Source organism: Cannabis sativa, chromosome 2 (assembly GCF_029168945.1).
Source record: "Cannabis sativa cultivar Pink pepper isolate KNU-18-1 chromosome 2, ASM2916894v1, whole genome shotgun sequence".
NCBI lineage: Eukaryota > Viridiplantae > Streptophyta > Magnoliopsida > Rosales > Cannabaceae > Cannabis > Cannabis sativa.
Genome location: NC_083602.1, coordinates 88973220 through 89043677, shown reverse-complemented (window position 1 = coordinate 89043677; position 70458 = coordinate 88973220). Strand labels below are relative to the sequence as shown.

Below are 70458 nucleotides of genomic sequence, written 5' to 3'. Positions count from 1 at the left end.
AAGAAAAATTTTAATAATTTTTTTATGTATTTGATTTTTTTTTTTTTTTTGGAAGATAAAATAACAACTTCATTGAAATATTAGCATTTAGAGTACAAGAGAGCTTTTCAGTTAGCCCAAATATTATGCTCAAAAATACTATGATCAGAGAGAAATTGAGTGTTTTGCCACAGCATGAGCAACTCGATTTACTGATCGTCTGATAAAATAAAGATTAACATTTTGTAGAGAGGATAGTAAGAATTGGCAATTTTGAATAACAGGTCCGAAAGTGGAGTTCATCTTTTGATTGCTGCGAATACTTTGGACGGTTGCATGTTATCCATCTTGATCTGAACATTTTGTCACTGTTTAATTCTTATCCAGTTAAGAGCCTCATTGATACCAATGGCTTCAATAATTTCTGCAGGGATAATCACCTTTTTGGTAACAAGATTTAGCATCAATTAACTTGCCATGGTTGTCACGAGCTACAATTCCAAATCCATAAGAATTTTCCTGTGCAAATAGGGCAGCATCGACATTGACCTTGATGTTGTTGGAATTCACTTTAGTCCAAAGCTCAGTGCCATCACCTTTGTTTTTTTAAAAAATAAAGAGGATAAACAAGTGTTATCCTGAGCTTTTTTACCAATAATCAAGTGTTGTTCTAGCCGATGCCAGAATCTCAATGTGAGAGGATGCTTTTTTATTCCAAACAGTAGGATTTCAGACCTTCCACAGAGCCCAACACAGCATTACAACATAACATACTTGTTCCTCATCAAGCTTGTGAAAAATCTCTTCTAGCCAGCTGCCAAAAGAGGATGGTAATGCATATTCAAAGTAATCCACAAGGTTGACCAATAATGCGAAGCAAGAGGGTAGTTAAGCAGAGCATGAACAGTAATTTCAGGTTGGGAATTACATACCAGGCAAATAGATGAGATTCTCACTCATTCCATTCTTATTCTCGTTCTCATTTCTATTCTTATTCTTATATTTTTGACACTGCAAACTATTCATTATTATTTAAAAATTTACAAGTAGTCTTAAATAACTACAACAATGATTAAGAAAAAAAAATTAAACTAAAAAAAAATAGATATCAAAACAGAAATGAGTCTACTAAAATACCCTTTTAAGATGTACCACAAAATAATATATATAGTAATTCCCCTAATATATATGGGTCACTATTTAACAATTACATTAAAGATATAATTATAATATATGGATATATGTTGATGAATGATAAGGTAGGTGTGTTGTTTGAGCTAGTGGCATTGATCAACAATATCAATGAGCAAGATAATCTTCAAAGATTGACCAACCAAACTCTTTTTCTTAAACTAATGATCACTTTATAAGAAATAAAATAACAAAGAAAAATCACTTTTCCATTCGTTGTGGGTTCAAACAAGCTAGATGGTCAAACGCTCAAAGCTTTTGCCAAACTTTGGGATGCACTTGTTGTTTATAGATAGAGAATATATAGAAAATCAAATCACATCCTAAGACTAAAATCTGAATATAATTAATTTTACACAAACCATTATTGTGAGACCCTTGGGCTTCCATGTCCACAAAGAAATCAATTGTAGTTGCTACCCTCATAATCTTTCTCCAAAACTTTCTTCAAGCAAAACTTTTTTCACATTCGCTGCAACAAATAAATCATTCATAGGCCTGTAAAAGATTACGATTAGTTCTATTTAGAGGTGAGGAAAACTGATCAATCTCTTTTGTCCACTTGCATTGTTCTTCTAAAATCAAAGTTTTAGGAATTAAATAAACCCTGCAAAGAAAAAAAACAAATGAAACTAAATAACTTCCACTCATTCTTAATTATACAATCATAGGCCATAAAAGTTTGATTAATAGTGGATAGTAAAAACTAAGATTCTTATTAGTGTAGAAAATTACAGGTGAGAATATTGAATTAAAAACTTAGTTTAGGAGATGTCAATATTAGGTTTGAACGCATTCCAGCGAACATTCACAAATAGACCAACATAACATATGGAGTCAATTGGATAGTAAAAAGCACTCACTCGATTAAAAATGAAGAGCAGAGAGTGAAAATTGAAAACTCAACACCTGGACGAAGGTAAAGTAGCAACTCTATAATCCTCTTATTCCTTTGAGGCTCTAAATCCAATTTCATATTCACCTCCTCCTTCCTCTTCAGTATATCTTCCTCCCACATCCATTGTCTCATTCTGTTTAAACAAGCATTAGCTCTTTTTTCGTTCTGTAAAAAATATGTATTTATCTCATTCGAACATTATAGAGTCATTGATAACGCATTTACCTTGTTCACAAAAGGTAAGTTGACAACGATAATTGGAGGAGCATTTCAACAACAATATCATAATCAGATGTGTGTTTTTTTTGCAAATTGAATTGCAAGTTTCAATTATCCTCATCAGATCTTTATGGTTACGATTCTTTCACACCAATGCCAAATTGCCAATCGGACACCAATGCCCAGTTGTCAAAAAGATATCTGTGAAATCCACAATAAATATCAAATAGAAAAAACTGACAATTCCATATTCATTAAAAGAAATCTAATAAACTTTTTAAAAAAAAAATTAAAATATGGTTTGTTAGAGAAATATGTGACTAAGATGATTTTTTTTAATTTAAAAAAGATTGTTTAATTTTTTGGGTTTAATTATTGAGTTTATTTGTTAACAGGAGATCAAACCAACCTATTAACATCGTTAAATTTAACAGAATATTCTTTTATTTTTAAGGTATCTTCTGTTAAACAAGAAATGTCGTTAAACCAAAAAATGCCGTTAGATAAACACTTTTAATATATAAAGATATAGCTTGAGAGAAGCACTTACTCACATGCATTCAACCTAATATTATTAGGGTCCATAATATATAATAGCAATACCTTTATAAGTAATAAGTAATTGATTAAAAACATTATTAACTTCATTACTGATGCTAGAATCATTTCTTTATATTATTATTAATATTTATATTACTATAAAATATAAGAAATATTTTTAACACAATAGACATAAAGGTTCCTAAAAAGTTTAATTTAATGGAGATAAGTAATATTTTTTTCTAAGAAAATTACAACATAAGTCTTAAAAAGATAATTTTGATGCAGATAAGTCTCAAACTTCAAAAAATTACGATAATAACCTCCAAGCTCGAGGTTCTTGTAAGTATATTGGTCTTCATTTTAACAGATCCGTTAATTGCTCCTAAAAATATTACGTGTTGATATTAAATTGTAACATAAGTCTCCAAAAGATTCACTTTGATACAAATTAGTCTCCAATCTTAAAAAGTTGCGATAAAAGTCCCCAAGCTCGAGATTCTCATAAATCTATAGGTATCCAATTTAACTGCTCTATTTGTTTCTCCTAAAAACACGTGTTGATATTTTATTGGTCTAAATCATAATTTTAATTTAAAATAAATAAATAAATAAAGGGTAAATATAATTTTGGACCATGTATTTTGCAAAAGTTACTGATTGAACATTCTATTTTTCAAAATGGTACAAAATAGACTTTGACCTTAATGTTTATCAAATTAAAATTTAATAATTACTTAGACTTGAATGTGTTATGACAAGAATATATTTTTTTGCATATATTCATACTAAAAACTGGTTTTAGATTGTTACAATAAAAAATTGACGAAAATTAAGTTCAGGATCTATTTTATACAATTTTAAAAAGAGTAAATATTATTTTGGACCGTGTGTTTTGCAAAAGTTACTAATTGGACTCTCTGTTTTATTAAATGACAAAATGGACCTTATATTTTCCAAAATGGTATAGGACTATAAACTAATTTTTTGTCAAAATAAAATTTAATAATAATCTGATCTAAATGTGTTATAACAAAACTGTTTATATTTTCTATATATGTTCTTATTAGGAATTATCTTCAAGTTGGTTATATTAAAAAAAAAAGTTATCAAAAATGAAGCTAAGAGTCTTATTTTTACCATTTTGGAAAATATATGGTCAATTTTGTCATTTAACAAAACAGAAGGTCCAATCTGTAACTTTTGCAAAATACAGGATCTAAAATGGTATTTAACCTTTAAAAAAAAAAACAGGATCTGAATTAGTATTTAACAAAATAGAGAGTCCAATCTATAACTTTATACAATATAAGATTCAAAATGATATTTACTCATAAATAAATTATTTAAAAAACTAATTAATCAACTATTTTTTTCCTCCTCCTCATTCTTCTTCTTCACTCCCAACTCAACCTACCCAACCCTGATCTACTGTATCGACCACCAAAACTCACCACCCACCACTACCCACATCTTTCTTTCTCTACCGCATATTCTCTCCATATATCTCGGTTAATTTATGGGAAAATAAGAAGAAAAAAATAAACAAAAGGCTTCATTTCTCTAAAAAATCTCAATCCCGACTACATATTTTTTTTTTCTTCTTTTTGGTTCTCAAGTTCTCTTTCTTTCTGTAGGTTAACAACAAAGATCAGAGTTGTTGATGCAAGCCTCGCGTGTGAGGAAGGTGATGGTGGGGTAAAATCTTGTCGACGACGATCTAAAAGGGCAATGCTTGTCGTCGGTGGCAATTTGAAAAGATGATATTGGTCTCCACCCCGAGAAGGGTGGGTGGAATATCGTAGAAGTTTGTTATTTTTTTATGTATAATATTTTTAAATTTTAATAAAAGAATATAAAAAAAATTATTAAAGTTCTTAATAATTATTTAATTATCTAAATGATTTTTAAATATTTGTTTATTATTTAAACAATTGCAATGATGTAGACCAATAAATTGTTTACATGTGACAATTTTAAGAACTACAAAGAGAGTTGTTAAATTGGGTACCTCAGACTAACGATAATCTCAAACTTCACTACAAAAAAAAAACTATCTTTATTGACAACTTTTAGTCACAACATAATTTTTTTGTGACTAAATGTGACTTTTAGTCACAAGTATCACAATAAAAAATTACTTGTGACTAAAACATATTATTTAGATACAAATTATCACTAATTTAGTTTTAGTCACAAAATATATCGTGACTAAAAATATATTTATTCACAACAAATTGTAATTTTTGTAATTAATACTTTTAGCCCCATAATTTTTAGTTACAACATATGAATAATAATTTATAATTAGTCACAATTTTTTATACTTTTAATCACAATTTTTATTGTGACTAAAAGTAAAAAAAATTATAATACTTAAAATTTATTACCGTAATTTTTTAAAATTGAAAGACTTATGCTGCAATTTAAATTAAAATCTAGTATTTTGGGAAGTAACTAATAAATCTATTAAAATAAAGACATAAAAATCTCAAGCTTGAAAACTATTACCGTAATTTTTAAAATCGAAAACTTATGTGCATCAAAATAAATTTTTTAAATACTTATGCCACAATATTCTCTTTATCTCTTATATGTCTAACTTTTCATTCACACCCAAAATATGAAACCTAAATATATTTGTCCAATTTGTTTTTTTCAATCACTAGTTGGGTTTAACGTGCTTCGCACGTGAGCCCAATTCAAATATTTTTTCAATAAATTTGCAATATATTACTTTTTTAGACCGTCTCTAATGAGAGATGTAAAAGTTGATTTATATTTGGTACAAAAATGATTTTGTGATATTTTTGTATCAATTTTTACTATTAGGCGTATTATTATAAATTTTAATGCAAAATTTAATATATGATTAAATATTCATCTAACAATTTATTAAAAATATAAAATAATAATGCAAATAAACATGCTAACTAAACTTTTATAATAAAATATTAAAAATAGCATAATAGTAATTATAAAATCATAGCATTCATTGTAATACAAATTTTGCATTAGACTATACTGTGATCTAAATTTAGATAAATTTAGATTACTTTTTGTTATGTGAGATACTTGCATCATAATTTGACATATCATTAAAGTAGACTTTTGACAAAGTATGCTATATTTTATATTTGCATTACTTATATTTTGCATCTCCATTCGAGATGTGTTCTTAGTCTTCATTGTTTTTTGTAAATTAACAAGGGCCAAAATTATTTATTAATTTTGTGGCTCTTAAAAATATTTAGGATCTTTTAGACACATTCTATTTTTGTAAAATCGAATACTTTAGATTTTTTTTAAGAGAGAAATAATCAATACATAAAATACCTAATTAATTTTATAAAATAAATAATACATAAGGTTTTTATTAAGTTTGATTTTTTTTTAAGAATGAAGTGTACATGTGTAAATAGAACTTCAAAATTATTAACAATTTTATTACAATTATACATTATAGATAAATATTGTCTCAATTTAATTATACATACTAATAAATTCATTTATTATATGGTATGATTATTAGTATATATATTCGTTATATAATTATCAAATGCAAAATATTCACCTCAAAGAATAAAGAAACCTTATTAATTTAAAATTATATTTATAATTGAGAGACTTTGATAAAATAATCGCTTCCACAAATATTTCACATAAGACAAAATGTCAATTAGATGACAAACTTATTTAGCATTAACCTTAAGAAGTAGTATAGTGTAATGTGGTACTTGTTTTATCAATTTTTTTTTTTTTTTGTAATTTAATATGTGTTGAAGGCTAATTATGTAATTCAATTAGAAGATGTCCAAAAATATTTTCACTTTGTATGTATGATATAAATATATAGTTTTCTTTTTTTTTTTAATAAAAAATTAACATCTTATATACACTAATTATACATGTATAAGCAAACTTCTATTTTTTTTTAATAAAATAATAAATAAACCATTTCCTAATTAGATGTAATTGAGTTAGATGATTATAATATAATATTTTATTTTTGAAAGCATAAAAAAATATTAATGGGTTTGTTGTTCATAAAAAAAATTGTAATTTAATATTTAATGAAGGTTAATTATGTAATTTATATAGAGAAAGCCTAAAAATATTCTCACTACACTCATGCTTCCATCATCTCTTCCAAATTGATGTTCCAATATCTTCTTGTCATTTCTCCCCACACTTCTTCTCTTTTTTTTTTTTTCAAAGAAAAAAAAGAGATGAGGTACCCTGAAAATAGAAAAAAATAATAGAGAAGAAGATGCCATTCGTTTGATGAGAAATAAAAAGGAATATCGAAAATTCGAGTGGCTGAAGCTGAAGCAGCTACTTTCGAAGTAACAGAAAGAAAAGCAACAACTGGAGTGGGAGAGTCAGAGTCGAAAAGAGGATTCCTCACTTCTTTCTCTCATTCAAAACCGTGCATGAGACTTTCATCTCGCACGGCTCCTAAGTGATAAAAGAAAGAAGAACTTATCTTCTTTCTTTTTTGATTACCTTCCTCGCGTATGTATAAGACCGAATCCATTCGATTTCTAAAAAGGATTACTAATCCTTAACTTTTCGAGGAATCCTTCATCAGTGGTTGTGAATGACTGATTTTTCTCAATCTTTTCGACCTTGGTTCCGTAGGAGCAAGTCAGAAAGATTTCATAAAACGGACTTTCTAGAGATCCCCAAGGACCAATCCTCGCATGAATTGATAAGGATCCAATAAGTCCAACATTAATTCCTTCGGACGTATCAATAGGACAAATGCGTCCGTAGTGACTAGGGTGGATATCGCGTATCCGAAAACTAGCAGTTCGTCCTGTCAATCCTCCAGGGCCCAGATAACTCAATTTTCTCCCATGAACTATTTGTGTCAATGGATTAGTTCGATCCAAAACTTGAGATAATGGGTGTAATCCGAAAAAAGATTCAAAAGTTGTTGTTAATGTAGTTGAAGTTACCAAATTCTGAGGGGTCGGTATCAATTTATGCCTAATTGCCCCACTCATAGTTCCTCTAACCATATTTTCTAAACGAACCAGGGCCAATCCGAATTGATCTTGTAAAAGATCCGCTACAGAACGAATACGTTTATTTTTCAAATGATTCATATCGTCAAGTATACCCATTCCGAATTTCATTCCAATCAAATGATCCGCTGCTGCCAATATATCTCGTGGTAACAAAAATGTATTGTTCTGAGGTATATGTTTGTTGTTCATAAAAAAAATTGTAATTTAATATTTAATGAAGGTTAATTATGTAATTTATATAGAGAAAGCCTAAAAATATTCTCACTTTTATAGTAGTTATTGTTATACCGAAATTAAATAGAGTAAAATTGGAACGAATTACCGATAGAATAGTCTGGCTGAGTCGCGGACAATGTCGCTCTCTTTAAGACGTTTCGCGGCTCTGCCCGAAGTGTGCACGGCAGTCTAGCAACCACGGCGTCCCCAGGATAAAACAGCCTCTGTATAAGTACGATACGTTCTGCACCGAACTGTATCGCTCTGTAACACCCTACTGTTTGCTCTCAGAAAAATCGTGAAGGAAGAAAAGATTTTTTTTTTTTTTTAATATTGAAAAAGATGTGTTCTTACGTTGTTCTGATACGACTTATATAGAAGTCGATCGAAGGAAAAAACGGTAAGAAAACGGTAATATTATCGTGGGAGGAGTTGGATCGTGGGAGGAAAAGGCGGATCATTGACGGACGGCGGCGGCGGCGCGCGCGCGCGTGTGTGGTGGTCCAGTGTGTGAGTCCTCACCCATGCGCGCAAAACTGGGTACCCCTTGGGACCCAAACCCATATCTCAAACTTGCACTAGATATACACTTAAAATGTAGTGTTTCTATCCCATGTGGGACTCATACTCACACACTTCACTTTTCTATTTTTACATATTTCATACAAAGTTCCAACAATCCCCCACTTGAAATTTTTAAAAATATTTTCTCGAGCAACCTCAACAACTATAAGACAGTGCTTCAGCAAAGATATCTTTCGATTTGAATCTTGCATAGTGAATACGATTTAGATTTTACTAGAGTGACTCGAAGTCTTGAACTCTATCTCTAACGTCGTACCACGCACCAATCTTTCAAGGGTGTATTCAAATAAGCCCGTGCGTTAATGGCCATGCACGTCTATCCCAGTATAGTGAACGCTCTAGAAATTTTGCCCCAAATTTCATAGGAAGCGGCCCCACTCCCACATTCACATAGGTGAGTCTATCAAGAGTACTCCTGTAGCTCGGTACTCCACTCCACATAGAGTATAGATCTCATTAAGAGTTTCTATTAACTCATCCTCTTATCGCTTCAGGACTTCGTGCTTCTCGTATAACTATAGCATGATCAACACATATCAACTCATAATTTGTTATTACCCGTTGAACCTAATTCTTGGGATCTCCAGTCATTAGGTTGGGTTACCATTATGAGTGACTCATTCTTCTAAGGGCAATAGTCCCATTCCTTTCGAAGTTTTATAGACTTTCTCTCTAGCTAGTCCTTTCGTCAAAGGATCTGCTAAATTGTCATCAGTGCGTACATGATCCACTCTAACAGCTCCTGTTGAGAGGAACTCTCTAACAGTGCTGTGCTTACGACGGATTTGTCGTTTCTTACCGTTATAATAACGGTTCTGGACTTTTGCAATAGCCGCGGTACTATCGCAATGGATCAACACAAATGTATCGGCTTTTCCCATAAAGGGATCTCACTAGCAGCTTCTAAGCCAACTCCGCTTCTTCACTAGCAGAGGCTAGTGCTATCATTTCGTACTCCATGGTGGATCGTGCTAAAATAGTCCGTTTCTTTGACTTCCAAGAAATGCCACCGCCTATGCTAAAAATATAGCCACTTGTAGCTTTGGAGTCATCCGACAAAGTGTTCCGACCGCATCACCGTATCCTTCAAGGACACTGAAACCTTTGATAGTGTAATCCAAGGTTCATGGTTCTCTGAAGGTATCTCATTACCCGCTCAATAGCATGCCAATGCTCTATACTAGGCCTTGGTAAACTCCGCATAATAATCCCACGACATAGGCAATGTCGGGTCTCGTACAATCAGTGGCATATCGAAGACTGCCAATGATGCTCGCATAATCAGATTGTCTCACACCGTCACCAGTGTTATTGAATAGCTTTACACTTGGATCATATGGTGTGCAAGGTGTTTACAATAAAGTAATTATATTTCTTAAGAATCTTCTCAATGTAATGAGATTGATCCAAAGAAATTCCCTTTTCAGACCTAGTAATCTTAATACCAAGGATTACATCAGCTTCTCCGAGGTCCTTCATATCAAAGTTAGCACACAATAATGATTTCACAGCATTAACAACATGGATATTTGAACCAAATATAAGCAAATCATCCACATAAAGGCAAATAATTGTGCAAATGTCATTATGAGATTTATAGTAAATACATTTGTCACTTTCATTCACTTTGAAACCATCTGAGATAACTAAATTGTCAAACTTCTCATGCCATTGCTTAGGTGCCTGCTTAAGACCATACAAAGATTTATCTAACTTGCAAACCTTATGTTCCTGGCCTGGGATCACGAACCCTTCAGGTTGATCCATGTAAATTTCTTCTTCTAATTCACCATTAAGGAACGCTGTTCTAACATCCATTTGGTGCACAACTAAATTGTGTATAGCGACGGAAGAAATTAAAACTCTAATGGATGTTATTCTAGTGACAGGTGAAAAGGTGTCAAAGAAATCTACATTCTCTCTTTGTCTAAAACCCTTGGCTACTAAGCGAGCTTTGTATTTGTCAACAGTTCCATCAGGTTTCAATTTCTTTTTCAGAATCCACTTACAACCTATAGTTTTGCACCCAGGTGGTAAGTTTGTATAATGCCGTGTTTTATTCTTAATAAGTGAGTCCATTTCATCATCAACGGCCTCTTGCCACAGTGTCGGCATCTATGGAAGACAAAGCTTCTTGGAGGTTGGCGGGGATCCTCCTCTAAGGTGTAAGCACAAAAATCTGAACCAAAAGTTTTTTCTACTCTAGCTCTCTTGCTTCTTCTAGGTTCTATTTCATTACTCTCAGTGTGCTCATTATCCCTAATGGTAGGAACATTGCTAGTAGATGTACCCCCACTATTTCTTAATTTAAAAGGAAATCTATGTTCATAAAATTCAGCATCATTAGATTCCACTATAACATGTGCATTCAGATCATAGAATCTATATGCTTTGCTATTCACCGCATATCCAATAAATACACATTCATAGGCTCTACTAGCTAGTTTTATTCTCTTAGGATCAGGAATCCTAACATAAGCTAAACAACCCCAGGTTCTAAAATAAGACACATTTGGTTGCCTATTTTTCAAGATCTCATAAGGTGAAAATTTACTCTTAGTTTTAGGAACTCTATTCAGAACATAACAAACAGTTAATAAAATTTCACCCCACCAGTGAGATGCGGCACTTAATTCAACAAAATAGCCACAACTAATTCAAGAATGTTCTATTTTTTCTTTCACTTTACCGTTCATTTCGTGTGAATATGGTGCAGTCCTTTCGTGTATCATACCATGTGAATTATAAAATTCAATAAACGAGTTTGATTCATATTCAGTTCCTCTATCACTACGAAGCATTTTTATTTTCTTATTATATTGATTCTCAATTTCAAATACGAATAATTTAAACATGTCAAGTGCATCATTTTTATTTTTCATCAAGAACACATAAGTAAAGTCGAATGTCATCTATGAAAGTAATAAAATAACGTTTACCATTTCGGTTAGCGTTCCATCAAGTTCACATATATCGAATGTATCAAATCTAAAGGTTCGGTTTCTTTAGTAATCGATTTATGTGGTGTCTTAGTTATTTTTGCTTCGACTACAAAAGATACATTTTTCAAAATCCTTTTCTGACATTTTCGGGATTAAGCCAATATTACTCATATTCTTAATGATACGTTTATTAACATGACAAAGTCTAGAATGCCAAACATTAAAATCACACAAAGCATGTGCGTAAGAAGATACTTTATTAAATTCAACATTTAATTTAAACATTCCATCGTAGCATAACCCTTCCCCACAAAAGTACCATTCTTAGTGATGGTGTACAAATCACCCCCAATTGTTTGAGTAAACCCGGCCTTATTAAGCAAAAAACCGAAACCGCATTCTTTCTCATCTCGGGAGTGTGCATTACATCTTTCAAAGAATAAGGTTCTTCCCGAGGTAAACTTTAGCTCCACGTTTCCGGGCCTAAAGAACAATAGTGGTGTGGGAATCTCCCAACAACACTTTCTTGTCATCACAAAGCAGTATGTCTTAAACATAGCACGATCATAGCAAACATGGCGAGAGGCGCCGTTGTCTACCCACCATCCTTCGATCCACCAATCATATTGATCTCGTAGATCATAGCTATAAAAGCTTCTTCGCCAAGTTGCTTTCGCGGAGCGCAGCTAGGCTTGTTCCGACACTTTCGTGCCATATGACCCGGCTTGTTACAATTGTAACACAAAAACTGTGCGGGGTCATTACGTTTATGTGGAGGTGGCCGCCTTCCATGTTGGTTCCTATTATGGTTCCAACTCGATTATTGTTACGAGGAGGGTTGTTGCGGTTAGAATTAGAATTCGAGTTGCGGTTCGATTCTTAAAATTTTTGCCATTAGGCTTCGTAACCGCCGGTGTGGATTTCTTAGTGTTGTTGTTTGAAACAACAAGCACTTCATCTTTCTGGTCTTGTTTTCTTGCTTCCTCCTCTATACGAAGGCGGGTGATCAAACTTTCTAAGGAAAATTCCTTAGTCTTATGCCTGAGAGTACTTTTGAAATCCTTCCAGGAAGGGGGTAACTTATCAATTAATACAGCAACTTGAAACTGTTCATCTAAAGTCATACCTTCTGAGATGATCTCATGTGCAATTTTCTGAAGCTCGTGAGATTGGGCTTCCACAGGTTTGTCGTCCACCATTTGATACTTGAGGTAGCGACTGACAGCATACTTTTTAGTTCCAGCTTCTTCGCATCGTATTTCTTTTGCGAGCATCCCATATTTCGTTTGCCGATTTATCCGAATTATAATAGTCATACGGATCGTCGGTATAAACCGTTAAGAATAAAATTCTTACGAGAGGAAGTCATTTTCGACCCAGAGTCCAAATCCTTTTGTTGCTTCTCGCGTTCAAATCTTTGTCCTTGTCGGTAGAAGCTTCGCAGACGATCGGCTTCGTAGCAAAGCGAGAACGAAAGCAACTTTCTTCATCGTCGTGTAGAACAACATCTTCTACGTTTCCATCGCTTAAAATGTAATCCCTCAAAACGGACAGGCTTGTTAATATCGTTAAGGTAACTTAAAATTCATCGGTAGCAGCCATAGCAGAACTGATCGTCTTAAAATTGTTATACCGAAATTAAATAGAGTAAAATTGGAACGAATTACCGATAGAATAGTCTGGCTGAGTCGCGGACAATGTCGCTCTCTTTAAGACGTTTCGCGGCTCTGCCCGAAGTGTGCACGGCAGTCTAGCAACCACGGCAATATTATCGTGGGAGGAGTTGGATCGTGGGAGGAAAAGGCGGATCATTGACTGATCGCGTTTTACCTCTTCTGATCACGTGTTAAAAATTAATTAATAAATAAATAAATAAAAATAAATCTTTATTTAATTAAATAATTTTTCTTCAAAAAATAAAGTGACACCTCACCCGCCAACCCGGCCCGGCCGGACGGCGGCGGCGCGCGCGTGTGGTGGTCCAGTGTGTGAGTCCTCACCCATGCGCGCAAAACTGGGTACCCCTTGGGGCCCAAACCCATATCTCAAACTTGCACTAGATATACACTTAAAATGTAGTGTTTCTATCCCATGTGTGACTCCTACTCACACACTTCACTTTTCTATTTTTACATATTTCATACAAAGTTCCAACAGTTATAGATATATTTCTTTGTTTAGATAAGGATAATTACATCATATTTTACTATGGCTATTAGCTAATACAATTTTCTTTAATGTTTTACTCCCCACAAAGGAAAAAAAAAAAACAATTTCCCTTTCTTAAAACATACTATAATTTAATGCTAAATCTCCACCAACCTTAAAATTAAAGCCTTCTTCCCCTTTAATTTATTATTATTATTATATTTTTTTTTATATAAAATTTAATTATTTTAAATATTTTATTCAATTCCATCTTCCCATCGAACTATGAGAATAATAAGAATTCTCTAATGGTAGTTGTCAAACAGAAAATTTGGAAAAAAATAAAAATAAATTCAAAAATAAAATAAACCGACAAGTGATACCTTCTTCTACGCATTGAGAAATTTAGAGAGAGAAAGCTATATAGAGAGAGAGTGTGTGTGTATGTATATGTGTGTGTGGGTTTCAGATCTGAGCAAAGATTTTCGATCCGAAACGAATCAAACATTTTCTCTATGGTTCTCTCCAAAATGGAAGATTTCATTGAGAATCTTCCGCCCATGGATCTGATGCGCTCTGAGAAGATGACCTTCGTTCAACTCATTATTCCGGTTGAATCTGCTCATCGCGTCATCTCTTATCTCGGCGAACTCGGCCTTTTACAATTCCGAGACGTAAGTTTCTCTATCAGATCCGACTCTGTTTCTTTTTTCTTGGAATACTGTTAGATTCGGCATTTGATTTTAAAAATTGAGAAATGAGGACTCCGCATTCTTGGCGTGATCTTATTCATACAAGATTTGTAGTTTGTTTTGAATGGGTTAAACAATGTCAGCTGTTGTGTTTGTAATTATGTTGGAATTTGAATTTATTTGTAATTTGGAGATTTTTGTTTTAGTTCTCGTAACTGTTTGATAAATTGTTAGTTAAGACATATTTTATTTGGAATTATATACGTACACATTTACATATATAATTAATATAATGATAAGATTAGGATAATATATCTGTTTGCTGTTGAATTGGTCCTTGTTTTGCCGGTAATATTCCGATACCTTAATTTAAGTATTGCTGTTATGGTTAAGTTTCTGTAAGTGGTTGACGATTCTTTCCAAATCTGGATGTTTGGTATGCATGTTTCAAGGTTATCAATATCTTATCCAAGCTATATTACTACATCTCATAACTAGACTAGTACATTGACTTGGGGAACTAATTTTCACATATTTTTATGAAGCTTGGGATCATATACTTCATTGTTCATAAAAAAAGATCGTTAATGAGTCACGCCCACACCAACATAACTCTTACATATTTTAGACAGTACTGCCTGATATGTATAGCTTGATAGTCATATATACACATACACATATATAAATATATATATATCTAATATAAGCATGCGACTTAGCTTGTGATAATTTTTTCCCGATAAATTTATTTAATGAACTTCACATTTGTACACACAGTTAATTTTTCTTTTCCTTTGCAGTTAAACAGTGATAAAAGCCCTTTTCAAAGGACGTTTGTTAATCAGGTATACTCTAAATTTTTTTTTGTGTTTATGTAGGAGAGGGGATGGGAGAGTGGGGAGGGAAGAGGGGGTATCTATTTGAGTTTGATGATGACTACTAACGGGTTATTGCAGTCCAACTGTTAAATTTGAGTTCCATAGTATAGTATATATGTTGGAGAATTGTCACGTTTTATTCAGTTATGCCCTTGTGCTATGTCATAATATAGCTTGGTGTTTCAGTTGTAATAGACTAACGTATTATTACCTGACATTCCGACATAATTCTACATTCTCTTTGTACGTTAAATTATTGGCCAAGATGAACACATAACTTTTACTTTTAACCCTGCTGTGCCATTTGTATTCCCTGATTGTTCATGTCAATCGTCTCTCGTGGCTCTCTCCAATTATGATTATACTGCTCTCACCCTTCTATTGTTGCTTTTATCTTTATGCGTTGACTGGGGATTTCTATATTCGTTAGCAGTTAGCACATTGATGAATTTCTATGAGTTTCTCCTTCACAGGTAAAGCGATGTGCAGAAATGTCAAGGAAGCTACGCTTTTTCAAAGAGCAAATCAGTAAAGCTGGTCTATTTTCCTCCACACGTCCTGTCACACCAGCAGACATTGGGTTGGAGCAATTAGAGGTACAGTACTACGTCACTGCTTTCCTTTTTTGATGAGTGCCTATTCTGCTATCCCCTCATACGCTCACATTTGTATTAAAATAAAGAATATCTGAATAGATCATGTTATACATATTTTGTTACATTTTTTTTTCTCTTAATCCCAGGTACAACTTGCTGAACATGAACATGAGCTGATGGAAATTAACTCAAATAGTGATAAACTTCAACAATCATATAATGAGCTCTTGGAGTTCAAGATGGTATTGCAAAAGGTACTTGAACTTGTCTTTATGTTTGCATTAAGTAGTACTCAATCTTTATTTGAACTTATGCTTTAAGGAGGGCAGTAGAACAACAGAAGACAAATTTTGGAGATCATATTCTGAGAACGTGATGGGATAACGATGATTTTTTATTTATTTATTTTTACTAAGAAAAAGTTAAGGAAATCAGAGCCCTTCTTCAAATTTGACCAGAAACACTGCACTCCAACAACGAGTGACTTTCTGTAGAGACATGCTACGCTTGTTTTTTATTTTGCTTCCAACCTCTTTTTTTTTTGTTTTGTAAAACAAATGCCTGATTGCTCAACTTCACCTGTAGATGATTGTAGCAATAGCATTAGGTTGCTTACCTTGTGTCACATTGGTCAGCTCTTATGTTTACAAAATTCAGGGGCGTTAAGCCATTTAGGTCCCACCTTAGCCCTGGTTCCAAGGGGTAATGTGGTATGTCAAGGATATCTTTGGTAAGTTCTTAGTTTCAGTCTTACAAATCAGATAATCTTTTGCTTCCCAACTATATTAGAATTGTTCAGTAGTGAAGTTTTTAAAATTTATTTTCATGTCTTGATTTTTTCTTTACCCAATCTGTAGCTCTCTTATACATTTTTTTTTGTGTCTTTTCTTTGTATGAGAGATTTGAATTTCACCTTTTTTATTTTTTAGTGTAGTAACTATTATTTTGGACCTTTTTGTGGTAATATCAGGCAAGTGGCTTTCTTGTATCAAATAAAACACATACAGTTCCAGAGGAAAGAGAACTAGATGAGAACATCTATTCAAATGATAGCTATGTTGAAACAGCATCATTGCTCGAACAGGTAATCATTTACTAAGACATTATCCCTATTTTTCTTTGCTTCTGTTTCGGATGAAGATTGAACTGAATGCCATGATTTCAATTTTCTCTGCTTCCTTTATAGGAGGTGAGGCCTGGACGGTCAGGCCAATCTGGTTTGAGATTTATCTGTGGGATTGTTTGCAAGTCTAAAGGGCTTAGTTTTGAGAGGATGTTGTTTCGTGCTACAAGGGGAAATATGCTTTTCAACCAGGCTCCAGCTGATGAAGATATCATGGATCCTTTATCTAATGATATGGTATTTATGACCAAATCTATTTAGTCATTTTTTATTTAATCTTCAGAATGTAATTTCCCCCTCTTTTATTTAGCTGTCTCTTTTCAGATTGCTGTCCAACTTTGTACACTGGGCATTATTATTATTATTGGCACTAGTATTTTGCCATCTGACAGACACTTTACTTGTATCTTATAATATTTGCAGGTTGAGAAAATGGTATTCGTTGTGTTTTTCTCAGGAGAGCAGGCAAGAACAAAGATTTTGAAAATTTGTGACGCATTTGGAGCAAGTTGTTATCCTGTGCCCGAAGATATTACTAAGCAGACACAAATAACTAGAGAAGTAAGTTTGCATTTTCTTTTCTGAAACTTTATTGACTTTGAAGTTTTTCTTTTAATTCACTTCGATTTTAATTAAAGGATTGCAAAATTTTGATAATTCACGTGCTTTATTTGAGCCTAATGTTCCAAGCCTCCAACTATTCACCATATCCCCTCTCATTGTCTTTTTAAATTTATGATTGTGTCGGGACCACATAATACCTAGTTTAAAATTAAGTTTTTTTTTTTAATCCCCTGTAGGTATCATCCCGCCTTGTGGAACTGGAAGCAACATTAGAAGCAGGGATCCGACATCGAAATAAGGCTCTGTCATCCTTAAGTGTCCATATAACAAAATGGATGAAAATGGTATGACCTATTTGAACTGCATGGGTGTGATTTTGCACTATGAAGACAAGGACATTCATTTTTTGATCCCATTGTTTCCATAGGTACGGAGAGAGAAAGCTGTCTATGATACATTAAATATGCTAAATTTTGATGTAACAAAAAAATGTCTTGTTGGAGAGGGATGGTGTCCTATCTTTGCACAAGATAAGGTAATTTCATACCAGTCTTTATATGGTACTGCAGTACATATGTGTGTGTATAATAACCTTTGATGACGATGGCAAGATTTTATTAAATTAAGTAATCTTATGTAGATTAGCGAAGAACTGCAACGTGCAACATTTGATAGCAAGTCGCAAGTCGGCACAATTTTTCACGTGATGGATGCTATAGAATCACCTCCTACATATTTTAGAACCAACAAGTTCACAAATGCTTTTCAGGAAATTGTTGATGCTTATGGGTGAGTTTAGTTCTGACATATCATTTACAATTACAAAATCTTGATAATATTCTAGAATGCTTATGCAGATGTAATTGTTATTGCTTCTATTTTTTGTGAGTAAGAAAAGCAAACTAACCACGTCCTGCAAGTACGGTAGAGAAGATAATAGTCTTTGCAAGAAATAAATTGGCTACCGGTATACACAATTATTTTTAGTGGCAGTTTGTAAGTAAATTTTTTGAATGAGAAGGTAAATATTGTGGATGATGAAGTCTCGTTATTTTTTTTCCTGCTTCCTCAGTCAAATTTTCCCTTATGTATCTGTTCCTTTTGTTGCCGTCTCATAATTCTTTTTCCTGCATTGTGCTCCTTCTCAAGCAATAATTGTTCGAAGTTATGTTGAGCTATTAAAAAATTCTTTATCGTCAAGTGTTCTTTTCTTCTTTTCCTTTCATTTAACTTTTACATTAAGAAAGAAAAAAGAGTAGATGTAAAGCCTGTGGTTCTATCAATCTTTTAAGCTGATTAGAGGCTGACAAAACATTTTCCGTGCAGTGTTGCTAAATATCAAGAAGCAAATCCTGCTGTATACACTGTTATCACATTTCCATTTCTTTTTGCGGTGATGTTTGGGGATTGGGGTCATGGAATATGCTTGTTGCTGGGAGCATTAGTTCTTATAGCTCGTGAAAGTACGCTCAGTACACAGGTGCGGTCTTTTTTACCGAGTGGCTGGACCATTGTTAAAAGAATAAAAATGTTTTCCGTAGGGCCTGTTCTTGATAGTGAATTATTTTCTCATTGAAATGATTATCTCTCGATGCAGCTTAGAACAAACAATAATAACCTCTCAAACAAGCTGCAGGTTGTTTAATCTTATACATGTTCATATGTGCTGGCTGAGAAAATATTAAGGCTATGTTTGGTAGGATGGAAGAATAGGGAGGATGGATACTTGATGTAGGACGAAGAATATAAGGGAAAGAAAGAAAAGTAATAACCTTCTAACTTGTTTGGTATGAGGGATAGAGTAGTAGAAGGATGGATGATTATTTATTTATGAAATTACATTAGTATCCTTATGATTATTTTTTAATAATATTTTAGGTGGGTATATTAGTAATTTACAATAATTGAAGTGCGAGAGTGCCAATCCTCCCCTAAGGATTCTAAATGTGAGGTTTGAGTGGATTTGCTATCCTCTCATATCTCCTTTCTCTCCTTCAAGCTCTCTTGTCGAACGAAGGGATTTGTCATCTCCTCCCACCTCTATCCCTACTCAACTCTCCATCCGCCTACTTCTCCCTTCTACCAAACATAGTGTAAAAGAAAGAAGAGGGCTTATAAGCTCTCAATAATCTGACCTATTATACCAGCTATGAGAATCATAGAACCTCTTGGCTGGCACTGAACTTTGATTACCATTTATAGTACTATTATATTTTCTTTCCCATTCTGGACTTGCTATACACAAGGAGAGCCTCAAAAAGTGTGATCCAATCATCCAAGAAACATAATAATGCAGGCATCAGTTGCATTTTGGTCTTTGAAGTGGGTGCAACATTTATTTTCTGAGTTGCATCTCCTAAGTTCTTTTATTCAGGAACTTCTTACTTTAAAGATGACATGCTAGAAACCTAGAGGATGTATCAAAACATCTTTACTAATTTATACTTCAGTAGGAGCAAGAATAAAATTAAGATTTTATTCGAGTAATAGAAATTGAATATAACATCTTCCCTATTAGCTTTCATTTGAAAGGAATGTTGATTTGAGAGAGGAAGAAAACGACTTAAAGGTGATGTTCAGCTGTTTTCACCTAAGAAAAATTACAGGTCCACATGCCTGGGAATGGATATAATAACTTTCAGTAAAGATGTTGATTACTTCTGTTGGATAAAATGCTTTTATTAGAATTTATCTTCTTCATGTAATCTTCACACATATCTTATCTCAGAAACTTGGGAGCTTTATGGAGATGCTGTTTGGTGGACGATATGTACTTCTGTTGATGTCGCTATTTTCAATATACTGTGGTTTGATTTACAATGAGTTCTTCTCTGTTCCTTTTCACATATTTGGCGGGTCTGCTTACCATTGTAGAGATACAAGTTGCAGGTATTGTCTTTTTCTTTTTTTTCCAATTTCTGCTCATTCTCATACTCACACTCATCTGATGTTTTTTGTTTGCAATTTTTTCTAGGCCTTTGTTACATTTTTAAGTATACAATTTTTTTATATCAAATTACGTTCACATTTTTTTTTCCTTTTATCACCACCACCCTGTGGCAACTAGACAAATGTGCACGGTACTCAATTAATAAATGTTTTGAGCTTACGTTTGTCTTCTTGTAAATACCATGGTCTATGTGGAATTTTGTGTTCTAGGATCCTTCGATGTTTGTTGAATATGTTGCTCTCTTTGATGTCTATGCTTCTGTGTTGAAGTTACCTTTGCTGGTTGGTTTTAGTTTCATTTCTCATTTAATAGATATGATTTGGCTTTATCAAAGGGGTTAGAGATTATGCACTTCAAACCAGCTCTAGATTCCTAGAATTCGAATACAGCTGCATCTCATTTGTTAATGGGCCTAATTTTGTAGATCTATAGATGTGGGTCCCCCTTTTATGGTTTTCAGTTCAATGATTAGCTTATATAAATTTCAATGCTATAATTAAATATCACTGTTTACAGAATGAAATCTAGATATTAGCTATCACTGTTTTCATAATGAAATCCAGAAATGGCTATCTTAACTAAAACTTTCGTGGTCTATTTTATTTTATTGCTTTAGATTAATCTCCACTACCCTCCCATTAAGCTCAGTTATTTTTTCCTTGCTGACAGAATCTTGTTGACTTATGTGTTTTTTTGTGCTTGGGTATTTATGTATAAATATATGGGTATGTGTGCTCATACATAACTTCACACCTTTTTTGTATTTATCTTAATGTATGTACGTAGTGTAATGTATCGTATGAGAACATGCCTATATTATTTATTTATTTGTGTGAACAGTGATGCTACAACTGCTGGCTTGGTCAAATTCCGAGAACCGTACCCATTTGGTGTGGACCCTAGTTGGCGTGGAAGTCGTACAGAGCTCCCGTTCTTGAACTCTCTCAAAATGAAGATGTCTATTTTGTTGGGTGTATCACAAATGAACTTGGGAATCATTATAAGCTACTTCAATGCACGCTTTTTTAGCAGCTCTATCGATATAAGGTGTCTCTTTTTGCTGTGTCTTTGTTGTTTTTCTTTCTTCTGTCTTGATCCAATTTATCTTCTGAGTGCTGACCAACTTTTAAAGGTAAACAGAAAAAGGTCTGATTCGTGTACTGTATTGTTAGGTACCAGTTTGTGCCTCAGTTGATCTTTCTTAACAGCCTGTTTGGATATCTTTCACTTCTTATTATCATCAAGTGGTGCACTGGCTCTCAAGCAGACCTCTATCATGTGATGATTTACATGTTTCTTAGTCCTACCGATGATCTTGGTGAAAATCAATTGTTTTGGGGACAAAGACCACTTCAGGCACAATCTAAACTCCTTTCTGTATAATTGCTTTGCTCATGTAATTGTTTGTGGCTAATTAAGCTTTTAATATTGCAGATCATATTGTTGCTTTTGGCTTTAATTGCAGTTCCGTGGATGCTTTTCCCGAAACCTTTTATTTTGAGGAAGCTTCACACAGAGGTATATACTTAAAATTGGCCAGCATTCATATCAAAATATCACATTCCTGAAATTTGATTAAGCTATGCAATCATCTACACTTTTGACTTCAAGATTTTTCTTAGTCATAAACTACTTTGTCAGCTAAAATGTCTTTTACTACGTAAGAGTATTTTAGTTGTGTCATCAATAAGTAGTTTTCAAGGAAAGTTTCACTAGATGGGAAAATTGCAACATCTTTGTTTCTTTCCAGAGATTTCAAGGTCGCATGTACGGTGTCCTTGGTACCTCAGAGATGGATCTCGACGTGGAACCTGATTCTGCTAGACAACATCACGAGGAGTTTAATTTTAGTGAAGTATTTGTACACCAAATGATACACTCCATAGAATTCGTTCTTGGTGCAGTTTCTAATACAGCCTCATATCTTCGACTTTGGGCTTTGAGGTTCGGATATGAATTATTATTATTTTCTTACAAATTAGACTTTCTGTGTGATCTATTTCTTCTTACTTAGTATTTGTTACTTGTTTTACAGTTTGGCACACTCAGAACTTTCAACTGTATTCTATGAGAAAGTCCTCCTCCTAGCTTGGGGGTGAGTTTAAATTTCATTTCATTTGGTGCTCTGTTCATTTTGCTCTTGAAACGTACCAATTCAATTATTTTTGGGTATTTACAATCTAGTAATATTCACTATGAGCTCGGGCCAACGACTAGAGTATAGGAGTTTTTGTTCACCGATTTTAGTTGAGAACTGAGCATATATTGTTGCCTGTGCTATTGACAATAATTTGCTATTACACTTGATAACGACAGGTACGACAATTTTGCTATCCGTTTAGTTGGGTTAACGGTTTTCGCCTTTGCAACTGCATTCATACTACTCATGATGGAAACACTAAGTGCTTTTCTTCATGCTTTGCGTCTACACTGGGTTGAATTTCAGAACAAGTTTTACCACGGTGATGGCTACAAGTTCAAACCCTTCTCGTTTTCCTCCTTGACCGAGGATGAGGAATAATACACACCTGTACAGAAGAAGGAAGATAGTTGAGAAAAAAAGCTTTAAACCATCAGAATCCGAAAAAACTGACCACAACTACCACCTGTTTCAGTTGACTAGAAGAACAGCCTAGCCTGTTTTTCTTTAACATATAATGATATGATGTCGCGATTTTGACTCCAACGAATGTAATATCTCGGCTCGTAATTCTTTGGTGTATTGGTTATATTAGTGTTTTTTTGGTTACAGTTGCTGGTAATCTTCCATGTAGAGGTGTTACTTTCCTTTTAAATTTTCTTAGTTATATGGAAAAAGAGGAAGGTAAGGGAAGATGGACCAGTTGTAAAAAGGAGCTGGGAATTATTATGGTACATAAAGGCATATCATTTTGGGGAGGAGGAAGATTATTATTATAGCTATACTTTCACACACAAACAAATCAAAAAACAAAAACAAAAGTACACAAGACTTGATTTTGTAGGGATTTGTCTTCCAAATTTAATTTTGTTTTTCTTTCTCTTTTAAATGTTTCATTATTGTAGTAGCTACTTAACAATTTATTTAGAAAAGTTCCATTTTGTAAGAGGATTTATGATTGAAAGAGTTCTGGATTTAAATAAACTTTCTTTTGAATGTGCAATAGACTATTGTGTTGTTTGTTTTTTCCTCTCAAAATGTAGTAGGCACCGATGAATCTACATAGTGTTTAAAGTTTAAATTATTTTTTATACTATAAATTATTTGAAATTTTCAAAACTTTACAGAAAATTCAGATTAGAGAAACACAATCGGGTGCATATGTGCACTAAAGCTACCACTTTTGGTTTCAAGGAAAAATTGGACAAAGCAAGTTTTACATAAACTTAGAAAATAATGCCACTAATATTTTTTTGATTTAAAATTATGTACAAAATTACACCTTATCTAAACTTATAATGGTAAATAGGGGTATAAGTAATAAAATTTTGAGTTTATTAATTTAATGTTTAATTTTTACAGCATAAGTATTTAATGTTTATAAATTTTTTCTAATTTTTTGGATATAAACTTTGTTGTTGTCTTAAAACAAGGCATGTGTAAAACTTATTACTAAGTCTAGATAAATATATAGTATCATTTATTTTTAAGTATTTTTTTAATAAATTCAAAATAAAATAAAGTTTGTAGTGATAACATTAAAAAAAAATTAGAGCTAAACATAAATATTAATATTCTAGTGAATGAGACAAGTGTTAAAGTGTTAAACAATCGATATTCGAGTACTTTTACTTGGCAACAATTGTAGAGAGGTCACTCTCCAATTCCATTATTATTATTATTATTATTAATATTATTATTATTTGTTCTATATTGTTCTACCAAAGTAAAGCTGTATTCTCTCTCTCGAAAATTGAATGGAAAATTTCAGAGAAATGGAAACTAAAGATGGGTTTCCCGCAATTTGCAGTAGAGAGATAGGTTTCTCTCGCCCAATCGTCTTCGCTCGCCGATTTTCTGCTTCTGAGGTCTTCAAATTTTCTCTCTTTCTCTCTCTAGTTAATTAACTAAAATTTGTTTCACACTAGTTGTAACAATTTGATTTGATTATTTATGGTGGTATTCAAATCACGATAGTTATACATGGGAATGGAATAATCAATTTTGAAGCTTTATTAAATTGGGATTCTGTTTTCTTGGATTAAATTGTGTTGTAATGGGAAAAAGAAACAAAAACAAAGATTGTAATGGACTGATAATAATGAAGTTGAAATAAGGCTAGTTTATTGTTTTGTTTTGTTTATTGTTTAATCATTGGATCCCCATGTGATCTTTTTTTTTTGTTTTGTCAAAAAAATCATTTTTAATTGTTATTATTTTATTGTGGATTAGTGTCAACATGCTCATAGTTCCTCGAGAATCAAGAAGTGTTTTAACCTTAAAATCAACAATGGATTTTGGTGGACTCATAAAGACTTTTCTTTTATCATAAATTTTTACTAGTTTTTAAATGGTGTAAGTAATGGACTTGAACATGACAGTTTTCTGACACAGAAAATCATTGACTTTTCCATAATTTGCTCTCAACGGAAATTGGATTTGAAGGCTGATGCGAAATGAGAAAGTGGGAAAATTTCAACTTATTGAATGTTTTCTTTTTTTTTTTTTCAATTGGGCAGCAATTATCCAAAAAATTTACAAGTACTTTTAACATTTTATTTGGTGGCTTATTATTGTAGGTTATTGTGAAGCAGTTGAATCTCTATGGGAAACTAAATGGTCATAAGGGCTGTGTAAATACAGTTGAATTCAACTCCAGTGGAGATCTCCTTGTGTCGGGTTCTGATGACAAGCAGGTTATGTTTTGGGATTGGGCGACTAAGACTCGAAGATTGTCATATGCTTCTGGCCACCATGACAACATATTCCAAGCTAGAATCATGCCGTTTACTAATGATCGTCGTGTAGTAACTTCTGCTGGAGATGGACAGGTGAATTTGGAGTATTTCCTTTGCAAGTGTATTCCTTTGTATTTGACATCACCACTTTTGTTAGTTTTGTTTAGTTTCTTTTTCAATTATTATGGCATTGATGAGTAATTCAGCAGAATATAGAAATAAATCAGACATAAATTGTGGTTAGATGTAAAATTACCTGGTTTAGGTAGATTCTAATAGTTTTGCTTCCATATTAAATGGAATCATTTCTATGCAGATAAGGCTTGGTCAGGTCTTGGATGATGGTCAAGTACATACAAAAAAGTTGGGGAGGCATCAAGGCCGAGTATACAAGCTCGCTGTTGAGCCAGGAAGTTCACACATATTATATAGTTGTGGAGAAGATGGTCTTGTTCAACATGTATGCCAAATATCTTAATATACCTACTTGTGGAATCTCTCATTATATTTTCTTGTAGTTTCAGAGTTTGGTTTTTCTTGTGTGCAGTTTGATCTGCGAAGTAGTTGTGCTACAACACTCGTTTGTTGCACTTCGTTAAAAGAAAACAACAAGCAGCTTCAAAACAGTGTTATAAGTTTAAATGGCATTGTAATTGACCCCAGAAATCCAAATTACTTGGCCGTAGGAGGTGATGATGAATATGCACGTGTATACGACATAAGGAAATGTTGGCAAAATTCTTCGAAGGATTTGGATGAACCAGTTGACACATTTTGTCCCCGTCACTTGGTGAAGGACAATAGTGTTAACATAACAGGGCTGGCTTACTCTTACACAAGCGAACTACTTGTCTCTTACAATGATGAGCTCATTTATCTGTTTCAGAAGAACATGGGATTAGGCCCGATACCATCATCTTCCACCTCGCTTGAGGCCACACAGGAATTAGAAGAACCACAGGTTTTCATTGGTCACAGGAATTCACAAACAGTTAAAGGAGTGAGTTTCTTTGGCCCCAATGATGACTATGTGTTGAGCGGTTCTGATTGCGGTCATATATTCATATGGAGTAAAAAGGGAGCTAAACTCGTGCGCTTAATGAAAGGTGATCGACGCATTTTAAATCAACTCGAGCCTCATCCCCACAAGCCCTTTTTTGCAACATGTGGAATAGAGAGCAGTGTAAAGCTCTGGGCTCCTATGGAAACCGGTGTTCCTCCACTTCCCGAAAATGTACAGAAGGTACTGTCTTGCTTAAGTTGCTTTTGTTTTTCAGTACCGAAAAAGGTACTACTACATTGCTGTTTTACATAACATTTTTCGTTTATCTGTTGTTGTCTGGTATTAGATAATGGATTCGAACAGACGGGGCAGAGAGAACCAATCAAGGGTGGTCATGACTCCTGATGTTATCATGCATTTGTTGCGTCTGCAGAGAAGGCAAGCAATGGTTTACGTTGAAAGAAGATACAATAGTGCTGATACCGAGAGTGGCGATGAAGAAAATGCAGAGCCTTCTGGTTTAGGATCCTCTGTTGACTATGGCAATACCTTGCCTGAAGACAATAACGATGATGATTCAGATGAAAGTTCCAGGGACTGTAACATTAGCTAGATATATCATACAAACTTTTTTTGTGTTGTAAATATATATATGAGTGTAGTCTTTGTTATGAATTTGATACTTGGAATAATTCTGTTTTGAGTACATAACTTTTATGTGGGAATTTGAGAAATCCAAACAAATATGGACAGATCTTAGCAATAATAAAGAGAAAGACATGGATGGAACTGAATTACTTGTTTATTAATGGTGAGAATCTGGATACAAAACTGAAAGTACTTGAGTGTTGATCACATCAAATCTCTCCCATGAGTTTTGAAGTTTGATCTTTCCAAAGAATGACAACATTTCCCTAAGGCTATGTTTGGTGGCCTTATTGAAGTCATAACAAACAAATATGTGTGTTGGATCCCTAAACATTCTAATGTTATCACTTATAGGGTGGCAGCCTCAACTTTAGAATTCTTAGTAACATTTTACCACAAAGTCCAAATGCCTAAATAAAATTGTTAAGATTCCAACTTGTAATACACAACCTCTTGTTTTTCTTTTGAAACCACACTATATTTGATTTTAGTCATTTGGTATGAGATGAGTGTTAAGGTCAACTCTTATTTATTGCATCTTTCTCAATTTTTGCTCAAAAAAACATGTTAGAGTAGTTTTTTCTTCTCTAATTATTTCATGGTAGTTTTTATTATTTGAAAATTTATAAATAATTTACGATACGGATAGAGAGTTTTTAATATTTCAATTTATTATGTGTGTTTGAAAAAAAGAAATTTACAAAAAACACCTAAAAGTACTTTTGTTTTTACCGTTTTTTTTTTTAATTTTTTTTTTATTTTTACATTTTTGTGTTTAGTTATTTTTTTTTTCAGATTTTTTACGTATATTTTTCTAAAAAATATAATGTTGTTTTCACATTGCAAAATTATAAGAGCCATCATTATTTTTGTACTTTCCTTTAGGTGCATCTTGGTTAGTATGTAATTAAAGCACAAAATTTACACTAATATGTAATTAAAGTACAAAATTTACAAATGTTGCTTTCTCTTAGGTGTATCTTATTTTTCGGTAGACCATCATGAAAGAACTCCACAGTTAAGCGTGCTTGACCTGGAGTAATTTCAAGATGGGTGACCTCTTGGGAAGTTTTCTCACGAAGCGTGTGAGTGAGGACAAATCATAGTGGAAATACTCGTGTTGGTCTGTAGGGTCAGTCATCAATCCACGAAGCAGCCAGAGTGACGTACTCGTGTATAAGAGCCATCATTCTATGGGTGTAAGGACCCAATGGAGGCTTAAAGCGAGGACGTTACACATACCTTCATTATCCTCATTCCGAAAAAGGGGTAATGCCTAATGCTTTGATGACTTTAGACCCATTAGCCCTTGTAATTTTTCCTATAAAGTCATCTCTAAGCTTCTTGTGAATATGATTAAACTGCTGCTGCCTAGACTTATGTCACCAATTCAATTTACTTTTGGCCTAGATAGATGGATTGTTGAGAATGACATTATTTCCCATGAGGTTATGGATTCCTTTTAAAAGTTGAAGGTCTGTAAGGGTTCATTGGTCTTAAATTGGACATGTCTAAGGCTTATGATCATATCGAGTGGGGCTTCTTGGACAAAACGCTTGAGGCTTTCGAGTTCTGTGATCAATTTCGATGCCTAGTGGCTAAATGTGTTTCTTCAATCTTTTTCTTCTATTCTTTTGAATAGAGGTCCCTTAAAACAAATTCACTCGAAGAGAGGCCTTAGACAAGGATATCCCTTTCTCCCCATATGTTTTCATCTTGTATAGTGAGGTGCTCTCCAAATTGTTAGCAAATGCAAATAAAAGAGAGTTGATTGATAGTTTTAGATCTCACATGAATAGCTTCTCTATTTTGCATCTCATGTATGCGGATGATACATTTATCTTTTGTGAGGTAAGTATGGAGAATGTCGTGGAGATCCAATGTTGCCTAAAGTTGTACTGTAAGATGTTTGTGCAGTGTATTAATACCCGCAAGTCAGCCTTGATCTTCTCATCGTTTGTGGGGTTGATTTTAGAGAGGAACTTAAGGACAATATAGAGATATGAATTGCAGTGATCAATTTCTCAAGAATCCTATCATTTTTTCGAACAATAAAGTTAAAGACTTCAATTTTCTCATTGATAAAATGGCAAGAAGAATTGAGGGGTGGGAAACTAAATTATTGTCTCAGATCGGGAGGCCTATCTTGATCCATTTTGTGGCTTTGAGCATCCCCATTTAATCCATGTCAACCTTTTTTATTCCTAAATTTATTCGCCTCAAATTGGATGAAATGGTTTGTAGATTCTCGTAAACGGGGTTTGCGGACAAGACTCACTTTATGTCTCTTGCTAAGCCTTTTGTGAAGGTATCCTCCCTTCTATTGTTAAGATTCAAAAGTGCATCATTTAAGGTGTTGAAGAATGTTTAGGCTTGCTTGCAGAGGTGCAGGAGGTGAGGTCTGTGACTAATGCCTACTTTGATATTCGTAACTATTCGTGGAGTGACCATAACATCTTCGGTGATGTAGAAGTTAGAGTTTCTTTTGGGATCATTATTGTGATTATTTTTTGACAATGTGGAGGAAGTGGTGGAGGCCTTTACAACTAAGTGTTTAGTGGTTTCTGCCTGTGAGGCGGAGTTGGTGGTTATACAACATGTGTTTCGTTTGGTTTTGGAGTAGGGCTGGTTAAGTATCACCTTCTTTCTAGATTGCAAAGTGGCGATACAGGGTTTGATTGCAAGGAAAGCTCTAGTTTGAAAGTCTCATTTGGTTTTTCTGGTTTCTTTGATGCTCACTTCTGCTGGATTCTAAGGGGATTCAATGGCGCTGCTCGTGACTTAGCAGCCTGGGTTGCTTTCAATTCGTGTTTTAAGTCTTTTTTTAGTTGGAGAAGTAACACCCTTTGTTGCCACTCTAAACTTTGGGTTCTGAGATGTTTCCTCTTTAATAAAAGTTTATTTTAATAAAAAAAAAAGTCTAAGGTAGAGACAAGAGGCTCCAACTCATTGTTAGCCCAAAATTGAAGGATAGTATCTCAAAACAAATAAATAAATTATTTTGGACCTTGTCTTTTGTAAAATATATTAATTGGACTCTCCGTTTTGTTAAATGACAAATTTGACCCTTTATCTTTCAAAATGGTACCGTGAGCTGATTTGTTATTAAAATAAAATTTGATAATAATCTAATCTAGAGATGGTATGAAAAAAACTAGTTACAATTTTTTATATCTGTTTGTGCTAGGAATAATCTTTAAGTCGATTATATTAAACTTTGACCTTATTGTTTAGATTTGTTCTATTTTATTATTTGGGGAAAAAGTTGATTATTTAATTGTTTATTTATGTACCCGAACTAATTTTTTGTTAAAATAAAACTTAATAATAACTCAATTTAAAAGTGTTTACGACAAAACTGGTTATGTTTTTTGCATCTGTTCGTGCTAAGAATTATCTTCAAGCCAGTTATATTAAAAAAAATTATTAAAAATTAAGTTAAAAAGATGCTATACTATTCTAAAAAATATAAGATCTATTTTATAATTTAACAAAAGAAATAATCTAATTGATAACTTTTACAAAATATAAATTTAAAATATTATTAACCCTTAATAAATAAATATATAAAAAATTGGCTAATTAGTAATTTTTTCTTTTGAACTTTGACATGTACCAAATCGTGCCTTCTGAACTTTTTTGGCCGTTAAAAATTCTTCCTGAACTATTGAGATTGTTAGATTTAAGAATTTTTGTCTAATTTCATTCAATTTTATTGTTTCAGTGATTGTTTATGTACTAAATCATGCTCCCCAGACTTAAATATGTACGAAATCATGTCCTTCAAACTTTGATATGTACTAAATCATGCCCCTTGAACTTTCATCCATGTTAGAATTTTTTTACTAAAATTAGACAAAAGTCCTTAAATTTAACAATCTCACTAGTTTAGAGGAAATTTTTAACGAACAAAAAAATTCAGGAGCATTATTTAGTACATATCAAAATTAATTAGCCCACTGGTCATGGTTGGCACCGAAACCCCACTGGTTTTGGGAAGAAAAAAGGTCACTACCCCACTGGTTCTGACTGGCCAAAATTCCCTGGATCCCTTAGCGACCAGGAGAATCAAAAATATTGGAGTTTTCGAACCATCCATAAGGTGTTTATGATCACACTATCGAATGACGGGGGATATGTTAGAATATGTGAGAGGACTCGTCTATCGGGCTATGAGATAGCTGTAACACTGGATGCAGCAACATGGTTAATCGAAGCTTTAGAAGTATTGCAGAAAAGGGAGGAGAAGCAGAGGACGAATTTTAAGAGAACATTTCGAAACAACTCGAATGTTTGTTTCTTGGAGAGCTTCCAAAATAGCAGGGGGGTGTTCATAAGGATATCTGTCCTTAAAAATAACAGGATTACCTTGGTGATTATTCCTGAGGAAAGACAAGCTAGGGGGTGGAGTGAGCTTGCGAGATGTCTCAATGGAGTATTAAAAAGAAGTATTCCGCAGAAGAATAAGACTCAGAAATCGATAGTGGAGGAGGAGGAGTTTGCTAGAAGTGGTGGGCTAAAGCCCTCTTATGCGAATATAGTGAAACAATCTGCAGAACCATCGAAGAGTCAATCTGGTCTCAGATACTACGATCATGATGATGACAGAAGAACTAGGCCATACGGGGGGAGAAACAAGCTTCCAAAACAGGACTCTCACCTAGTAAAAAGAAAATATCGCAAGCCTATACAGAATTGGACCTCTAACAAGCTGGGATGCTGGGACTTTTTACCAAAGGGGAATGGGAGTTTTAGGCCAAGGAACATGTTCCCGAGAGATAGGATGGAACAGAAACACTTCCATGAATATTTACAAGCAGAAAAATGTGACAAGGATTGGAACCGGGCTTTGATAATGTTCAGAGATAATAGTAAGGTGGGGTGGAGTGTCATTTTCTACAATCTTTCTCGGGAAATTGATAGAAAATTGGTGGTTAGCCAAATGTACGATGATCGAACCATAATTTGGTGTAAGAATGAAGAAGAGATGGAAAGCTTGTTGAAGCTTCACAAGACTGCAATACCGGGTACTGGAGGCACGATTATTTCTCTTATCAGATGGTCTATGGAAGAGCAAAACAGAGACATTAAAATAGAGTGTAGAAGTTCATGGATGGGCGTGGAAGGGCTGCCTTTGAATTTATGGAACATAAAGTTTATGGGGAAAATTGGAGAATTGTGTGGAGGTTTGCTTGATGTGGAGAAGGACACAGCAGAAAAAACTTTTCTGCACCATTTGAGACTCAAGTTGGGAGGGGATGAAGACGGTTTTGTACCCAAGTCAATTCGGTTACACTACCAAGGCTCTGACTTGTTCCTAAAGCTTTTCAAACTCAACGATTGGGGATATAGATTTAATGGTTTCTTCAATACCATATGGCATCAGGATTCTGAATTCTATAAGAATGAAGAAGTAATTAAGAAGAGAAGATCAGGAGGAATTGAAATAGGAGATGGCCTGGTGCAACATACCGACGTTAACAGAACCAGAAAAGATCAGAGGAATAATGCTGAACCTGCAACGATTTTCTCCGACCAAACGGTGGAACTAGGGCCGGCGGTTGCAGACGACTATGATGACACGGGGATCGAGGAACATCCGAGGAAGATTTTATGTTTCAGCAGAGAGCGTGCGATGATCGAGAACGATTCTTTTTCCACAATTGATGGTTCGGCGGCGATTGGGATTTCCAAGGAAGGATTACGAGAATCAAGGGGGTCGGTTACTATTCATAGCATATTCAAAAGGCTGTGGAGTGATCTGAGGGAGCCACGTGTGCAGCTTTATTTAATGCCAACTTCTTTTATTAATTTAAAAGATATGTGGCAGCTGTATGTAAAAGGAAGGGTATATAAAGTGGGCCAAGATAAGTGGGTTAATAAAAGAACTGGGCCATCATCTTTGCTGGGCCGAGAATCCAATGGGGAAAAGAGCAAAAGTGAGTTGAGCATCCTGGGGCCAAATTGCTTGGTGGGCCAATGCTTTAAAGGGCCGGACAGAAGCTCCACACAGCCCGTGAGATTTGAAGAGGTGAGAAGGATATTGGGCCACTTTATTTATCATCACGTGGGGCCTTACTCTTTGGTACTGGATCAAGGACATTGGATTAAAAACACTACATCCAACAAAGTGTTTGAAGGCATTCTCAAGCCAATCAGACCGAAGAGAAGAGAGGAATTTTTCAGTGCAACTATTAATTATTGGGAGGAGTTCAATTCCTGTGGCAGTCTTAATTCAAACTCAGTAATGCGAGAATCAGAAAAAATTACTCTTGAGGAAGAAGTTGTCAGTGAAAAGAAGATGAAAGTATATATCAGGAGGAAACAAGATTGCCTTAACGGCAATGGTGGAGAGCTTGAGAGCTTAGTGGGGGATATCCATTTGGAGGAGAAGGAACAGGTTGAGGATCCACAATTGGAAGATATCAATGACTTCAGTTCAGATGATGACAATTCAGAAGAAGAAAAAGGCTATTGTACAGATGAAGAAGAAGAAGAAAAATATGAAGACATTTTAGGTAACATCAAAGAGCTTTGGCAAGAGGCTGGAAGTTCCAAAAAAGATTTGATGTCCAGTGAGCAAGTTGATGAGCCAGCTGGGGTGGAAGAAACCAAACTAGAGAAGAGAGAGATTTTGATGCTACCTGATATCGACCTTGTTAATACTATGGAAGAAATGGGTATGCAATTAATACTAAATGAGAATGAAGAGAAACAGAAGATTCGGAGTCTCAAGGGTGGAAGGAAGAGTAATAGAGAACTCAAAAAATTGGCTTTTAATATAAATTATGAAAAAGGTCAAAAAAAAGAGGGGCCTCCAAAAAGATCATTATGAGAATTTTAACCTGGAATGTTAGAGGAAGTGGAGACAAGTTGAAGAGGAAGGCAATCAAAGCTACAATTAGTAAGGTGAATCCGGATATGGTGATATTACAAGAAGTTAAGAAGGAATCCGTGGACAGGTGGTACATTGGCAGTATTTGGAGGTCTCGTTTCAAAGCTTGGATTTTGATTCCAGCTATTGGAAGATCAGGGGGTACGTTGTTAGTATGGGATACTAGAAGCATTAATGTATTGGACTCAATGGTCGGTGAATTCTCCATTTCAGTTCTAATAGAAGCAGAAGGAAAAAGGCCATGGTGGTTCTCTGGGGTATACGGTCCATGTTCCTATAGAGAAAGGTTAGAGTTCTGGGATGAGATGGCTGGATTAAGTGCAATTTGTGGAGATGCGTGGTGCTTAGGAGGGGACTTTAATGTAGTTAGGAGGGTACAAGAGAAACTAAATAGCAATTCTTGGACCAAGAGTATGAAGATGTTTGATCAACTGGTGCGAGAATTGAAGCTTATGGATCCAAAGCTAAATAATGGAAAATACACGTGGTCGAACTTTCGAAATAAACCTATTTGTTGTAGGCTGGACAGATTCTTATTTACCAACAATTGGAGCAACTTGTTCACTTTTGTGCAACAAGAGATGTTGGTAAGGATTGTTTCAGACCACAGCCCAGTTGTACTAGACTCTAATCCCCCTTCTTGGGGTCCCAGCCCTTTCCGTTTTGACAATCAATGGCTAGAACACAATACATTTTCCAAAAATTTTGGGGATTGGTGGCAAAAGGCTGAAGGGTCAGGATGGGCGGGCACTAAGCTTATGAGCAAAGTGAAGGAAGTCAAAGGAAATATTAAGGAATGGAGTAAGAAGACATACGGCGACAAACATGCGCTAAAAAACGCTTTGGAAAACAGACTGGCGTCTCTGGATAGATTGGAGGCTTCAAATGAGTGGAATCAATTACTAGTGGAGGAGAGGAAGGCAATCAAGAAAGAATGGCAGCAGCTGGTATTCGAAGAGGAAAGGAGTGTGTGGTTGAAATCAAAGTGTAAATGGGCCAAGGAAGGCGATGCAAACTCAAGATTCTTTCATAATCTTTTGAATGCAAGGAAAGCCAGGAACACAATATCAAGAATTGAAAAGGAAGATGGAACAATTATTGAGGAGAAGGAAGAAATAGCCAAGGAGTTAATTTCTTTTTTCTCAAACCTGTACACCTCCGAAAGAAGATTGTGTAGCGGTATTGAGGGAATTGAATGGCATGCAATACCAGATGGCGATGCTAGCCACTTAGAGAGACCATTTGATGAAAGCGAAATCAAAGAGGCAGTTTTCAGTTGTGAAGGTAGCAAAGCTCCGGGGCCAGATGGTTTCAGCTTGGCCTTGTTCCAGTCTCAATGGGAGGTAATTAAAGAAGATTTGATGAAAGTTATTAAGGCATTTGAAAAAGATGGCATCATTCAAGGAAGCATCAACGAAACATTTATCTGTCTAATCCCTAAGAAGCTGAACAGCTGCAGGGTTAGGGACTATAGACCAATCAGTCTCATAACAAGCGTTTATAAGATTATTGCTAAGATGCTCTCAATCAGACTCAGGAGTGTACTGGGAGACACTATCCTCGAAACTCAATCGGCCTTTGTTGAAGGAAGACAAATACTGGACTCAATTCTCATTGCTAACGAGACAGTAGAAGACTACAGGAGTAGAGGCAAGAGTGGCTTGATTTTCAAAATAGATTTTGAAAAAGCCTACGATCGGGTGGAATGGGACTTCCTTGACCAGGTTTTGTGCAAGAAGGGATTTGGGGAAACATGGAGAAAATGGATCAAAGGTTGTATTTCCTCTACTTCATTCTCAGTTTTTGTCAATGGCACTCCAAGGGGAAAGTTTGCGGGGTCACGAGGACTCCGTCAAGGTGACCCACTATCTCCTTTTCTTTTTATTCTGGTGGCGGATGTGTTAGGGAGAATGATGGAAAAGGCAGTCAGTTCAGGCAATGTTTCTGGATTTCTGGTAGGAAAGGAGAGAGTCCATGTCAGCCACCTTCAGTTCGCAGACGATGCGTTATTCTTTGTCGATAACGAGAAGTCTTTACACAAGTTGATGCGGTTAGTAGAAGCATTTTGTGCGGTATCTGGACTAAAGGTTAATATGAGCAAAAGTCAACTATTGGGAATATGTACGGATGAAAGTATTGTTGCAAGGCTTGCAAGCAGAATCAGGTGCGAAGTGGGAAGCTGGCCACTTCAATATCTAGGTCTACCTTTGGGGGGTTCACCTAGAAAATGGAGCTTCTGGGAACCAGTAATGAACAAGTGTGCTAAAAGACTAGATGGATGGAAATGTGCATTCTTATCTAAAGGGGGTAGGTTGACGCTCATTCAGTCAGTCCTATCATCTCTTCCATTATATTTCCTATCTCTATTTAAAGCACCTAAGTCAGTAATTAGAACATTGGAGAAAATGATGAGAGACTTCTTTTGGGAAGGCAGCGAATCTTCAGGTGGGGACCACTTAGTGGCTTGGGAGGAGGTTTGCAGGCCACGCGATGAAGGAGGTCTAGGGATTGGGAGATTAGAGTTAAGAAACAAAAGTCTGCTTATGAAGTGGTTGTGGAGATTTCCTTTAGAACAAAATTCGCTGTGGCACAGGGTGGTGGTAAGCAGATACGGTAAAGCTGATAATTTTTGGGATTCCAAGAATGGAAGTCGTTTGTCCCCCAAAGGCCCATGGAGGGACATCTCAGATCTGTATGACGAGTACTTGGGCTTGGTACAGTTCAAAATTGGAAGAGGTGATAGGATTCGATTTTGGGAAGACATTTGGCTTGATGATTCCCCTTTGATTAGTGTATTCCCTGACTTAGCAGTAATATCAAAAGGAAGGAATGCTTCTATAAAAGACATGATAGTGGATGAAGGATTACCAGGTGGATGGGTAGAGAGTTGGAATTTCAAGTTTAGAAGGAACTTAATGGATAGAGAGATGCCAAGCCTTATCTCATTAATGCAAAAGGTGGAACATGTAAAAGTGTTGAGTATTTCGGATGATAGTCGAATATGGAAACCGGATCCATCGGGAGTATTCTCTTGTAAATCAGCCTTTTCTTGGCTGACATCATACCCATCGACTGAGGATCTGGCTTGGACGAAGACGCTATGGAAAAGTTGCGTTCCATCAAAAGTCAAAGTATTTGGTTGGCTCGTCGCTTTAGACAAAGTGAGTGTCCACGACAAGGTTCAAAAAAGGAAGCCTTATCTCTATATATCTCCTGGCTGGTGTGTTTGCTGTAAAGGTAGCGGAGAAGACGTTGAACATCTGTTTCTGGAGTGTAATTTTACTCGATGCTTATGGAGACATGTGCTAGAGGAGTTCGAGTTGGCTTGGGTTATGCCAAGGTCCGTACCACAAATGATAGCTTCTAAGTTAACTGGCAGCAAACGCAGAACAAAGCTTTGGAAAACTGTGATATTAGCAACAATTTGGGCCGTGTGGCTCGAAAGAAATGCCAGAATTTTTGAAGGAGCTGCCAAATCAGAAGTGGTTGTGTGGGAGACAGTTAAATTTTAGACAGCTACTTGGGTCTTTAGAACCAAACATTTTGAGGATCTGTCCTTTCTAGACTTATGTAGAGAATGGAAAACATTTTTATAAGCTTCCTAGATGCTATCTGTAACCAAGGTTTTCCTCCGCCATAAGTGAGGTTTATTAATAAATAATGGGAAGGACCCTAGATAAATGGGTCTTTTCTCTTTTCAAAAAAAAAAAATTAATTAGCCGATTAGTTGTAGTAGTAGTAGAGTGACATGGGAAGCAAGCAAAGCACGTGACCAATTATTATTATTATTTATTTTTATTTTGAAAATAACGTCTTTCTCCAATTCAATTTCAAATTAAGAAAAAAAAAAAAAAATCAGATTCGATCTCATTTCTATTCCCGCTCTCTACTCTTTTAAAATACTCTCAAAAGAAGAACGAACAAGAAGAAGATATCTAATCAGAATCAATGGACTCAGATCTCTCGCTCTTCGAATTCGCAGCCGAAGATGATTCCCTTCTCCAACAACCCCTTAACCCCAATGCAATCGAAACCCACTCCATCCATCATCACACTCCTACTTCTCCCGTTTTCATTTGCTCTCCTCTCCAAATCCCCACTTCCAATCCCATTTCTACAGGTTAGGGTTTTCATCTACTTTGAAGTTTTACTTCTGATTGATTATCCATTTGATTTGATTTGATTTTATTGTTGTTGTATGTGACAGACGGTATTGAAGAAGATACGAGTCGTTCTTCATTGTGTAGCGATAGTACTGTAAATAAAGAGAACAAAGAAGAAGGAATGGAACCGAAACAAATCAAAAGGAAGGGAAAAGGAAGTGGTTACAATTTACGCAAGAGCTTAGCTTGGGATAGTGCTTTCTTTACTGAAGAAGGTATTTTTTTTTTCTTTAAAATGGGGAACTTTGACCTTATTCTTTAGATTTGTTCAATTTTGTTTTTTGATTGTTTATTTATGTTGTAAGGTGTTCTTAATCCTGTGGAGTTATCTTTGTTAACAATCCGGGAAGAAGACACAAGCTCCGCGAGTGGTGCTGCTTCATCCAATCTTAGGGACATTGATGAAAATTTGTTCACGGAATTGCCTGCCACTGCTTCGGGAAAATATAGGAAAAATGGTGGCAGTAGCTTGGTGCCGAAGAATAATTCACCGGTTAGAAAAAATGGTGCTCCTTCTTCGGTGGTTAGTTTCAAAGATTGAAGTGTATTCAATTTTCTTTTGTAAAGCTTTAAGTTGCTCCAGTTTGACATATTTCAATTGGGAAAAAAGGTGGTGATTTTAACTTTCTTTTGTAATGATCATTAGGCTAAACGGAAGGTGGTTTCAGCCCATGATGTCATTAGAAGTTCTTCAAAACGAACTGATTGTCCTGGACCTGTGGCTTCATCTTCATATCCTTTACAATATGTTTCATAGTTTAGAGTGTTGTTTGTCTTGATTTTAATTCGAATTTTGTATAACATTTGACCTTGACTTATTTATACTCTGAAGAGGCCTGCGAGTTTGATTACAACAAAAACATCATCAAAGGATTCAAAAGTTTCTAAGTTACCAGCTCCAAAGATAAATCCTCGTGCGTCCATTAAGACATCCAAGATTTCTACACTTGGTGCAAGCGAGTCGAAACGGAATCAGACAACTTTGCCAGGTACTCCTGTTATGATCATTTTAAAATTATTGATAAAAATGTTGTTTTGTTATGTTTATTAGAGTAGATTTATAATCTAATGTTCCAATTTGGTAATTCATACAGTAGTAAATATTCAAAAACCTTCTGTACTCAAGGGCTCCTCAAGCAATACAAAGAGCAGGAGTGCATTAAACAGTCCAAAAGTTGGTCCTGCAGGAAAATCAATAACTACTAAGACCTCTCTTGGACAAGCTAAAAGAAATGTGGTGAGAATTTTTCATTTTATTTTGATTTTCTTATATTTTCAATAAGCTAAGTGTTTAGGCTAGAGCTTAGATCATAGTTACCTTAACAGTTGAAGGACATCAGGTTCTTTTAGGGGTTCATTATTTATAATTTCTTAAATTGACTAGAGTATGGTTCTTTTATTGCCATCAATTTTCTTGGGCAGGCTAGCTCAGTAAAGGGTTCTATAAATTTACAACATCCTTTGAAAATTGAAGTGAACAATGCTTTAGATGTGAGCTTCCATACTTCACTTCCTCCTGCTGTTCTTGTATCAAATAGTCATACTAGAGGACCCAGAACTGCAAACACTCTCCCCAAAAATACTTACCATACTGGTCTTAACAAGCAACCTACTCAACTCCCAACAGCACCAAAACCATCAGGTTTGCGGAAGCCATCTCCATCTCTTGGATTCTTTGTTCAGGTATAGTCACTTGAATTTAACTCTATAAAATTTAATTAGTATTAATACTACAAAGAACAAAAAAACTTCATGATTGTGTCATAATATATTTTTTCTTTACTGGCAGCAGTCAAAACTATCCCCTATGCAGAGTCCACTAAAGATGACTTCTCCACCATGCAATCCCCCTGAGTCTAACATTTCTAATTTGAGGAAATCTGGTTCTTCAGCAAATCCAGTTTCTGAACTAAGGCCTCCACTTGCTTCTAGAAGTTCACTTGAAAAAGTTAGGGACTGTTCACTTGAAAGAAATGTTAAGCCCTCATTCTCAAGCTCTGAATCCCCGGTTTTAGTTTCCTCTAATCCCACTTTACATGGAGTAGTGGAATCAAACTCACAAGTTACTAATAGGCAGATGGAAAACATAGTGCAATGCAATGATGCTAGTTATAAAGTTACTAATCCCACTTTACATGGAGTAGAATCAAACTCACAAGAGCTAGATGGTTTTGTTGGTGTGGATGAACTGTGTCCTGGACAAGCAGGACCACCTACCACTGCAATAAAAATTTCCATAGAAGATGCAGAATTGCAGACGAATGAAGGCAATCTCTTACTGAAAGAAACCTCTCAGATGGGTAAGTGTGAAATTGATGCAAAGGTAATTGACAGTAGCCAAGAAAGTAGTGAACTGGAAATTTCTCAGCTCAAAACCCGTTCTAGCTCTGCAATTGAAGTTACTGGTCCCTCTCTTAAAAGTGATATTTCTGACCACCAGCTTGTAGAAGAGAGACCCTTTGATTTATCACTTAAAGATCATAAAGTCATTTTGCAAGCCAATCCTGTGTGCAAAGCTAATGAAACATTTGGGGAACAAACTGAAACTATGCATAGTGGCCCATTTTTCAGCGACGACCAGATGCTACAAGATAATGCAGCAGATAATAGTTCACATGTTGAGGACTATGATGTGGCTGTAACAGAAAATTCTCATGCTTATCCTCATTTTGGGTCTATTGAGCTAGAAAAAGAGGATCATGATGTCTCTCCAGAGCTTAAATCCCAAAAGGGCGATATCAACGAACCATATGGAAAGCAAACTGAAATGATGAATTCCTTAAACTATATAGCTACTCCCATTGTTAGTGATAGTCAGATGCTGCTGGATAATGCTGCAGATATCACTTCAAAGGTTCAAGGCTATAATGCAGCTGGAATTGAAAATTTTCCTGCTTTTTCTCACATTGGATTTGAAGAGCAGGAAAAAGAGCTCGTTAAACCAGTTGCAGAAGAAGCTGAACCTTATCCAATTTCTAGTGAGATGTCATGGGACAACCCTGCAAATATCAGTTCAAAGGTCCAAGATTATAATAGGGCTGAACTTGAGCATGGAAATGAGGACTTTACTGCCATTGGTGAACTGAGAAAGCAATTAAAAGTGGAAGAGGGAGATATGCAATCAAGCAACAGAACAGATAGATACAACAATATCAGTGTAAGCATTTCTGCAAATAATGATCACAAGATGGTTTTTGACAATGTAATTGAAAAACAAGACGGTCAAATTCATCTTACCAGAGAAGACACTTTGCAGGTAGATGGTTCCTTATTAGGTGAAAAAACCATTTTTACTGAAGAGTTAAAGCTGGAAAATGTTTTTCAATCTGATGAAACAGAAGTTACTGATGTGTGTCAAACTGAGTTGAGAAGTCCTAGAACTTCTTCAATGCCAAATTCTATGCTAGACTGTGAATCTAATGCAGCTGCATCCGTGCAGTGCCACCTTTTGGAGGATAGATCATCATTATTAGTGGAAGACATCATACCAATGGTTGCTAACTGTGATCTGAATTCCCACGCACAACATGAGGTTGGGTTCCACGATCAATCTACTTCTGTAGAATTTGGTAATATGGAGGAAGGTGATCGAGCAGGAGCAGTGGATGCTGAAGATGTTAATGCCTCTTGTCAAAAAGTTGGAACCTTTGCTAACAGTGAAGTAGAGAACACCTATGTTACATGTGAACCAAGTTTTGCAGTGCAAGTCAAAAGTGAACATTCGTCAAAAAATAAAATCGAGCATGTTGATTTAGAAGTTAAAAACAATTTATCTGTTGAAAGTTCTCACTGTAGTTTTGATTCACAGCCTGGAGATGAGCTTTGTCCTTGTGATGATAATTCTTCTTCCATGGTTCAAATGTATATGCTGGAAGGTGAAAATGATGACAATGCTAAGGGTGACCAAGTTGAGCAGATCACACCTTACCAATGTGAAACCAAAGAAATATGTAATGATGAAGAAGAGAGTACAAAGGCTCCTACTTTGTCATTTGACAATAGCCACTCTCTGGAAGAGCCTCAAATATTGGAGAATGAGTCCAACACCAGAGTCCCACTTCATACAGACATGGCTCAAACGTTTAAGGAATCTGAGGGAGGTAACCTCGTAATCGAGGAACAAGATGATAACTGCGAGCTTCAAAATCCAGTTAATCAAATTGAAGAAGTTTCCTCAGCTAGTGTTCCTCAAGATGAGGATGCCACAGAAGAACAGTACGTATCTTTAGTGCTCATTTTGTTTGTTTATTTCATGTCATTTCAGAGTTTCCCTTTTCTTCATCTATATAAATATGAAAATTCTGAGATGCATAAATGTTGTGTCTGTAGTTGCAGCAAAGAATCTGGCATTAATACAAAACAGGATGTTCTTGTTATAAAACCTCCATTTGAAGCTGCCGGAGAGGTAAGACGGGTTTAGTACTTTATTTGTATTCATAAATAAGTTACTTGGCTAAGTTGGAAATTGTTGATTGTTTTCAAATTTCTCTGCAGGAAATTTTAACCATGAAAAGTGATGCTGTACAAAATTCACCAGACGAAATGGGTGGTCATGACTCCTGATTTTTATCATGGCATTTGTTGCATTTGCTGACAAGGCAAGCAATTGTTTACGTTGAAAGAAGATACAATACTGCTGATACCAATAATGGCGATGAAGAAAATGCCGAGCCTTTCAGTGTCAGTGAGAAATGGACCTTAGAATTTGGAGTCTGCATGGAAAGCTTTGTTTCTTGTACTCCAGAGGGTAAGAAGAATCACACCAGCAAATTGAGTAAAAATCGAAATTTCCATCCAACCCGAAAGCCTCCAGAGGCTTAAGTATCTTTCTCATGTGTGATGTGATTTCATATGAAGGTTGATTATTTCCAATGTATGAGAAGTTTTTGCAATGGACCTTAGAATTTGGAGGGTGAAGTTTTTCATAGATGTTTTTGGCTAGGAAGTGTTGTCTTTGATGTTTGTTAGTTTAATGCTTCATGAGTTGTTATGTGCATTGCAAGTTCAGCTTGAATCAAAGCAAAAGCAAAAGGGAGTCATGTTATTGTAATTGTTTGTCAATCTCATCGTTTGTATAATTTTTTGACTATAGAATTCTTACAATATTTTACCAGACCAAGTACAAAATAGGGTTCTTAAGATTCAAATACATAAGAAAACAGAGGTTACAATGATACAACCTTTAATTTTTATTTTGAAACCACATTAGTTGAATTGGGTTGAGTAGTCATTTGGTATGAGATGAGTAATACTTTTTTATTTTTCTCTCAATTTTCATCACATAAAACTAAAACATGTAGTGGAGGATTTTTTTTTTAAGAAATTATAAATTTTAAGGATTTTTATATTTTTTTTTTGTGCAAAAATATGGTTTTTTCTTTTGAAAAAGTTATTACAAATTGGGATATTCTCGGCCAAAATATATGAACTTTAAATTTTTTAATACTTAGCCACAAAAATCGATTTTTTGAAAGTAAAATTACTTAAATTCTCATTTCGTTTTGGAAACATATGTATAAAAAGAACATATTTCATTTAGTCTCTTTATACCAGGAGTTGATCCGTATCATCTTGACTTGGTTCTGAATTTCTCTATTTTTTTTAAGAATACCGAGTCGCGCTCTTCTCTTACCTGTATCGAATAGAACATGTTAAGCTAAATCTTCTTCATGTAAATCTGGTTCCTCTTCTCTTACCTGTATCGAATAGAACATGCTAAGTCAAATTTTTTTCATGTAAAATCTGCTTTATTTAGATTGGAAAAATCGTACGGTTTTATGAAACTATGTGTTATGGCTCGAATCTGTAGTCAATCCTATTTCCGATAGGAACAGTTGACAATTGAATCCAATTTTTTTCCATTATTTTGGGGTAGTACATGAATATTCACTTGTTGTTCATCGACTACGCCTTTCGGCCTGATCTTAGGCCCTGGCTCACCCTCCGTGGACGAATCTTGCAGAGGAACCCTTAGGTTAGCCAATGTTCGAGTACCAAGGCGCTACATTCTCTAAAATTTCTCTTAGATTTGAGCCCATAGCTGATAATAGAACTAGAATAGATATTTTTTATTTCCTACTCACACGAGCCCATATCCTTGCTTTTCTATCAATCTCTAATTCTAATCTTCCTCCCCAATCTGATATTATGGTGCCGGTATAGACCGAAATTCCGTTATGGTCCAATTCTGTCTTTAGATTATTATATTACAAGCACTACTACAGTTATTGCAAGAATTGTAATGATATAGGAATTTGAGAAAGACTATTGAATAGTTGAATAGTACAAATTCTACATGTATACGCAACAAGAAAAAAGAAATTCTCTAACACTTCGTTTCGATACTGATTGGGAAATTTCGTTGCTGTTTCAGAAGAAGGATAGCTATAATAATTTAGTATACTCTAAAGAAACCTTTGGTACACTATTGACGATCTCACAAAGATTTGATTTCAGTGAATTTCTGTTTACTAATTTCATCTTTTACGGAGTCGACCCCCTCTGACTGAACAAGAATATGCGGAACTTAAGATGTCTGGAAGCACGAGAGAATGTTCTTTTGCTGATAATATACTGGGTCATTTATAGCATTACTATACTTTCCCTATTCATTGCGGGTTAGTTATTCGTCAGCACGAGTTTAGCTTACGATATATTTGGAAGTGCTCGTCAAACGAGTATTTTACAGAGAGCTGACAATGAGTAATATTTTTTACCTAAAAAAATTATTAATTTAATGTGGTGTGGGATCATAGTGGGAAACTTTAAGAGTTGCCAATCATTAAAATATTTTTTTTTAAAAAAAATGTGACAAATCTTATATTAATGAAATTCCTTAACAGTTAATAACCGAGAAATGTGGGAGGCACATGCTGTTAATAGCAATGTTATAGTAGTATAGTGAGATGGCAAGCGAAGCACGTGACCAATTCTCGTCTTTGTATTTTTTTTTGGGTTAAACGTCTTTGTATTTATTAGGGTAAATACTATTTTAGACCCTATGTTTTGCAAAAGTTACAGATTGGACCCTGTATTTTGTTAAATGACAAAATAGACCTTGTATTTTCTAAAATAGTAAAAATAGGACCCTGAACTTAATTTTTGACAACTTTTTTTTTTTAATACAACAAACTTGAAGACAATGCTTAATACGAACAGATACAAAAAATGTAAACAGTTTTGTCATAACACTTTTAGATCAGATTATAATTAAACTTTATTTTGACAAAAAATCAATTCAGGGTCCTATTTGTACTATTTTAAAAAATACAGGGTCCATTTTGTCATTTAATAAAACACAGGGTCCAATTGGTAAGTTTTATAAAACAGATGGTCCAAAATAGTATTTACCCTATTTATTAATACAAATACAATTCAATTTTGAGTTGAGAATAATCCATTGATTAGATTAGATTAGATTAGATTAGATTAGATCAGATTCCGATTCTCCATTTCTTTGTATTCCCGCTCTCTACTCTTTCAAAATCTAATCACTATATAAACACTTTCATTACAGTACATACAGATTATTACATGAGAGAACAAGAAGAAGAAGAAGACAATGCCAATCGACTCAGATCTCTCGCTTCTCGAAATCGCAGCCGAAGACGATTCCCTTCTCCAACAACACACCTCCCTTCACTCTCATACCACCGCCTCTCCCTTTTTCACCTGTTCTCCTCTCCAACTCCCCATTTCCACTGGTTAGGGTTTTTTGTTTTTGTTTTAATTATGCAGACATTGAAGTTTTAGTTTCTGATTCATAATCTATTTGGTTTGATTTGATTTGATTGTTGTTGTAGAAGAAGATACGGCTCGTTCTTCATTCTCTAGGGATAAAGAGAACAAAGAAGAAGGATTGAAACTTAGTCTTGAACCGCAACAAATGAAAAGGAAGAAGAAGGGAGGTGCTTTCAATTTACGCAAGAGCTTAGCTTGGGACCGTGCTTTTTTTACTGAACAAGGTAATGACTTTGTCCTTTATTGTTTAGATTTGTTCATTTTTGTTATTTGGAGGGGAAAAGTTGATTGTTTGTTTATTTATGTTGTAAGGTGTTCTTGATCCTGTGGAGTTATCTATTATTAGTGGAAATGTTAGCAAATTTAGTGGGGAAACTTTGTCAACAATCAGGGAAGAAGACACTAGCTGTGCTGGTGCTGCTTCATCGAATCTTAGGGCAATTGAAGAAAATTTATTCACGGAATTGCCTCCCACTACTTCAGGAAAATATAGGAAAAATGGTGGCAGTAGCTTTTTACCGAAGAATAATTCACCTGTTAGGAAAAATGGTCCTCCTTTGGCGGTTAGTTTCAAAATGGTCCAGTTTGACACATTTCAATTGGGGAAAAGGTGGTGATTTTAACTTTCTTCTGTCATGATCATTAGGCTAAACGGAAGGTGCTTTCAGCCCATGATGTCAATACAAGTGCCTCAAAGCGAAGTGATTGTCCACGACCTGTGGCTTCATCTTCATATCCTTAACAATATGTTTTATAGTTATAATTTTAATCTGAATTTTGTATTAACATTTGACCTTGACTTATTTATACTCTGAAGAGGCCTGCAAATTTTATTACAACGAAAACATCAGCAAAGGATTCAAAAGTTTCTAGATTACCAGCTCCAAAGACAAATCCTTGTGCGTCCATTAAGACATCAAAGAGTTCTACACTTGGTGCAAGCGATTCGAAACGGAATCAGACAACTTTGCGGGGTACTCATATTATGACCATTTTGAAATTTTTGATAAAAATGTGGGTTTTTGAATTCTATGCTCCAATGCATTTACTCCCTCATTTTTTCTTTTTTGAGGGAAAATCTGCTCTCTCATTTGAATGTGGTTTTCTATGTTCAAATTTGGTATTTCATACAGCAGTAAATATTCAGAAACCTTCTGCACTTAAGGGCTCCTCAAGCAATACAAAGAGCAAGAGTGCATTAAACAATTCAAAAGTTGGTCCTGCAGGAAAATCAATAACTACTAAGACCTCTCTTGGACAAGCTAAAAGAAATGTGGTGAGGATTTTTCATTTTATTTTGATTTATTATATTTTCAATAAGCAATATGTTAAGGCTAGAGCTTAGATCCTACTTAGCAGTTACCTCAGCAGTTGAAGGACATCAGTTCTTTTAGGGGTTCATTATAAATTGACTAGAGTAAGGTTCTTTTATTGCCATCAATTTTCTTGGGCAGGCTAGCTCAGTAAAAGGCTCTACCAGTTTACAATATCCTTTGAAAACTGAAGTGAACAATGACTTAGATGTGACCTTCCGCACTTCACTTCTTCCTGCTGATCTTGGATCAAATAGTCGTATTGGAGGATCCAGAACTGCAATCCCTCTCCCAAAAAATACTTACTGTACTGGTCTTAACACGCAACCTACTCAACTCCCAACTGCACCAAAACCATCAGGTTTGCGGATGCCATCTCCATCTATTGGATTCTTTGGTCAGGTTAGTCACTTGAATTTAATTCTATAAAATTCAAGAATTTAATTCTATAAAATTCAATTAGTATTAGAATTACAAACTACAAATGAACTTTATGAGTGTGACTTGATATTTTCTTTTTCTTCATTTTTTCCCGGGTAGCAGTCAAAACTTCCCCCTATGCAGAGTCCACTAAAGATGACTTCTCCACCATGCAATCTTCTCGAGTCTAACATATCTAATTTGAGGAAATTTGGTGCTTCACCAAATCCAGTTTCTGAACTAAGGCCTCCACTTGCTCCTAGAAGTTTACTTGGAACAGTTAGGGACGGTTCACTTGCGAGAAATGGTAAAGCCTCATGCTCAAGCTCTGGATCCCCAGTTTTAGCTGCTGCTAATCCTGCTTTATATGGAGTTGTGGAAACAAACTCACAAGCTACTAATAGGCAGATGGAAAACATAGAGCAATGCAATGATACTAGTTATAAGTGTATTAAAACTCTGAAAGAGTTACATGGTTTTGTTGGTGTGGACGAACTGTGTCCTGGAAAAGCAGGATCACCTAACACTGCAATAAAATTTTCCATAGAAGATGCAGAATTGCAGATGAATGATACCAATCTCTTACTGAAAGAATCCTCTGAGATGAATAAGTATGAAATTGACACGAAGGTAGTAGACAGTAGCCAAAAAAGTAGTGAACTGGAAATTCCACAGCTCAAAACCCATTCTAGCTCTGCAATTGAAGTTACTGGTCCCTCTCTTAAAAGTGATATTTCTGACCACCAACTTGTAGAAGAGAGACCCTTTGATTCATCACTTAAAGATCATGGTGTCGTTTTGCAAGTCAACCCTGTGTGCAAAGCTGATGAACCATTTGGGGAACAAAGTGAAACGATGCATTCTCTTACTGGTGAAAGTGGCCCATTTTCCAACAACAACCAGATGCTACAGGATAGTGCAGCGGATATTAGTTCACAGGTTGGGGATGATGATGTGGCTGAAGCTGAAAATTCTCACAATTTTCCGCATTCTAGATCTATTGAGTTAGAAAAAGAGGATCATGATGTCTGCCCAAAGTTGAACCCCCCAAAGGGTGATATCGACGAACCATATGGAAAACAAACTGAAATGATGAATTCCTTAAAGTGTATGGCTTCTCCAGTTGTTAGTGATAGCCAGATGCTGCAGGACAATGCTGCAGATATCACTTCAGAGGTCCAAGGCTCTAATACAGTTGGAATTGAAAATTATCCTGCTAATGAAACATTTGAGGAACAAACTGAAACAATGCATAGTGGCCCATTTTTCAGCGACAACCAGATGCTACAAGATGATGCAGCAGACATTAGTTCACATGTTGAGGACTATGATGTGGCTGAAACGGAAAAGTCTCATGTTTTTCCACATTTTAGGTATATTGAGCTAGAAAAAGAGGATCATGATGTCTTCCCAGAGCTTAAATCCCAAAAGGGCGATATTGTCGAACCATATGGAAAGCAAACTGAAATGATGAATTCCTTAAACTATATAGCTCTTCCCATTGTTAGTGATAGTCAGATGCTGCAGGATAATGCTGCAGATATCACTTCAAAGGTTCAAGGCTATAATACAGCTGGAATTGAAAATTCTCCTGCTTTTTCTCACATTGGATTTGAAGAGCAGGAAAAAGAGCTTGATAAACCATTTGCGGAAGAAGCTGGACCTTATCCAATTTCTAGTGATAGTCAGATGCCATGGGACAATGCTGCAGATAACAGTTCAAAGGTCCAAGATTATAATACGGCTGAACTTGAAAATTCTCCTCCTCTTAGGCTCACAGATTATGGAACTGAGGATTCTACTGCCATTGGTGAACCGAGGAAGCAATCAAATGTCGAAGATGGAGTTATGCAATCAGGCAACAGAACAGATAGAAACAACAACAGCAGTATAAGCATTTCTGCAAATAATGATCACAAGGTGGTTATTGAGAATGTAATCGAAATACCAGAATTTGTAGAGTTTCCAAAGTCTCCCCTTACCGGAGAAGACACTTTGCAGGTAGATGGTTCCTTATCAGGTGAAGAAAGCATTTTTCCTGAAGAGTTAGAGCAGGAAAATGTTCTTCAGTCTGATGAAACAGAAGTTACTGATGCATCTCAAACTGAGTTGAGAAGTCCTAGAACTTCTTCGATGCCAGACTCTATGCTAGACTGTGAATCTAATGCAGATGCATCTGTGCAGTGCCACATTTTAGAGGATAGTCCATCAGTCTTAGTGGAAGACATCATCAAACCAGTGGTTGCTAACTGTAATCTTAATTCCCATACTCAGCATGAAGTTGGGTTCCGTGATCAATCTACTTATGTAGATTTGGGTAATATGGATGAAGGTGATCTATCAGCAGTGGTTGATGAGGATGTTATTGTCACTTGTCAAAAAGTTGGACCCCTTGCTGACAGTGAATTAGAAAATCCCTGTGTTACATGTGAACCAAGTTTTGCAGTGCAAGTCGAAAGTGAATATTCTTCCAAAAATAAAGTTCAGCATGTTGATGTAGAAATTAAAAACGATTTCTCTGCTGAAAGTTCTCACTGTAATTTTGACTCACAACCTGTAGATGAGCTCTGTCCTTGTGATGAAAATTCTTCCATGGTTCAAATGTATAGGCTGGAAGGTGAAAATGATGACAATGATCAGGGTGATCAAGCTAAGCAGATCACACCTTACCTCTTTGAAACCAAAGTAATATGCAACGATGAAAAAGAGAGTACAGAGGTTCCTACCTCGTCATTTGACGATAGTCACTCTGTGGATGAGCCTCACACATTGGAGAATGAGTCCAACACCAGAGTCACACTTCATGATGGAAGTTTCAGCTTATCTTCGCTTAAAGATGCAGATCAAACGTTTAAGGAATCTGAGGGAGGTAATCACGTAATCGAGGAACAAGATGGTAACCGCGAGCTTCAAAATCCAGTTAATCAAATTGAAGAAGTTTCCTCAACTAGTGTTCCTCAAGATGAGGGTGTCACAGAAGAACAGTAAGTATCTTCAGTGCTCATTTTGTTTGTTTATTCTATGTCATTTACACAGTTTCTTTTTTAACTGTATAAAATATGTAAATTCTGAGAAGCATAAATGTTGTGTCTGTGGTTGCAGCAAAGAATCTGGCATTAATAAAAAACAGGATGTTCTTGTTATAAAACCTCCCCCGAATGCGACTCCATTTTCAGATGAATGGTTAGCTGCATTTGAAGCTGCTGGAGAGGTAAGACAGCTTTAGTTCTTTTTTTTGTTGTTGGTATTCATAAATTATCTTACGTTAAAGTTACTTGTTTAAGTTGGAAATTGTTGACTGTATCCATATATATCTCTGCAGGAAATTTTAACCATGAAAAGTGGTGCTGTTCAAAATTCACCAGAAGAAAAGCCTCAACGCGAACCAGGTCCATGGTCTCCGGTATGACTCTACTCAGACCTTTAAGCTATAACAAAAGAAATAAATAAAACTGAAATATTAGGAAGATAAGATAGGCTGTCAGGATTATAGTTTTGTTATAAGAACTTGATCCTTAGAATAATGTTTTAAAGAAATAATTGGTAAGGCCTTCTTTTTCTTTTCAAGTCATTATACACCTTGGTTTAGTTTTGATTATTCTTTGTAAAAACAGGGAATAATATATCTTAAAATGGTAGCTGGCTGAGCCTATAAGAGATATAATCTTACCTTATAGTCGTATGAGTATGTGACTAAGGAGAAAATTATAGTTGATATTTAACATCTGGGAAAAAAGCCATTGATTAAAAAATCATTTGTGATTATCATTTACATATTTATTGATATATTTTATGTATAATTATGTATTTTATTCAACAGGTCAAGCGGAAACAGAATCAAGAAATTGGACCTTACGATTGTACAAAATATACCAACACGAATTCTTAACTCAGACTCAGGTTTTTCTGATTGTTTTTTTTTAATTGCTAACCTTGATTGTTTTTTTTTTTTGGCCCTTAGGCCTTGAGCTTCTTGAATATTTTTGGGTCTTATGAATATGATCCTAACTAATTTTGGGCAAATGCAAATTATATAATTGTCCCCACATACCTTTTTTTTAGTGTAAACGTAGTATTGTTTTCATAGACTAACTGTTACCCTTAACAATAATAATTTATTGACTTTGGTCTACTTTGACTGGGATTCATTTCATGGCCCATAGGGTTAAATACTGGTTTTGCAATCAAGGTTTAATTTGGCTTTTCTGTCTTGATTTGATAGTGGCATTTATTTTTTTAGCAATCAATTTTTGATTTTCTTCACTATCTAAAACTTGGTAATTTGTCAAGGCGAATGAGGTGGCATCTTAATTTAATAATATTAAATTGTACTAAATCATTTCATAACTTTTATGAACTTAATGGAAAATAAAATATCTGAAATGTGGACAAATGTATACACAACACAGAGTGAGTCTAAATCTTCAGTCCACATTTCTTTTTGGTCAAGTGGAAATTTCAAAGGCCTATTCCAAATGGTCCATATTTTCCTTTGCTTTGTGGAAATTTCTTTTAGTCCTTTTGGCCTATACCCATATTTGTTTTTCAAAATGGTTTAAACTTCATTCAAAGGTAGCAATTGTAGCCACATTGCATTTCATTCAAATGTGTTACTTTATAATTGGTAATCAGTTTCCATATTATTTATTTTATTTGTATAGGACTTGATATTAAAATGTACCAATAGCAGTATATCACGTTGGTACTTGAGGTGTCTCTTAGCTTTTTGCCTTTCTCTTTTTTTTCTTTTTGGGATTAGATGTGGAGAAGATTTGGTATTTCAACTAGTACTGAACATTTCGAGCGGGTTCGACCTGAACCAAAGTAACCCGCTCGAACTCAAACCGGTGAACCTGCAAAAAAAAAATGTTCGGACGGGTTGGGTTCAACCCGGTACGCTTCGGGCAGTTTCCAGGTTGAGTTCTTAGGAGTATCGAGTTTCGGGATGAACCCGAACTCGTCTGCCAACTTGCATATTTAATATATTATATATATATATTTTATTTTTTTATTACATTTTATATATATTAATTAAAAAATAAAAAGAATTAATAATAAAAAACCTTAAAATTGTTGTATTATATATGATTAATTTAATAAATAAATAAATAAAAGAAATAATTATTTGAATAAAAAATTAATTTTTTTAAAAAAGTTGACCAAGTTGACTGGGTCAACTCGGCCAATTGAAACCTGCCAACCCGTGCCCTATTTGGGTCTGTGTTTGATTTCATTTTTTTGAACTCGAAACCTGTGAACCCGAAACTCGTGAACCCGAAATTTGGTAAACCCGCCTGATGTTCAACCCTAATTTCAACCTCTTTCTTAATCTCCTTATATAAAAACACTTGTCCGAATATGTTTTTCAGAGTAATGTTTGTTTTAGTTATAATACTAACCCTGTAAATTTTCGAGTAGTTTACTAGATCGACAATAGAGTTTTTAATATTTCAATATACTATTCGCGTTTCAAAAAAAATTTAAATTTATTTTCAGCATGGCAAATTATTCAGAATTTTTTAGAATTTATAAAATTAACAGTATAACTATAATAAATATTACCATAAAAAAATCTCGACATGTATTTTCAAAAATTGTAATTAATACTCCTAATCAAGTATTAACAAGTTGAGAACTTAGCTAATTGTTATAAACCACAACTATATATCATGATCTTCTATATTATTTGAGTTTTTACATTGTGTGATATCATGGTTTCCAATTATGTCCCTTATCCTTCCAACTATACATTTCTATTTTCTATTATTACTAGCTAGCCTATTCGATCATATCATTATCAACTGTTTAAATCTCTTACATCTTTCTTAGCTGGAAATATACAACTGATAAGCATGCTATTGCTCATTCAGTTAGAACAAACCCCTATTCTTGAAATATACAAAACAATATATAATCACATTGTGTTATTGATCTTCTCAATTATTACCATTATACATAAACACAACAATAATTTTGTATTAATTAATTCAAAGAACAAGATGGGAATCGAACGTTTGTACAAGTCCAATAATAACAAAAATGTTATGATGGTTGGGTTTATGATGATCCTCTTAGTGTGTGTCCAATTCATTGGAGTTTCTAATGCAAGAACTTTGGAATTTTGCAACAACCAAGGAAAAAAACATCTTGAAGATTGCATCGGAAAACCGGTTAATAACCCAACCTTCAACGGAGAATTTTACGAGGGCATACCTAATTCGGGTAGAGCCATCCATGTCCCAAAGGTGGTCCTCGGAAATGAGGCCTAAATTTGACTCGAGAATTCTTCTAATTCAATCCAATCCAATTAAATATTTCTTTTTCTTTAATTAATGTGAAAATCTTTAAAACATAACCTTATTTGTATGTTTTAAAATCTGTGTTAGTAACATCAATAATTTGGGTCATTTTTCCATGTATTTAATGTATAGAATATATGGTTGGTTGGTGATCCTTAATTTTATTATGTAATTGCTTCATGAAATAATATATAAGTATATATTTAATTTTAGTTCATGTCTTATATAAAGACTTCAGGAGTTTAATTAACAGATTAAAGTCATTAATAATAATAATAATAATAATAATAATAATAATATACAACCAGAAGAGTTTTATTCACAAAAACATTTACTTAAAAATAATACCCTCAATTGAAAAATATATATAAAATGTTTAACTACTATAAAAAAAACTTAAATGTTAGAAAATAAAAAAATTTAAGGACTTAATTCAAATAAACAAATAAATAAAAGAAGAAGCAATTTTCTTTCTTCATTTTATCATATGCACAACAACAATTTTTCAGTACATCAATCAATCCATACATAAAAATACATAAAATACAATAAAATTTTAAAAAACAAAAAATACAACTAAAAGATATTACATCTACAAATAGTGGTTCGATCAGATCAACGATTAGTAAGGCGTTGACTATCCTTATCACAGGTCAAAGAAAAAATGACCTATAATTCTTCTTTCTTCTTCTTCTTCTTTGACAATCATAAAGAAATAGCCACCTAATGAATCAAAACACTACAACAAGGATACAGATACACAGTTGTATTGTATCATATTTCTTAATATTTAACAAAATTAAATTAATAAATAAAAAGAGACTCGCATGAGTGGCAAATTAAGCATATTATATAGACCCTCCTCCTTATAATAAGCAAAGGAAATGGCATTCTTCATATATTATTATTATTATTAAGCATACTGAGGATTGAGTGCTATAGCCTCCTGGTAGATCATATCTTTCATTTGTTCTTCTGTCAAAGGTTGTTGTTCGAATTCGAAAGAGAAAGGATTTGAGCACACTGGTTCATCAGCAACATCATGGAGTCTTGTCAAATAGGGATGAGCTAAAGCTTCTTCAACTGTTAATACACAAAAGTTCCCCCAAGTTAGTTAGGCACTGATATCTGAATCAAAGGAGAATGCAAAGACAGGATTTTCATTTTTTGTATTGCTATTCGAAATGTCAAGTATTGAGTATGAAAATTTACCAGTAATTCTTCTATTTGGATCAAATGTCAACATTTTCTCAATGAGGTCTATGGCCAGTGGATGAACATGTGGGAAAGCCCTGCCTAATTGTTGGCGAGGGAACGAAGGGAGTTGCCGTATGTATCTTTTAGCATCTTCATTTCGAATGAAACCGAGATCTGACTCTGTTGGTGTGCCTAGCAGCTAAGAAACACAGAATAATGCATAAGTAATTACTTCATTAAACGTATAATATAACACGCAAGAACTTAGATGGTAAAAATAAACAAAGGAAAGCTGTATCTAATTGGGAAATCATTCCACAGTTCCAAAAGTTCTTTTAGCATTAAATGAAGAAAAATTGGCAAAGATGGAAAAGGTCTCAATAGTTGAAATTTGGTATTAGAATCTACAGTACAAGTAAAATAAGATGAGACTTCACTTCTGAAAGAAATTGTTTTGTGTATATTTGTCCTTACCTCTGTCAATAAGCGCATCTGATGAACATGATCTTTGCCTGGAAACAAAGGCTTCCTATTCATAAGCTCCATAAAAATGCAACCAACAGACCACACATCTATTGAAGCAGTATAATCTGAAGAGTTCAACAACAACTCAGGAGCCCTGTACCATCTGGTGACAACATACTCAGTCATATACTCATTTTCCGCGGTGGGACGAGCAAGACCAAAATCACATATTTTAAGATCACAATTCGCATTAAGCAAAAGGTTGCTGGGTTTTAAATCCCTGTGTATAACATTAGCAGAATGTATGTACTTCAACCCTCGAAGAATCTGATACAAGAAGTACTGCATAACAATTAAGAAAAGAAAAAAATGTCAGCATCAAGCCTTGAAAAGTTAGAATTAAGTTGGCCATGAAGTCAATAAACAAAGACTAGTTTTTTTACCTGACAATGCTCCTCTGATAAACCTTGATTTGAACGAATAATTTGGTGAAGATCAGTGTCCATGAGCTCAGTAGCAATGTAGACATCAGTAAATTCTCGCCGCAAAGGTGGTGGAATCACATCCCTTATAGCTACAATCTGTAGTAGCATAAACATTCATACCATTTATATATAATCAACAAAACAAAACCTTGACTTTTATGTACCCTATATTGTATAGAATAGATATTCCAATTAATGAAAAAGAAAAACATAACACAGCTTTATGTATGACTTCTTTTATTTATGTCAAAATTTCCATTTATAAATTCATTTTGTACAGAGTCAATGTAAATTGGTAAAGACCTAATTTACCCAAATCATCAATAAACAAATACTGAGAAGAGACAAATTGAATCACCAAAAACAGAAAATTAGGCACACAAAACAAAAGATTACAATTTTTATATATAAATATTCAACAGATAATAATGTTACTGACATTTTCGTGATCCAAATGACGAAGAAGCTTAATCTCCCGAAGCGTGCGTTTGGCATCCATATGATTATCAAAGGCGTTAGCAATTTTCTTCATAGCAACCATCTCATTCGTCTCCGAATTCAAAACCGAGCTGTAATTCAAAAACAAAAACAATATCATCGATCCGAAAAAGTAGCGAATCAAAATCGAAAGTCAACGATTGAAATACTTACCAAACGATACCATAAGCTCCTCTACCAATAGGCATAATCGGAGGTCGATACTTGGTTGTAATCTCGAACAAGTTGCCAAATATGTTGTACTGAATGTACTGACCTCCATGGGAAGGAATCGCGGGAAAATCCGTGTACTGAGGTCCTCCTCCGGCTCCGGGAGCGGCGGCACCGGGAAGATTGTTATGAGTGGCATCAACCATATTGAAGTTTCTCTTTTCTCTTCTCTTTCTCTTTCTCTCTCTAGTTTCTCTTTCTCTCTCTAGAAAGTCTTCAGAGACTTGAGATTGAAACACTGAAATCGAAACCGAATGAGTATTGAAGATTTTCCAAAGACAAGACTTTTAAACCAAATTTCAATCAAACAAAAATATTTCTTATTATTATTATTATTATTATTATTATTATTATGAGGAATATATTTTTTTAATTTTTTTTCTTTTAAATTTATGATGTGGGTTATCTTTAAAGTGAGTTGTTATGTAAATTTTAGTTGTGTTGCTTGATTAGATTGCTGTGTAAATTTCTCTAAAATTACAAAAATATATATATATATATATATTAATTTAAAGTGAAAAAAAAAATTCGATTATTATTATTTATTTAAGGCTAATTAGGATTTATGCCCCTGAACTTTTAAGATCGTTGAAAATGCCTTCTGAACTATTGAGATTGTTGGATTTAAGAATTTTTTTCCAATTTTAGTAAAAAAGTGTAATATGGATGAAAGTTCAGGGGTATAATTTAGTACCTGTCAAAATTCGAGGGACATAACTTGTTAGATATCAAAGTCTGGGGAGCGTAGTTTAGTACATAAACAATCACTGAAATAGTAAATTTGAATGAAATTAGACAAATGTCATTAAATCAAACAATTTCAATAGTTCAGGGGGCATTTTTAACGACCTTAAAAGTAGGGAATATGATTTGGTACATGCCAAATTCAGGAGACAAAAATCATAATTAGGCTTTATTTAATAATGATTTTTTTTGGTGGAATAATAAAGGTTTTTTTTTTTTTTTTGAAAGGTAGAATAATAAATGGTTAATATCATGCAATAATATCTCCAAAATAGCTCAAAATGTAAAAAATGAAGAATTTTTGTTAAAATTGCGCTCCATCAAGTGAACACTCAAAATTTCTATGCTTACTATTAATTCTTCAAACAATATTTTAATAATTTTTCTCTCTCTTCTTTTTCTATTTTTTTCATTTCTTTATGTTTATATAAGTAAAATATATTATAAATGATGATACAGAGAGAAAAATAAATAAAGATTCTAATTTATGGTATAAATATAAAAATATGAGGTAAAATAAAAAAAATATTGGTGAGATATTTTGAAAAATATAGTAGAGAAGCTAATGAGAGTAATTTTAAACTTGTGTTTTTGTAAAAATTACAGATTAAATTATCTAGTTTGTAAAATAATAAACTAGATACTGTATTTTATAAAATAGTATAAAATAATACATTGAGCTCAATTTTTAATTTTTTTTTAATATAACTAACTTGAATTTTAGTACAAACTCGTATAATTTTGTCATAATAACTTTAAATTAAGCTAATATTAAATTTTATTTTGATAAAAAGTAATTCATAATATTATTTTGTATTATTTTAAAAAATATAAAATCAAACTTATAATTTAATTAAATAAAATGTCCAACAAATAATTTTTATAAAATATTGAGTTGAAAATGATATTCCTTTATTTTATTTCCTTTTTGGGTTGGGAGTGGGAGTAAAAGGGAGAGGAAGCTTTTAAGAAAAAACGCACGAGAGGTAATTGAAGAACGCGTTTGAGATCCGATGGCTGAGATTATAGCCGCCATGGATGAACGGTGGTGATCTGTTTCAATTATTCAACGGTCCTTCTTGTCAACTATTAACGTTTAGTTAGGTGTAAGAGATAATCATATATCTTTAAATGCTTTAAAGTTTAGTATGTGACTTACATCATGGGAACACTTACATTACTAGCAAAGAATATTAGAATATGATAAATTTACTTGTTTACCAAAGTACTAAAAGAAATATTTTTTATTTTTTTTTTGAGATAAATGGGAACACTTACATTACTAGCAAAGAATATTAGAATATGATAAATTTACTTGTTTACCAAAGTACTAAAAGAATTTTTTTTTTTTTTTTTTGAGATAAATGGGAACACTTACATTACTAGCAAAGAATATTAGAATATGATAAATTTACTTGTTTACCAAAGTATTAAAAGAAAATATATATTTTTTTTTTGGTGAGAAATTAAGCTATCATTAATTAATGGAAAAGATAATGTACAACAATAGGGGTACACCAAAGAATTAGTATCACTCGAGAAGCATATTTAACTAAACCATATACGGTTAAATTTGTAATGCAGCGAACATGATTAAGAGAAAATTCAGAAAAAAAGGATAATTGATATTAGTACATTAAATTTATATACTTTGAGAGTTTCTATCCCATTAAAAGTGATAAGATCAATTTAAACGTGCCTATCTAACGGCAATTCTTGGTTTAACGATTCTTGGTTTAACGATTCTTTTTTTATTTAGCCTTACACAATTAACTTAAGAGACTGTTAACGTTAAACGTTAACAAATAAATAAACCCAATAATTAAACCCAAAAAATTAAACAATCTTTTTCAAAATTAAAAAAAAAAAATCTTACCCACATATCTCTCTAACAAACAATTTTTGAAATTTTTTTATTCATTCAAATATCTCTCTAACAAATTACACGGCTTCATTCCAATTTCAAAAACTAAACCCAATAATTAAATCCATAAAATTAAATAATATTTACAATTAACTTACATATTAAATAATTATGTTATTTATATTATACATATTATTCATTAAAAATAATCGTATTCTACATATTCTAACTAATTATTTGTATAGATTTTTTAAATAATAATATAATTAAATATATAATTTAGAAAAACTAAAATATCTATCTATATATACACCAATATCATTTAAACCCAATTATTTTTAATAATTCACTTCCCATCTCCTCTTCTTATTTTCGTTGATAATGTATTAGCTTATATTTAACCTAATTATTTTTTATCATTCACTCTTCCATCTCTTCTTCTCACTCTTCCTCTATCAATTATTTTTTTATATTGTTCTTGTATTCTCCTTCGTGTTGATAATGTATTAGTCTCTTCTTCTCACTCTTCCTCTATTAATTATTTTTTATATTGTTCTTGTATTGTTCTTGATAATGTATTAGTTTATGTTTATATTTAACCTAATTATTTTTTATCATTCACTCTTCCATCGATCTTCTCACTCTTCCTCTATCAATTATTTTTTATATTGTTCTTGTATTGTCCTTCGTGTTGATAATGTATTAGTTTATGTTTATAATATAAATTTTCCAAAAATGACATATATAGTTTTTATATATAAGTGAATATTATTACTTTTTCATCGATGCAAGTTATGATTTGTAAATATAATTTTTCTAATACTTTTTCTTTTTCTCTCTAGGCCCATTCATGGAGGCAATATAAACACACCGAATTATTGCCCTACTCCCCAAAGAGATGGATGAAAATTCCACCTTATTACTTTTTCATCGATGCAAGTTATGATTTGTAAATATAATTTTTCTAATACTTTTTCTTTTTCTCTCTAGGCCCATTCATGGAGGCAATATTTCTAATTCAACACATCGAATTATTGCCTACTCCCCAAAGAGATGGATGAAAATTCCACCTTCAGAGGACAAGATTTCACTTTCCTTCATGTCATCTCTCTTGGTAATATTGTAAGCAAACCATGCACATTTAATTTCTACTTATAATAAATTACTTTCCTCTAAAAAAAATAATTTCTAATTTATATATTATAATTTTTCTTTGTGACAAATAATATTCTTTAAATTTTGATATTGATGTTGCATATTCTTAATATTCTCTAACAATACACGATGTTAAAGAACAACTTGCATATTCTTAATGTTGTAATAACTTTAAAACATTTTTTTTAAAATCAGTTTTGCATATTAATTAGTTAATGTACAATAATATTATATATATATATATCAATTAAGTTAAAGATTAATTAAATAGTTTAAAATATGAGTCTGATAATTATTAAAATTTTATACCTAATATTGAACACAGAGCAAATTTATATGTTATTTTTTAGTTTGAAAAATTAAACTTGATAAGTGAGGCATTTTGAGTCCTAATATAAATTTAATTATATTAAATGTGCATGGTTTGCTTACAATATTACCAAGAGAGATGACATGAAGGAAAGTGAAATTAAATGTGCAATTCTTGGTTTAACGATTTGTTTTTATTTTATCCTGTTAACTTTAACAGAGGTTAACAGATCCGTTAGTTTATTTAATTAATATTTGTTTTAATTTTTTATTGAAGTTAACTTATTAATCGTGTTAAATTTTAAAATAAATAATAATATAATAATAGTTATGTTTGTTTATATTACCGAAAGAAACTAACTGTAGGTGTTTAATCGCGCATCTTATTAATATTTTTTTATTTATTTCTTATTTAAATTAGGCGGTTAATATTAAGTTTAAAATAAATAATATTAATAGTACTTATATCGGTTATATTAACGAAAGAAGCGAACTGCAAGGTATCGCATCCCACTATTAATATTCCGCCATACTCAATTGAGGTTCTCTCATCTCAATCCAATCTACTTCTCCCAGTATTATTCAGTTTCTCAAAAGATATTTTACATAGTATAATTAAAATATTGGTGGCACGTATGTACTTAGTTGATGAAGCTTCTTGGGTTCTCTCTCTACTTTAGGTAGGTGTTAATCTCTCTTCATTGGGAGAACCATTATTAGTAATTCTTATTTATTAATACTGTTTCAGTATTTATTTTTATTTGCCCATTTCAATCTGCATTACATTAAATTATCAAAATGAATGTATTACGTTAGGTGCTTTATATTTATCTTTTGAAGTTGAAATTGGCACACCTTATTTTATAAAAACATGACATTCTCAATGTTGATTGGAGACACATTTGTTTTTCTTCGAAACTTTTGGTTTGTAGAGGGATCAACTGCTAAGACACTACATTGATTGTTCGAGATCAAGTAGAGTGGTTTCTGATTTTTCGCTTTCCCATTTTTTTCTTTCATTGTGTGTTAGATTTTTTCAAATTTCATTGAAAATAGATATAATCGGACTATTCTATTTTCGTGGTGGAAGGTATAAATGAAGATCATGGACTTGTTACACATTGTATGAATATCATATGGTTGGTTGGATGTGTAATATATATAATTTTTAATGTAAATGAAATATACATATTTGACAATTCCCTTTTTTAGTTGTTAGGATATTGTTTCAAAACTTCGTTTATATATCTGTTTCAAATAAAAAATAATTTATATCTATCCTTGAAATTTCTTTCTATTTAATTTATTTATTTTTCAAAAGGTCTATTTTATATCTCTTGTTAGTAGCTTAGAGGAATGTGGAGATTATAAAAAGTGTATGAAAATAAGTCCCCGCAGATATTATACAAAAAAAAAATGGACACAAATTATTTATTAGATTGTTGTGAACTAATTTATTGAACACAACTTATCTCAATGTGATTTGTAGGTGAACCATACTCTCACTACACTTCATCATGTCAACGAAATTGATGTAGTATAACACTTCGAACAACATTTGAAAGAGAATTAAGCTTCCTTACACAAGGAGAGTAAATATTAATATCATACCTTATATTAAATATTCATAATATAAATATACTAATATATTACCTTAAAAATTTTGATGATAAGACTAAGTAGTGCGTGCATTGCACGCACCTTCTACCTAGTATATTTGTAACGTCCCCGTTTCAAGCCTCCATTGGGTCCTTACACCCACGAAATGAATGGCTCTTATACACGAGTACGTCACTCTGGCTACTTCATGGACTGATGACTGACCCTACAGACCAACACGAGTGTTTCCAGCGTGCTTTGTCCTCACTCACACGCTTCCTGGGAAAACTTCCCAGGAGGTCACCCATCCTTGAAATTGCTCCAAGCCAAGCACGCTTAACTGTGGAGTTCTTTCGAGATGGGCTACCGAAAAACAAGATGCACCTTGTTGATATAGGTAGTACCAATCAATCCATTTAAGCTCTCTTTAACTGTGTAGTCCCATACCTACACAGTCTCAGAATCATCCCACTTGACCTTCCCCAGGCGGTGTGGGATTGCACGGCTACCGGTGTTTCCCCTTACGGATCACGGGACTGCCGCGTCACGATCACCCCCCACTGGTCCGACGTCCTCGTCGACCACACTTCCGGCTGGATCAAGGCTCTGATACCATTTGTAACGTCCCCGCTTCAAGCCTCCATTGGGCCCTTACACCCACGGACTAAATGGCTCTTATAGGTCGGGGCGTTATAGTTGGTATCAGAGCCGATCGTCCGTTAGCCCGAAGGATACTCACGGTATACATACAGAAGACTGAAAAAGATCCCTCTCATTATTATGTAAGTGTTAGTTTTAATTTTCTTGGTATTGCCATTAATAGTTTTATATGTGATACATAGATTTTTGTTAAAATATGTTTCCTAGAATTAGTGCCTCATCTGTAGTGGGTGCTTAGAGAAATTAAGAGTATATTACCTGTTATGATTGATTACACTTTTTATGAAGAATATGAATAGGTTTTATTTTTCTTTATTGTCTTGAATTGAAACTAGGAAGGACAGTGTTCCTTTCTTGAAAATTTAGAATAAATTATATTAGGAATTCATAAGACTTTGTTTGATAAATAGAATATTACTAGTTAAGCTTGACAACATTAAGTTTAGATATATTCATGGAATCTTCTCTCCCGATAATTGAACTCTTTTGTTTCTATTAAATTAACCTTTCTTGTAAGAGCTCACACATGAAACTAGAAGATCAGTTAGAATCAATGTGAAAAAAGAACGACCAATAGAGGTGGGGGCTAAGGATGTGTGTTCCGCTGACCCACAGATAGTTGATGTTCTAGAAAACCCAATAATAGTTAAGGCTAACGATCTAATAGAGGTATTGGAAGGACTACGAGCATGACTAAGACAATTTGTTGAAGAGTTTTCACAGGCTCAGCAAAATATCACCAACACTAGTAGTGGAACTTGAAGCACATAATGAAATGTACCAATAGCCAACTAAGTACTGACGCATATATTTTCACCTATCTATGAATGGTTGAAGAAGCGGTCTCACACCTAGCCATGAATGGAAGCCCAACATATAGGAAGTAGGGATGACTTAGAATAGTAGACGTTATACCCAGAAGGACAGTATAATTTACGAAACCTACTTATTAAGAAGGATGAAATAATAGATCTTTAAGGAGAAGGTACTATCTTGTTGGATATTCTATAAGTTACACACTCTTAAGTTAGATGGTAAGAAGTATGAGTACTGTATGCAAAGACATTGGAGATAAGTATGTTATAGAAATGAGTCAGGAGAGGACGATGCCATCATATAGAAAGGAGTGTAGTGTGCTGAATAGAATCCAAAATGAGAAGTTAGAAAGAGACATGATAAAATTACTAGAGGTAATAACTTATGAAGGTATCTTAAACACTAAGAGATAAGCAGAGCATCAACAAATATTAGATTACCGAAGGAAAGTTGTAAACTTTAAACTCAAGGTCATCTACTTGGTGGAGGAGATAATAGAGAAAAATGTGTATGGCTTCGACAGAGACATTTTCAAAGGAGAAAGACAAAAAAAGGTCCAGGCACGGCTAACAATTTGGGTACAACATGAATGGGAGACAACTAAGAGGGTGACTACTCGGAATTGATCACAACTACACAACTAAGAGATTGTGGATGCAGCTTTGTGGCGGGTGTACAACAAACAACTATAGAGAGTAGATCGCAAATTCAAAACTTGAGAAAGAGGAGGAATTAGCATTCAAGGGTGACATCCACTAGATTCCAAATACTCACGATGCAACAACAATGGTGTGGAGTATAGCTCAATGAAAAAATGTTAGGAAAGCCTCACTTAGAGACGGAGAAAAGTGAGACACAATTAGGACCAAAGTAACATATATTGAAGAATGTCATGGCATGTCAAGGACTATACAAGTTTTTGATAAGTGTTGGGATTAGAAAATACACTCATGCAACATAAAGGAATTCAAGGCACAACGTAAGCAAAGGATACTACAATCCAATTACGACTTATATTATGGGCAATAGTATAAGTATGTTGGAGTGTCATCTAATGAGAAACTAAGAGGAAAACTCACAAAGTCCATTTTCTGAAAAGAGATGGTGTTTCTAGGCCCTATAGTGCCCGAGAAGAAAATGACTATGGATTTGTCAAAAGCTAAAATTGTTAAGAGCAAAAAAAAAAAAAAAAGGAAAAATATTAGATATTTTTCTCAATCTAAAAAGCCAGTAATAGAGATCTTTGGAAGGACTCTCTCAAGCTGACAATAACTAACTTATTGCACACTACTAAGTCTTGTCCAATTGAAAGTGCAAAGTTAGAAGAAGAAAAAAAAACAAGATAGGTATTGATAATTTGGTGGCGTTTGGATGTAAAATGAGACGCTTGAACAAATTATTGACTTGTGCTTAAAGGTAGTATGGGAAGTAAGAATAAAAAATTCCTGACTAAGGAATTATAAATAGTGAGTCTCGAGTAATAAATCAAATACAAGTAGGGGTATAGGAGGTATAATAGTGATGGACAGAGTAAGGTACATTCGGCATAGTTTGCAAATTATATATATAGTATCCTTACCCTGATAACTTGGATGATCAATACATTATGAGATTGGTATGGTTGACTTATTGTTAAAAGTCAACAAATAATAAATAGTTGGGCTACGATAAGCTATGGTAGGATTGAACTTATTTTAAAGGGTTATTAGTGTGCTTTCTATGTTTTAATACATATATGTTATAGTCTTAAGTAAATAATCAGTATTGGAATGTATGTTTAAGAGATTTGGAAGATTTAGAGGTACAATTAAGATGTTGAGATATTTTTTTTTGGTGAATTAAAGAACGCTACAATATATATAGGATATGAATATGGCTGGAATAATCAATGCTATGATAAGTATGAAGTTATGTGATACCTCAGATGGCTGGTATATTAGAAGAATCAATCATTGAACATAACTATCAGAATCTATCGGCATTACAGATTTAAACTTCATCACTATATCGATGTAATACCAAAGTAGATAAAAGTTAGTATAGAAAACTAGCTAATCTCATAATCAAGTCAACTTGATTGAAGGGGGTAATGGAGGACCAAGCACCATAAGAGAGATTAGCAAAGAAAATACAATAGAGTGATACAAAAATCAGACAACAAAAGGATCCAAAGACGATTATCCTGGAAAATGGGAAGTCATGACAAGTGCAACGAATGCATGGATAAAGGAAATTAAGAAGTGAACGTTAGACAAAAAGGTGGTCGGATAGATAGTTAAATATTTATACATAGAAAACCTTTTAAAGAGATTCCATGTTTATTTCCAAGTGCCATGGAAAAAGTATCTATCGATGAGTAACAACTGTGAAACTGCAAGAATGACACCGTAGCTTTACAGTGGGAAAAAAAAAAGACGAGAGAGAGTAAGATTTTAGTACGTAATAACATTCAACGAGAGAATGGGAATAATTAAAGAGAAGTTTGCATAAGATCTTTTACCCTACTCTTTGTGTTTGTTATTTTGTATTGTTTAATGTGTTCTCAAGTGACATGTAAGGATGTTCATTTAGAGAATAAATACTGTGACTCTAAATGGCATGTAAGGATGCTCATAGAAGAATAAATAATTTTACTCTTAATGGCATGTAAGGATGCTCATAGAAGAATAAATAATTTCACTCTTAATGGCATGTAAGGATGGTCATAAGAGAAAGAAAAACTTTTCATATATTACGAGCATGTGATTGCAAAACTTATGTATTCAAAGCATGTATATGTAAGTTATTATGATGGAGTATATTTTGGTATTTAAAGTAATGTATAGAGAAATAATAATACTTAATTAAGTTGTGTATATTTTATGTGTTATGGATTGGCCAGATAAGACATAGGTTAAATGCATGTTTATTGGGTCCATATATATATGGTAGATAATGAGGTAATGCGGTAAGTGGTGAAAGACATGACGACTCAACACCGAGTGTTGGTAAGTTAAATTTCGAGGACGAAATTTCTTTTAAGGAGGGTAGAATGTAATATCCAGATTAAAATAGTATTTAATTTTTTTTTTTTTTTGGATATTAATTGAGCGAGGATAATTATCTTGTTTCTTTGTGTTGTTAGTGAGTTGATATTATTGCTTAGAGTAGTTGTACCAATTTTCTAGAGAGAGTTAAAGTTGTATTAACTACGAAAGTAAAATATTATGGTATTTTTACAGAGTAAGTAATCGTTTAATTAAAGCCCAATATGAAGGTCCATTAGGGTTTTATAATATGTTTAGTGAGTTTAATTAATTAATGTTAAAAATTCGTAGGTTTGGATAAATTCGCAGGATTAAAAACTGTTTTACTAAAATGATCATATCTGGAGTTCTAGAGCTCGGATTGAGGTGATTTCAGTGGCGTTGGAAAGATAATTTAAAGATCTATAAATTTTGTAGAAATAACTATATCAGAATTCGTAATTTTTCTAGGTCAAAACTAAGCCCTAAAGTTACGAGATTGAGAGCTTACAATTTAAATTTAAAAGTTAGATATTTGTTTATTTAATAATTTATCATATTATTATTGTTATTATGTTAATATTATTATTATTCATAAAACTAAAGCTAATAAGAGTCAGAATAGTATAGGTTTCATTAACCCTAAAATTATATCGTTCTATTCTTCCCACCTATCTGAGCAAGACTAACCCTAAAAATTTTCAAGTCATCTTTCCATTACATCCTTAGCCAAATCTATATCACTATTCACTCTCATCTTTGATCACCATCATCTTATGTCTATCGATCCAAGTAGCTTGATGTATTTGAGGTAAGAAACTCTACATTTACTTATTTATTGATCACAATAGGAGAATTTTCGTAGGTCTCCTTTTCTTATTTTTCAGAATGAAACATGTCTCAGTAAAACTGTCATATCTCTTTAAATACTCATCTGATTCTCGCAATCTTGGTGTCTATAGAAAGCTTATTAAATTTCCTATAATTCTTATGAAGAAAGATTTTACAGAATCGAAATTTATCTATGTCAAAAATTAGTATTTTTACGCTGTTTGTTGTAAATCGTTTTTTCATATTTTCTATATAAGTTGTTTCAGTAAAATCCGAATATCTCTCTGAATAATGATCCGATTCTAGCGATCTTGGTACTGTTGAAGAGATAATTCAATTTTCCAAATGTTTTATGAAGAAACCATTCACTAATTATTGATTATTCTAAGTCAAATTTATTGTTTTATTGCTGTAGTTCGAAATCCATTTGTTTCAGGATTTCTAGAAAACTGTTTCGATATAATATCTATATCTCTTACGTTATAACTCCGATTTTAAAGATTTTAGTGTCATTAGAAAGGGAATTTGATTTTCTAAAACTTTTATGAAGAGAGTATTCTCTGATTTGGAATATTTCAGTATCAAAACTTTGTATTTCCGATGTCTCCTGTGATTCGTTACTCCATATTCCTTCTCAGAAATAGTTTCAGTAAAACTATCATAACTCCCTCAGTTTTAATCCATTTTTAATGATCTATATATCGTTGGAAAGATAATTGAATTTCCTATAATTTTTATGAAGGAAACTTTTACTGAATCCGTGTAGTTATTGGTCAAAAATAGTATTCTTTCTGCTGTACTGTAAGAGTGTGAATTTTAATGTTAGGGCCTTGACCCATGTGTTATTATAGGTAGTAGTGACGAGATAACAAGTTTAAGCAGCGGGATTTGAGGTAAGGAAATTAGATAGTTTTGTATGTATTTATCTGCATAAATTTAGATTCTTTGTGTACTGAAATATGAGTTATGATCTGTTATTATAAGTCTGTATAGGTACTGAGAATGTGTGGTATGGACGCAATATTCGTAAATTGATATATAAATTATGGTTGTTATGACTTGTATAATGTTGTATGTTGTATGATGTGTATTGTATGGTGTATGGTGTATGGTGTATGGTGTATGGTGTATGGTGTATGGTGTATGGTGTATAGTGTATGGTGTATGGTGTATGGTGTATGTTGTATGTTATATGTTGTATGCTAACGTCTCAGGTAAAGTGAGGGACCATGGTGGGGTATGATACGGGATAAGGCCGTTGAATGTAGAGATACCCTACCCTACATTTTACTGAGTCGTGTATGAGATTGTTATGGTGGGTATGATACAGTGATGTTCGTTGAATATAGAGATACCCTATCCTATAACAATAGTAAGGCCGCATAGGCCCGGGATATTGTAGGGCAAACTAGGCCCGGGTTATGTAAGTAATGGCTATGATATGCCAATATTATGGTAATGGCATTATTATTTATAGTATTGATATGATTATGTTATGAATGTGACACTGGAGTTATGATCTCTGTATATATGTATGGTGTGAACAATTTTTATGGATCTATATGATAAAGGTTTCCATATGTACAGTTATTTGGTTATAGTTATAAAAGAGCATGTATGATATTGCTAAAACTTAATAAATACATTAATGGTATGTGTGATATTATATGGTATTGTTTGATAAGCATTTCCTTACTGAGCTTTTAGCTCACCCCCCTTACTTTCCCCTGCAAGTATTAGACGGGGAAGTATGTATAGTGAGCGGGGTCGGTTCGTACGTATACTGTGAGCGGCTACGGGCGGACAAACGATCTAGAACGCCAGTAGTGTCTTAGTTTTATTTTAAGCAGTTGATAAATCTAACACGGTGGAAATGCATTATTTAAAATTATTTACTTACTGTATCTTGTTTTACAAATGAAGGATCCTTCTCTGTTGCATTTTGAATTTTTAAAATCCACTGTTGTATTTAAATTATTTTTTTATCTTTTCAAATTATGCATGAAAATAGTATTTTTGTAAAATAAGGCAAAATATCGGGGCGTTATAAATGGTATCAGAGCCTTGACCCAGCCGGAAGTGTGGTCGACGAGGACGTCGGATCCCGTAAGGGGGGGTGATTGTGACAGTCAGTAGTCCCGTGATCCGTAAGGGAAATGCGGGTAAAATTTGTACAATCCCACACGCACAGGGAAGGTCAAGTGGGATGATTCAGAGACTGTGTAGGTATGGGACTACATAGTTGAAGAGAGCTTAAATGGATTGATTGGTACTACCTATATCAACAAGGTGCATCTTGTTTTTCGGTAGCCCATCTCGAAAGAACTCCACAGTTAAGCGAGCTTGACTTGGGAGCAATTTCAGGATGGGTGACCTCCTGGGAAGTTTTCCCAGGAAGCGTGCGAGTGAGGACAAAGCACGCTGGAAACACTCGTGTTGGTCTGTAGGGCCAGTCATCAGTCCATGAAGCAGCCAGAGTGACGTACTCGTGTATAAGAGCCATTATTCCGTGGGTGTAAGGGCCCAATGGAGGCTTGAAGCGGGGACGTTACAATATTAAAAAGTGTTATTGTCAATCTTCTATTATAATTTTTTAGTTAATCATCGTTAGGGGTGTACGCCGGTCGGTTTGGTCGAGTTATAACATATTTTTACTAACTCAATATAAATATCGGATTGTAAATATTTAATTGTAATCCGCCTAATT

General features: G+C 33.9%; 7 protein-coding genes across 11 annotated transcripts; 5 read left to right on the top strand and 2 right to left on the bottom strand.

Annotated features, from left to right (window-relative positions):
- Nucleotides 1-7371: 7371 nt before the first annotated feature.
- LOC133034578 (DNA-directed RNA polymerase subunit beta-like) lies at nucleotides 7372-7956 on the bottom strand. Its single transcript, XM_061109689.1, has one exon. It carries the CDS (start codon nucleotides 7954-7956, stop codon nucleotides 7372-7374), a length of 585 nt encoding a protein of 194 aa, XP_060965672.1.
- Nucleotides 7957-13986: 6030 nt separating this feature from the next.
- On the top strand, nucleotides 13987-23697 carry LOC115718914 (V-type proton ATPase subunit a1). The gene is made up of 18 exons (XM_030647731.2): nucleotides 13987-14425; nucleotides 15244-15288; nucleotides 15795-15917; nucleotides 16064-16171; nucleotides 16888-17001; nucleotides 17104-17277; nucleotides 17464-17601; nucleotides 17841-17948; nucleotides 18032-18139; nucleotides 18245-18393; nucleotides 18931-19084; nucleotides 20333-20493; nucleotides 21395-21601; nucleotides 21727-21910; nucleotides 21989-22072; nucleotides 22305-22498; nucleotides 22590-22649; nucleotides 22871-23697. Exons 1-18 carry the CDS (start codon nucleotides 14267-14269, stop codon nucleotides 23073-23075), a joined length of 2475 nt encoding a protein of 824 aa, XP_030503591.2. The 5' UTR covers nucleotides 13987-14266; the 3' UTR covers nucleotides 23076-23697.
- A 592-nt stretch (nucleotides 23698-24289) lies between these two features.
- Nucleotides 24290-27160, top strand: LOC115720700 (uncharacterized). 3 transcript variants are annotated; one of them, XM_030649868.2, is made up of 6 exons: nucleotides 24377-24562; nucleotides 25089-25158; nucleotides 25274-25525; nucleotides 25749-25892; nucleotides 25980-26675; nucleotides 26782-27160. In XM_030649868.2, the coding sequence occupies exons 2-6, from the start codon at nucleotides 25144-25146 to the stop codon at nucleotides 27046-27048; spliced, it is 1374 nt and encodes a 457-aa protein (XP_030505728.2). In that variant the 5' UTR covers nucleotides 24377-24562; nucleotides 25089-25143; the 3' UTR covers nucleotides 27049-27160. The 3 variants fall into 3 exon arrangements, with proteins under 3 accessions (XP_030505726.2, XP_030505728.2, XP_030505727.2); XM_030649867.2 differs by having other exon boundaries at nucleotides 25076-25158; XM_030649866.2 differs by lacking the exon at nucleotides 25089-25158 and having other exon boundaries at nucleotides 24290-24562.
- Nucleotides 27161-37926: 10766 nt separating this feature from the next.
- On the top strand, nucleotides 37927-39830 carry LOC133028958 (uncharacterized). The gene is made up of 7 exons (XM_061109688.1): nucleotides 37927-38098; nucleotides 38186-38356; nucleotides 38447-38664; nucleotides 38788-38889; nucleotides 38974-39130; nucleotides 39236-39378; nucleotides 39564-39830. The coding sequence occupies exons 1-7, from the start codon at nucleotides 37927-37929 to the stop codon at nucleotides 39828-39830; spliced, it is 1230 nt and encodes a 409-aa protein (XP_060965671.1).
- LOC115719026 (uncharacterized) lies at nucleotides 38912-43254 on the top strand. Of its 3 annotated transcripts, XM_061110980.1 has the most exons (7): nucleotides 38914-39130; nucleotides 39236-39378; nucleotides 39564-39824; nucleotides 39934-41397; nucleotides 41581-42356; nucleotides 42471-42546; nucleotides 42636-43254. In XM_061110980.1, exons 4-7 carry the CDS (start codon nucleotides 39949-39951, stop codon nucleotides 42702-42704), a joined length of 2370 nt encoding a protein of 789 aa, XP_060966963.1. In that variant the 5' UTR covers nucleotides 38914-39130; nucleotides 39236-39378; nucleotides 39564-39824; nucleotides 39934-39948; the 3' UTR covers nucleotides 42705-43254. The 3 variants fall into 3 exon arrangements, with proteins under 3 accessions (XP_030503761.2, XP_060966963.1, XP_030503762.2); XM_030647901.2 differs by having other exon boundaries at nucleotides 38912-39130; nucleotides 39931-42356; XM_030647902.2 differs by having other exon boundaries at nucleotides 39934-42356.
- Nucleotides 43255-45546: 2292 nt separating this feature from the next.
- Nucleotides 45547-51746, top strand: LOC115719025 (uncharacterized). The gene is made up of 11 exons (XM_030647899.2): nucleotides 45547-45844; nucleotides 45944-46105; nucleotides 46194-46444; nucleotides 46528-46613; nucleotides 46692-46855; nucleotides 47015-47157; nucleotides 47336-47596; nucleotides 47738-50598; nucleotides 50717-50825; nucleotides 50937-51017; nucleotides 51435-51746. The coding sequence occupies exons 1-11, from the start codon at nucleotides 45703-45705 to the stop codon at nucleotides 51501-51503; spliced, it is 4329 nt and encodes a 1442-aa protein (XP_030503759.2). The 5' UTR covers nucleotides 45547-45702; the 3' UTR covers nucleotides 51504-51746.
- A 2623-nt stretch (nucleotides 51747-54369) lies between these two features.
- LOC115719682 (mitogen-activated protein kinase 3) lies at nucleotides 54370-57085 on the bottom strand. The gene is made up of 6 exons (XM_030648814.2): nucleotides 56712-57085; nucleotides 56500-56629; nucleotides 56019-56156; nucleotides 55585-55917; nucleotides 55126-55309; nucleotides 54370-54996 (listed from the first exon to the last, which is right to left on the bottom strand). The coding sequence occupies exons 1-6, from the start codon at nucleotides 56912-56914 to the stop codon at nucleotides 54827-54829; spliced, it is 1158 nt and encodes a 385-aa protein (XP_030504674.1). The 5' UTR covers nucleotides 56915-57085; the 3' UTR covers nucleotides 54370-54826.
- Nucleotides 57086-70458: the final 13373 nt, after the last annotated feature.

Excerpts from the sequence above, each read along its gene's own strand:
- LOC133034578 (XM_061109689.1), bottom strand. The coding sequence starts at position 7,956 with ATGGGTATACTTGACGATATGAATCATTTGAAAAATAAACGTATTCGT.
- LOC115718914 (XM_030647731.2), top strand. The coding sequence starts at position 14,267 with ATGGTTCTCTCCAAAATGGAAGATTTCATTGAGAATCTTCCGCCCATG. Across the intron at positions 17,278-17,463 it reads ATCCTTTATCTAATGATATG|GTTGAGAAAATGGTATTCGT; the intron begins GTATTTATGACC and ends TAATATTTGCAG. Across the intron at positions 18,394-18,930 it reads GAAATTGTTGATGCTTATGG|TGTTGCTAAATATCAAGAAG; the intron begins GTGAGTTTAGTT and ends TTTTCCGTGCAG.
- LOC115720700 (XM_030649866.2), top strand. The coding sequence starts at position 24,452 with ATGGAAAATTTCAGAGAAATGGAAACTAAAGATGGGTTTCCCGCAATT. Across the intron at positions 25,526-25,748 it reads CTTCTGCTGGAGATGGACAG|ATAAGGCTTGGTCAGGTCTT; the intron begins GTGAATTTGGAG and ends ATTTCTATGCAG. Across the intron at positions 26,676-26,781 it reads TTCCCGAAAATGTACAGAAG|ATAATGGATTCGAACAGACG; the intron begins GTACTGTCTTGC and ends GTCTGGTATTAG.
- LOC133028958 (XM_061109688.1), top strand. The coding sequence starts at position 37,927 with ATGGACTCAGATCTCTCGCTCTTCGAATTCGCAGCCGAAGATGATTCC. Across the intron at positions 38,357-38,446 it reads TGCTTTCTTTACTGAAGAAG|GTGTTCTTAATCCTGTGGAG; the intron begins GTATTTTTTTTT and ends TTATGTTGTAAG. Across the intron at positions 39,379-39,563 it reads GACAAGCTAAAAGAAATGTG|GCTAGCTCAGTAAAGGGTTC; the intron begins GTGAGAATTTTT and ends TTTCTTGGGCAG.
- LOC115719026 (XM_030647901.2), top strand. The coding sequence starts at position 39,949 with ATGCAGAGTCCACTAAAGATGACTTCTCCACCATGCAATCCCCCTGAG. Across the intron at positions 42,357-42,470 it reads GAGGATGCCACAGAAGAACA|TTGCAGCAAAGAATCTGGCA; the intron begins GTACGTATCTTT and ends TTGTGTCTGTAG. Across the intron at positions 42,547-42,635 it reads CATTTGAAGCTGCCGGAGAG|GAAATTTTAACCATGAAAAG; the intron begins GTAAGACGGGTT and ends ATTTCTCTGCAG.
- LOC115719025 (XM_030647899.2), top strand. The coding sequence starts at position 45,703 with ATGCCAATCGACTCAGATCTCTCGCTTCTCGAAATCGCAGCCGAAGAC. Across the intron at positions 46,856-47,014 it reads GAATCAGACAACTTTGCGGG|CAGTAAATATTCAGAAACCT; the intron begins GTACTCATATTA and ends TATTTCATACAG. Across the intron at positions 50,599-50,716 it reads GAGGGTGTCACAGAAGAACA|CAAAGAATCTGGCATTAATA; the intron begins GTAAGTATCTTC and ends CTGTGGTTGCAG.
- LOC115719682 (XM_030648814.2), bottom strand. The coding sequence starts at position 56,914 with ATGGTTGATGCCACTCATAACAATCTTCCCGGTGCCGCCGCTCCCGGA. Across the intron at positions 56,157-56,499 it reads GTCATTTGGATCACGAAAAT|ATTGTAGCTATAAGGGATGT; the intron begins GTCAGTAACATT and ends ATGCTACTACAG. Across the intron at positions 55,310-55,584 it reads AGATGCGCTTATTGACAGAG|CTGCTAGGCACACCAACAGA; the intron begins GTAAGGACAAAT and ends TGTGTTTCTTAG.